At 50.0% G+C, this 72,089-nt stretch overlaps 1 non-coding gene across 1 annotated transcript; it reads right to left on the bottom strand.

Moving 5' to 3' along the window:
• Nucleotides 1-48,850: 48,850 nt before the first annotated feature.
• On the bottom strand, nucleotides 48,851-49,070 carry LOC146789303 (small nucleolar RNA SNORA73 family). The gene has a single exon (XR_014970205.1). It is a non-coding gene; the product is annotated as a small nucleolar RNA SNORA73 family (small nucleolar RNA).
• Nucleotides 49,071-72,089: the final 23,019 nt, after the last annotated feature.

The raw sequence follows: 72,089 nt of genomic DNA, 5'->3' as shown, positions 1-72,089 counted from the left end.
AAAAGCTATTTTTATCGAGCTTTTCATCAGTCTTGTTCTTTTAAATTCACTCTATTTCACTACGCCTAATGGGTCAACTATAGGTAGTATTACATTTAGATTTCCATACCATGCAACATTAATAAAAGGCGGTAACTAGGTTTATACTGTATGCTTTATTGAGCTTTTTTTGATTGCTCCAATGACAACACTGGGCAATAATTAATTATGCTTTGATAGCATAAAAATATAATATTTGACAAGCCAAAATCCTTCCTTAATACACTATGTACTGTACCCGTCGGGAGACCTAACCAATTAATTCTATATGCTCATTTCAACTGTCTGAAGTCACCATATCTATTTTCTACTAGATTCTCACTTCCATAAAGCAATGAGCTAACAGTTTTCATATTGTATGTTTCTTTCAGTACCTCGATAGATTCAAAACCCAATTCATAATACATTCTTTTTAGTGCACCAGCCACTGTTTTCACTCTCTGTTCAAGTACCTCAATATAGCTATAAAAATGTTGGTAACTTGTAAAAATTGCTCCTAGATAAGTATATTTGTTAAGACTCAGGGGCTCATTACGATGGCAGGCGGACCTGAGTCCGCCTGCAATTGTTGGGGTGTATGGGGCCGCCCGCCAGACATGTGGTGGTCCCACCACTGCAATTACAATAAAACCGCCATACTGGCGGTCGCATCCAGGGCATTTAACATTGCGGACGGTGCTGCTGGCTGCAGCACCATACGCAATGTAAAAATGTCATGCTGTGCATTTCCCTGCACTACGTGGCAGGCACCACGCAGTGCCTGCCACGCAGTGCTAGGAAATATGGAGGGGTGCCATGGGTACCCACCAGTGCGCTACATGCCCCCAAATCCATTTCCGCCTGTCTTTTCGTGGTGGGAGGACCGCCGTGAAAAGACAGGCGGAAAGGGATATCGTAATCCCTACGGCAGTGCCTGCAAGGCACCGCCACAATGCTGACCAATGTTTTGGTTCCGCAAGGCAGGCGGAAAAGGACCGCCTTGCAGAACCGTGGCAGACAGTCTTTGGGTCCACCACGCTTCCCTGAGGATTCCCCCTGCCATCATAATCCGGGGGGAATACTACTGTCAGATGGTGTAGGGCCTGCCATCGCACGGCTGGCGGTGGCGGTCCCTCCGCCATCGTAATGAGCCCCTTATTCTTTTATTTAATTCAGTTTACAGAATTTAGCTAATTCATTCAGTTGTCTCTGAAACCCTATGAATGTTAGATCCACTAAAACAGTATCATCCACATAACACAGTTTTGAAAAAAGTTATTCACATAATTTCAGCAGAAATGATCATACAAGTTCAGCAAATCAGGACATCCACTATATAGACTGAAATGAATAGTGGGGCCAAGATACATCATTGCCTTCATCCATACAGGGTGTCGATCTTTCTTGACAAGGTTCCATTGTTACCTAATTGGATCTAGGTTGAAGAGCCATTATGTAATTGGATTACCAGTTCCTACAGGCCTGATGTAATTCCCCACTGTACCATCTTTTTCTACAGTCTTGTTTAATTGATGGTGTTTAATGCTATGGTTAAATCATTGTAGGCTACATAACACGGTTGAGCTTTCTTTATTGCATATTTGTTCGAGAGTAATTTTAATAAGCAATTTCTATCTGTATTTGCATAGCCCCGCCCAAACCCTAATTGTGTTTTTGGTAATACGTTTGTATTTTTCTGCCCATTCCTTGAGATTTTTCCAAGGCTATGATCCAGTGATTATTTGTAAGATCTCATGCCCTCTTTTACCTATTGCCACTCTTATGCTACTTCGCCGTGTATCAAGGATTTTGTCCAATTTGTTTACAGCATCATATAGAGGTGTCAAAAATGGAGCCCTTGGTGTTGTATTTACCTTTAAAAGACTTGTGCACAGGACATCTGGACATTGGGCTCTTGAATTCTTTATCGTCTTAATTGTTTTTTTGGCTTCCTATGCTGCAGGCACCAGGACTCCCTGTTGTATATTGGCTTGATGTAAGATCTTTTGTATTGTTATCTTATAAATGTGGACATCTGTAGGTATGTGTGTGAACATATGATGGTGGAAGTGTTGCCATATGATGGTGTATGCGTGTCTGGTGGGTGCTTAATGGTGGTTGTGTTGGCATATGATCATAACTGAGTGGATGTGCAATGGTGGGTGTTGGCAGTATGATTGTGAGTGTATGATTGTGGATGAGGTATAATGTATGATGTGGTTGTGTTTGTGTTTTGTGGTTGTGTAGTATATGATGGTGGTTGTGGAGGTGTATGATGGAGGATGTGTGACTATTCTAGCAGGATGGAAGGGCATCGGATGGTGAATGTATGGACATGTAATGTTAGGTGTTTGATGATAGGTGTCAGTATGTAGGCGTGTCTCTATGATGGTTAGTATGGGCCTATGATAGTGATGTGTGACTGTCTGTGTATGTGGGGGTATATTATGACTACTCTGCTTGTGTATGATATTTGTTGTATGGATGTATGATAGTCAGTTGTAGGATGGTGGGTGTATGGACATATGATGGTTAGTGTGTGGACGTAGTATTGTGTTGGTGTGGGTATATGATGGTGGGTATGATGCTGTATGATGGTGGCAGTGCTGACGTATGATGACAATAGGTGGGTGGGTGGACATATTAGGATGTGTGTGGGGGGCTATATCAAGGTGAATCTATTGGTGTATGTTTGTATGTATGATGGTGGGTTTATTGGCATATTATAGAGGGCGTTGGGCATATGATGGCAGCTATGTGGCTGTATGGCAGAATGGCAGTTTGTGTATGATGTGCATGTGTGTGGATGTATGTTGGTGGGTTTGTGGGTATAGCATGGGAGAAGTATGGCCTTATGAGGGTGGGTCTCTGGTGGGTCTGCATCTAATAGTGAATGTCTGATTGTTTGATGGTGCATATGTGAGTATATGGTGGTGGGTGTGTTAATATGTGATAGGGAGAAGATGTAGGATCTTAATTGTGTGGGTGTATTATGGTGGGTATATGGTGGTAACAGCATGGTTATATAAAAGTGGCTGGGTTATTGTATGCTGGTGGGTATTTGCCTTTATGATGGTGAGAGTGTGCTGGTTTATAATGGCAGCTATGTGGGCATATGTTGGTGGGTATATGGTATGTGATTTTGTGTGTACATATGATGATTGGTATGCCGATCTGTGATAGTGCATCTGTGAGCAACTGATGGTGCACCCATGGGCATCTGATGGCAACTATATGATGATGTCAGTAATTGAGTAAATTATTTAGGATTGGGGTACCCTTATCAACTTATTGAATTCATATCAACTTATTGAAAACATTAGGGAATTAAGTCAATTCCCTAAAGTATGTTATTGTTAAGCACTGGATCCTGACAAAGTCTTCTAAATTGCTAGAGGAAAGTGATTCTACCAGTAGCCATGATGCCACCCTGCACAGAATTAAATGTGTGAAAGGTGTTGAGTGAGAAGATGTGGCATAACAGCCAGGGCTACCAATTTTGGAAAAGCAGATTTGAGTTTAGGCATTGGGTTAACATCCTGTTATTCAGGGCAAATCACTTAATCTACCCAGATCTAAACAAAATAAATCTGACTTTGTGTAATGTATCGAGGTATTCATAAAAAGTGCTCTAGTGCCCTTAGGCTAAGTTCAAACCATATAAAAAAAAATCTGCAATGTAAAAGAAAAAGTTTTTCCATCAGAAGGTCATAGTTAGGAGTAAAAACTCACAAAAGGGAAAAAGTCTCCTTTGGCAACCTTGTGATTATTGATTGAAGATGAAGTTAGAGTTTGAGAATATGAAGCCTATTGCTATATTCATTTGTGATTCTGTATGTTCTTTCAAATGGCCCAAAATGGCCAAATGGCCTATTTTGGTTACGCTGTCAATGTTTGCACTACAGCAGTTTTGCTGGCTTTAGAAGTGACTGCCTTGTCCTCTAGCAGGGTCACCCTTCATGTTAAAGTACAGCACCAGTTACAACCACTGTAGGAAAGGCATTCTGCAGAAATTGGTTTAATTGTATTTTTTTTTAGGAAACAGGTGCAAAAAATATACTTTTATCAGTAAATTAGAGTTCAAGGTAGAGCTTGAGAATTCAGTAAGACCCCAAGTGCCTCCTGACATCCAAAAGGAGATCTGAGCCTTTCAGTGCCAAGAGAATATTGCAGTATAAAACAATCCAACCTGCATGAAGCAAAGATCAGGGACAAAACAGAGGCATGGGGTGAAGAGCACAATCAAAAATCATGGAATGAAATGTGTTGCAATGCAGCTTACTCTCATAAATTCGCCTTCATGTATACCTAAAATAGAAACTGGCTTTACAGAAAATGACTGCAACATCTTGCATGGGCGACTCAGACATTCTCCAAAAGAAAGAGCACATCTTGGAAAGGGCTATTCTCTGCCTTATCCCAGGAACTCATGGTGGTTACTCATCAATAAAAACTAAGCCTTAGTTTGACATCCTGCATGCCAATTAGAATTCTGGAGTCCTGCTACTGTCCATCATGCTATATGTGATGTGTGGAAAGCCATCTTGTTCGACATGACTACGGAAGCCCTGAACCAACCCAAGCAGTGAGGACAATCAACAGCAGTCTGACCATGGTGCCTAGCAATATTCTGATAGAAGACAATTAGAATGTTTTTTAGGTCGCGCCTAGACAGCACTTGCACTTTCTGGAAGATCTGTTGTATGCACTTTGTGGGCTCTGGGGCATTGCCCCAGGACTTGTCTGCTTCTGCTTTTGCTTAGGGACTTTTTTTTCTAGCAACTGCCTCTTTTTAACTCTCTTAATAGAAAATGACCAGCAGAGGTCAGTAAAATACCATAATTGCTTTCTGATTAGGGACTTTCTTTTTTATTTTTCTGGCAACCGCATTTATTTACCTTCCTTGATAGAAAAGGACCAGCAGAGGTCAGTAAAATACCGGAATCGCTTGGGCAAACCCTTGATTCCAGGCCATTGAAACTTGTCTTACGTGAACAACCGCAGACAATAATATATTTTTTTAATGATTTTTTTTCGGTGACACGATCACCTAAGGCCCTGATTTTATATTAAAAACAGAGTTTTGGGCAATACCATTTTCCTGCTGCTAGGCAGTATTTCTTCTATGTGTTCTCATTTCAGATGTACTCCGTAGTTTGGTGCTTACTTTCTCTCTGCCCTGTATCTAATGCTCATACTAAAAGGCTGGAGGTCTCCCTGAAGAGGTGGGGTAATCCTTGGGCCACAGAGAGTGCATGGACCTGTGTTTCTCACCTGGTTTAGAGCTCAGCATCTCGCTCTCATGCACAGGAAGTCTCTGCCACCTGCTATCGCATTTAACACCCTTACAGCTTCACGTGGGCTGCCCCAAGGCCACACAGTCTAATAGCATCATTCATCCCACCCTCTGATACACTTTCTATGCCTCCAATGGTGAGAGACCTTGGTAATTTCCTAAAATTATAAATCATCAAATCATTTCCGGAAAACGTGTAACCTCAAACCAAGTGACATGCAAATTTCACTTACCCTAATACAACTTGTTCCTGTGTACAACTGTAAATTATGTGACAGGGTGTTCGACAAGCTCCAGACTGCTTAGAATTGCAAAGAATACTGAATATCAGATATGAATGCTAGCCACTGACACATGCAGTGTTCTGCAGATCATGGTTTCAACTCCCACCAAGACTGACACAGCCTTGCACTCTTCAGAGTCTCAGGTTTGAATGCTGATAAAGAAACTTTAGACTTCTGAATCTGATAAAGAAAGTACAGTTGTATTGAGTTATTGTGCTACCTCATGTTTACAGGACTAATAAATGGTAAATCGACAGTAGAAATCACAACATAAAAACAAGCATTGGCAGTGCCAAAAACTTCGCTTTTTTTTTTGTGTGCCTTTTTACACCAATGTTGTTCCGAAACGGAAAACTCAACAGGCCACAAAGTGTCATGTTCTGGAGCCATCCCAAAATGATTGAGTTGGACTCTTCACTTCTATGTTTACTTAAAACGACTGCGGCAATATGAGCATCCGTGTCGTTATTTCGAAGAAGGGGAACATTCAGCCCCTTTTCTGCAGGGGAATCGCCATGGCATAGCGGTTTAAAAAGACACATTCCAGTGCATGTTCCCACATCACCACACAAGTGGAGATCCTCAGTGCCTGTTTTTACTTGTGCTTCTGTGATGTAAAAAAGTATATATAATAATCACCGGAAGTCATTGGGTCTTCCCTGTGTTGTGGTGATGACCATGAGCTGGGGATGTCATTGTGCTGTGATACATGGGAGTGCGGCTATGCTTCAGTAATGTGCGATTATGTATAGTGCGATAATGTGCCTGTTAGTGTCAAAGCCTCCATATTAAAACACAGTAGATGGTTCAGCACCCCGGCTAATGTGCTGCATGGTTAAATACTTGTAAGGCACCAAAGGTGAGACCGATTGCATTGCAAATGCTTGTCTCTTTCTGGACCCAGATGGTCATAGGTGAGCTCTTGCTAATGACCTCTGCAGTATGAATGTATCAGTTAAGTTCAAGCAGTACCAAGCAATATTATTAAAGTTAGGGACACCACACAAATATATTTCCAAACCAATTCAGAAAAATCAAGAAAATTGAATTAGCAAAATATCATGAAGTTACCCACAAAGCACCATCACAAGTTAATATTTGTGATAGAACATGACTTAGGCACAATTCTAGAGGGAGGCAAGTACAAGTAGCAGGCACATTGATTATCAAAGTTTTTACCCTGGAACTGGTTACTTTTCTCATTCTCGAAACACGTTGCAGGTGTCAGACAGGAAGCTAAAGCAAACAAGAGCCCCCCAAGGTCCGATACATTGTCATTGAGAACCTCCTGAAGCCTTCAGCTTTGGTGCCAAAAGCTCCAAGTGGGACAAACTGGCAATCTGTAGCCAGCTCTGTCATGCTTTTCGCATGTAACTCTGGTGCCTTGTACTGGCTCTCTAGAAGTAAAGACTTATGTAAAGAAGGAATCTGCATCATAAGCATCCTGCTAGCACACCAGCTTTCTAAACACAAAGGCCACACTAAGGTGATTATAAAGTAAAACCAAAAATACTGTCACTGAAGGGAGATAGCTTGTGTGTGGATGTGATCCATGTGAGAGAGCAAAATGTAGTCACTCAAAGTGAAGTTAATCAGTGGCTTAAGCAGGCTGACCAACTGCCCCATGCTATATGCTGTAGTGAGCGGCAGCAAAAGGTGAATGGCACAACAACAGACCAATGGATAAAGAGAGGTGTCTGCAAGCACCTATATATAAGTGCATTGTACATATTCTATATATTTTAATAAAATCAAAAGGTCTTGCCTAATGCCAGACCAATACAAATTACCCTCTATGCAATGCAAAGAACTCCCATTATGACAGGGCCATTATAGTTTTTGTTTTTCAGTGGCTCAACACGCTGTGATTCTGAAAAAATCACTTCATCTACCCATGTCTAAACAAAAATGAATCTGAGCTTGTGTAATGTAAATCAAATGCCCTTGGGCCAAGTTCTCTCTATATAAAATAAAACCTGCAAATGAAAAAGAAAGTATCTCCTTTAAAGGGTCATCGTTAGGAGTACAACCCACAAAAGAACAACAGCCTCCTTTGGTAATCTTGTAATTTTTGATTGACGATGAAGGTTGTGAGAAGCTGGCCTGGTATATGATGTCCACTTATGTGAGTGGGCACCCTGCATCAGTCAAGACAACCCTATAGTGATTTAAGAGGTCTTAGACAACCTTAGTGGGAGCTGTGGAGAGCAGCCTTCAGGCTTAGTCCAGAAGGAGTGTAAAGCAGCTTGTTTTACCAGAACACAATCTTATATGTATAGATCAAGGGATCACTGATACAACATCGACTCCTAAAACATGGAACTACAAAAATATTGCGTCAACAATATTGTATACAAAAATATGGACACCCAATACACAAAACAGAAATAACACAAACATCGATAAAAAATATTTTTTTAAAATATACAGATGAAAAAATAGAGAACACAAAAATATCAATAACATTAAAATAAAATGAAACACAACAAAAACATCAATATAAATAATATTGACAACACCAACATCTATAAAATACATATAAACTATACCGAAAATAACATTTAAACATAAAAATAAACTATTTTCATTGATATAATAAAATAACATATTCCAAATATTTTAAGCATGCACTAAAAAAAATAACAAATCAATAACATTAAATAAAACAAATACACTAAAAATCCAAAAACAAATAAATTAACAAACAATACAACGTAAAAAATATCAAAAATACCAAAAATAAACAAACATAAATAAATATCATATATAAAAAAAATCACATTTATCACCATATACATTTAAATAACAATAATAAACAAAAAATAACAAACATTAAATAAACCTTATATATATTAAACAAATTAAAAGGAAACTGCTAAAAAATTAAAAAAGGTATCTCGACCAACACATTTAAACTACACCAACACAAACCAATAGAAAACTCGAACTAATTGAATAAACACTAAAAGAACAATCAATCAATTAACACAAAATGTACTGTATAACTGACAAACACAGAGGAAGAACGAACCTTTACGAGACAGAAAACAGAACAAAAAGGAACTACACAAACATCTATTCTGAAAATATCTAATTAAAGGTAAAAATAAAACTTTGGGGGTGATTACAATGGTGGAAGGCCCGCTACCACCAGCCTTGCAGTGGAGGGCCCTCTGCCATCGGACAGCAATTTTCCCACCGCCACATTACGATGGCGGGGGGGAATCGCTTTCTAACCGCGGCGGTCGCAAAGACCGCCTGCCAAGCTTCCGCCACTGGTCAATCAGCATGCCTAAAATGGTGGTGGTGCCTAGCAGGCACCGTCCACCACATTACGATGCGGGCCGGCGGTGGTGATCGTTCCGCCATCGTCAAGAGATTTACCCCCGCCACATTATGATGGCCGTGGGAATTGCGGCAGACGTAAAGTCCGTCCGCCGCTTTCCCGCCAGTAGCAATCGCCATGATTGCCTGGCAGAGGGCTCAGCATGCTCACAATTTTTTTAACTAAAAATATAGCATGTTTTCCTTTACGTCACAGATTAAAATTCACTAAAAATCCACATAGTAAATTCAATACAAAGGTTTACATCAACAACAACAATAAAATCAACATTACAAAAAACATATAACAAAGTAAGTATATGAATAAACCAACAAATAAAGTAAATTATATAAAACTAATACATTTAATAAAAAAGCAAAACATGGCTAACAGATACTTTTCTTCTAACAGCTTTTTACAGTAGTCAACAAAACCACAACATCAAAGAAATAAACTTCATCAACTAAAAATAGTAAGTATATTTTTTTATAACAAAATAAAAATAGAGTGTAAAAAATCAAAATAATTAAATTAACTAAAACTATAACGTTTTCTATTAAGTTTCACAGATCACACTTCACTAAAACTCCACCTAAAAAACTCCCAAAAAGGATTAACTTTAAAAACGAGGACAAAATTAACATTAAACAATAATATAAAACTAAGGGGTTGATTAGAATAGCTGAAGGACCGCTAACGCCGGGCCAGCGGTGGCGGTCCTTCCGCAATCTCACAGGTTTTACCCAGCACCAAATTAGGATGGCGGTGGGTACCGCGGTGGAGCGAAAGTCCGTCCGCCGCTTTTCCGCCGGTAGCAATCGTCACGATTGCCTGGCGGAGCGGTCAGCATGCTCACAATTGCGGCGAAGCCAAGCAGGCTCTGCCGGCACAATTATGATGCCGGCGGAAGCCAGCCTTTCCATGGTTGAACCGCCATTGAAAGGCTGGCGGAGAATGTCTTCCGGGGCCCGTTGTGGGTAAGGTGTGGGTGCACTGGGGGGTACCCATGGCACCCCCCTACATTTCACTGCACCAAGGGGCAGGCACAGTGTGGTGCCTGCCAAGTAGTGCAGTGAAATGCACAACATGCTCCTTTCAACATCGCGGCCAGGCTGCTGTCAGCAGCCACAGCTGCAATGTTAAAGGTGTGGAATCTGACTGCAGCGGTGGCGGTCCCATCATAATTGGATGGGCGAGACCGCCGCACACATGGCGGTCGGACTCAATCACCGCTACGGTGGCGGGCGGATTTCTAATGAGCCCCTAAGTAAGTATATAAATTAAACAACAAATAGAGCAAACTAATAAAAAACAATAAATTAAATAAAAAAGCAAAATATAACTAACAAATACTTTTCTCGTCACAGCTTCTACAAACTTCAACATGCAACATCAACAAAATAAATTTCATCAACTAAAAACAGTAAGTATTTTTTTCTCTCAACTAAATAAAAATAGAAACTAAATAAACAAAATATTCAAATTAAATGTAACACTTTAATAAAAATAAAATGTTGCTTTAAACCAACAGAAAAAAAGAAACCAGTCAATCAATCATGACCATGGATACCATTTCCAACAAGAAAATTAAAACAAGACAAATGTAAGTTTATTTTCAAATGTAACAATTATACAAAACATCTTTACTATTCAAGACCTTCTAATTAATAGATATATATATACATATATTCAGAGAGAGACAATAAAATGTCAGAAGGAGCAACATTCATCACATCACAAAAGGGAAAACTACTTCTGTGCTACATGGGCTACACTTATACGCAAGAAAAAATAACTGGACACAAAACCCATTGGAAATGTAGTACATACTACTCCAATTCTTGCTATGGAGAGCCACAACAGTAGAAACAAATGTAGTTAATGTCAGGGAACACAACCATCTCCTCGATGTGACAGAAACCGAGGTCAGAGATGCTCTATAAACAATCAGAGAAGCAAGCACCAGCTCCCAACAAACCAGTACCCAAATACTATACACCGTATTAACTAGGGCCCCTGAGCATGTCGTAGGACAACTACCATCCATCCCCACTCTAAAAAGATTAATAGCCTGAACTAAAAGAGCTATTGCTCAAACACCCCCCACCCCCAAACTTTTGCAGGAATAGAAATCTTACCGGAATACACTTCATGACAATAATAGTGATGAAAAATGAATTATCATCTTTGCCACCAACAACAAACAAAAACTAAAAAACTGCGAAACTCGGATGATGGATGGCACATTTAAAGTTTGCCCCAAGCCTTTTTACCAACTATGCCATCCACTATACCATCCGCTGTGAATATGAACACACTAACATCCCCTTCATATAAGCACTTATCCCAAATAAGCAAAATGCCACCTATATAGAGCTGCTTACAATAATAAAACAATACACCAATAACTACTTCTCACAAAAAATAATCATTAACTTTGAACAAGCAATGATTCAGTCAATTTTAAAAATATACCCACACACTGCAATCCAAGGTTGCTATTATCACTTTAACCAAAATATCTGGAGATACCTACAAAAATCTACTCTAAGGGGCCGATTCCGATGTCGGACAGACCTGAGTCCATCCGACATCGGTCATGAACCGTGACCGAACGGCCTACTGTCTTCGGGTACGGCCCTGCAAGTGTGATGCGACCGAACCCTGTTCGGTCGCACTCATATGTTTCACAATGGGAGCATGCATTCCGAGCAGAATGCATGCCAGCATTGTGAAACGGAGGGGTGCAGTTCATCCCTGAACCCTGTGGCCGACACCACAAGGTGCCTGCCACCGGGGGCAGGGATCAACAGAGGGGCACCAACGGTGCCCCCACGCCGCCTTTTGGCAGCATTGCACCCATGGGGGCCCTACTGGGGGCCCCCAAAGACAGTTTCCGACTGTCTTTTCGGCACAAAAAGGTAGTGGAAAACTGCCATCGTACTCCTTCGGTCGTAAAGAGGCGGCCGGGAGAGTAGTGAAGGATTTCCGGATGGCAGACGGGCTCTCCGAGCCCGTCGTAAGCCATCCGGAAATCCGAGTCGGATTCCTTTACGACCGAGCCCATCAGAATGGCTCGGTAGGAAAGGAATCCGGCCGGCATGTTCCGATGTGGGCGGAAGGGCTCCGACCATCGTTCAGAGCCCTTCCGTCCAGAATCGGAATTGGGCCCTAAGTATAGATTAGGCGAACAATAGCAACTTTGCCTATCAAATCAAAAATGTATAACCTTGGCCTATGTACCAACAACTGAAGTAGCCAACCACTATAACATACTTCTTGAAAACCCTTTCTACCAAGCAAATGAAACAAAACATCCTAGACTACTTTTAAGACACTTGGTGGGAAGGCTACATAGGTCAGGACACCGTGGACAACCAAAGTTCCAAATCCCCTGGTGGAATGTCTACAATAGCACTCTAACTCAAAAAGCTGAAACTAATAATGTGGTGGAAGGATGGCACAATGCTTTCCAAGCCACAATAGGAAGAGGACAACCAACCTTACACAAACTAATAGAACTCATAAAAAAAGAACAGCGCTATCAAGAGCTAAGACTAGAGCAATCTCTAACTAAGGGGGTCATTACAATGGCAGACAGACTTCCGTCCATCCGCCATTGTGCCGGGGCCTGTAATGCGGTGGTCCCGCACAGCAGATTGTGATGCGACCGCCACTGTGGCGGTCGCATCGTATATCTCTAACATTGCGGGGGGTGCTGCTGGCTGCAGCACCCCCTCAATGTCCGAAATGCACTGTTTGCATTTCCCTGCACTATGTGGCAGGCACCACATGGTGCCTGCCACCTGGTGCAGGGAGATGATGGTACCCCCAGTGCACACCCACCTCCCCCCAACACAATGGGGGCCCACTACAGGCCCCCAAATGAAATCCCGACAGCCTGTGAATGGCGGTTTCCCCACCATACACCGGCCCGTGGGGAGGCAGCATCATAATATGGCGGACGGTGCCTGCTAGGCACCCCATCATATTGTTGATGCAAGGTGGATCCACCATGCAATCGCAATGATTGCCTGTGGTGGACCTGTGGCGGATGGACTTTGCGTCCACCAGCACACCGCCCGCCATTGTAATTTGGCGGGTGGAGTAGTGCCTTACGATGGCGGTGAAACCACCACCGGCAGGCTCCCGGTGGTGGTTTCACAGCCATTGTAATGACCCCCTAAAATCAGCCCTAAACTCAGTAAACAAATAAAAACAATGTATGAATACCTACAACATAAAACTTGACTATTTCCTAACACCAAAGGGCTAGAATACCTAGACATGGTTACTAAATCCATACTATAAACAAAAAACAGTCCTAAACATCATAAGCATTTTAAAATCACAAAACATTTAAACTACACAAGTGTACATATAAATATATGACATAATATAATTATTATAAGAAAAAAGAAACAAACAAACCAAATGTAACCAAAATCATTTACCACCCATAATAATAAAAAATAACTTACAGTTATGTTGCAATGGACGGTCCTCGAAAATGAACAAATCCATAGTAGATATATCGAAAGGCAAATCCATAAAAAAAAAGCCCAAAAAAATATGCAAAAATACAACTGTAGGAAAAAGGCTCCAATGGCGCAATCCTCTCAATAACAAAACCCTAAAAAATCAGAAACTTTGCTTAAAAAAAACCTGAAAAATAAAAGGAAATGTAAAAAGTTCACTTATTTCAAAATAACTAATTACGTTTTCCTCTTTTCAAAAAATAAACGCGTCGTCAGCACCATCTGTTCATGAAACGGACAACCTGTAAAGAAAAAAAGAAAGAACACCCTCTCACAATAACATGTTCAAACCCACAAGCATTAATATCAACATTTAATACAACATAACATCTCTAACAACACATACCTAACACCACATAACACTCTACTTCTAACATATAAAACACTAAACTACCAAAACACCACCTAACTACACCAAAAATGAACAATTAACATCCTTACAAATCTAACTACACTACTACTACCTCGCCCCTACCCTAAAACTACCTTAAACGTAAACTAAATCAAACTTACCTTACTCAACAAAACACAGCTCCCAACTGTGAGGTTCCATCTTGCAAAATGACCTAAAAAGTAACCAGATAGACAGAAAAGTGAAAAAAAGGAAAATAAAATGGCCATGTAATAAAAATCAAAAAAAGACTGACTCGCTATAGACAATAATGAAGAAATAATTAAAAAATCCCAAAAAGTAAATGTATATTTTTATTGTGAATTTTTTGACAAATGTTCCAAAAATGTACAGAAAATTGTAAAATAAACATTAGGGGGTCGATTCCGATCCTGTATATTTTTTTCCCATTCGACTCGTATCCGTATTTGTTTCCGTACGAATCGTACAAGTCACATCCGACCCGTGAAGTACGATTCGTACGGGAAAAAGTACATATGGATCGGACCGATCCGTACGAATGGTAGCGGGAAAAGTTGTACGAGACGGACCCAGACACTTTTCCGTACGAATCGTAAAAAGACAGTCTGAGCGTACAAGTACGATACGGACCGGCTTTCCGATTTACGAATCGTACGGAAAACGTCCCGTACACGGGGAATGACTTGTACATATGCAATGTCGGTGTACGCACCGTACATACGCAATGTTGTTGTACGCACCAATTTTGTATTACGCACCGTACATACGCAATGGCGGTGTACGCACCGTACATACGCAATGTTGTTGTACGCACCAATGTTGTAGTACGCACCGTACATAGCATTGGCGGTGTACGCACCGTACATATGCAATGGCGGTGTACGCACCGTACATAGCAATGGCGGTGTACGCACCGTACATATGCAATGGCGGTGTACGCACCATCCATAGCAATGGCGGTGTACGCACCGTACATATGCAATGGCGGTGTACGCACCGTACATATGCAATGGCGGTGTACGCCCCATACATAGCAATGGTGGTGTATGCACCGTACATAGCAATGGCGGTGTACGCACCGTACATAGCAATGGTGGTGTATGCACCGTACATAGCAATGGCGGTGTACGCACCGTACATAGCAATGGCGGTGTACGCACCGTACATATGCAATGGCCGTGTACGCACCGTACATACACAATGCATGGGGGGTGTGCCTGTACGACTCGTACCCCTGTACCGTACTGAACCACGGACACTGTAAAACAGCACAAGGAGGGTCTATTCGACTCGCGCAACACCACAAAACACGTCTACAGTGCACTAAAAATGGAAATGACTGACCTGGACACATCCAGACAGGCAAACAGAGGGGCAAACTCACAACCGCCCCTTATAACACACCCACCAAAAATTCAAACTGAGGCCCACCCACAAATGGACCAATAAAAAGGGCCCACACACACAAACCATGAGCCTTTGCAACAGACTCACTGCAGCTAGAGAGCACACACCAACAACTGCACCCATCCACCTTAACATATACACCATCACACAACCTCCTTCACACATACCCCCTCTACACATTCACACCCACACCGTCACATTCAGACCCACACACCCACAACCATCCACACCCTCACCCCACACCATGCCCACAGACAAGAATCCAAAGTTCACAAGGGAGGAGCTGGAGATCCTTGTCAGTGAAGTCATCAGAGTCGAGCCACAGCTGTTTGGAACATTGGTCAGACAGACCAGCATAGCTGAAAAATCACGCCTGTGGCAGAGGATCGTCGATAAGGTAAATGCTGTTGCACCCATCAGAAGGAACAGGAATGAATGCCAAGCCAGGTGGTACGATCTGCGGCGGGCGGTCAAGTGCAAAATGAATGATGACTACGCCCAGAGCAACATCACTGGAGGAGGTGCGCCCCGCAGACCAGTACATTACCATCCCTGGGAGGAGAAGGTGATGGCCCTGCTTCCGCCGGTGGGAGTACATAGATTGCAAGGACTTCCAGAGCCTGGTGAGTACACAAACAACTTACGTAACATGGGGGTAATGGCATCCACACCCCAAATAGACAAAATGCACGTAACTACCCCCAAGCCCTCACCGGCCAGAACCACAGTCAAAGATAACGCTAATGCCACTAACATGTGTATGCTCCATTGAGAAAGCAAGGCCATGCTATGTCCCATGCTACATGAAGCGGCAACCCAAGAATGGATGTCCGGCATGCTGAGAGTGTGGGTGGCACAAAACACATTGTTGAACTCCAAATCAGACACAATTGCCCTCATCCCATATGGCCCAGGTACATACCCATGCGCCATGCGCAATGCACAGAGATTGGGAAAGTACTGACAAGATAGCTCACACTCGGCCCGGGTGTAGGCAGCACAAGGCCCTCCTGTGACCAGTGCAAACACAAATACCAAGACAACCAGGTCGGATATCTAGGACAGGAACTCACACTGACTGTCATGGCAGCATGCTTCATGGGGGGACAGCTACATCACCTGCGAGCCCCAGTGCCAAATCACACTACACCTACCAGCAGGCCCTGTCACACACACCCCTTACACAAGCAGACACCCCCGGGACAGGCAATGGATTTACACACTGTCACAATGGACATGTAACACAACAACACCAATACATAGCCAAAGAAGCATCCAAGCCAAAAATCTACATGTCAAAGACTCAGGAGAACATATCAAACTGTCCCCCGCAACATACCCATCCACAAGTGAACATTGAGGAGAATGCTAGGCACATACAACTACCTGGAGGAACAGTGCCAACTAGAATGTGTATGATACATGCATGTTGCATGAAACAGCATTTACATTGTATGTCTCTCACACACAGGGCAACGCGATGAATATACCCCCAACAATGGGGGTGAAGATTCACAGTCCCTGGCCCAGGAGGAACTGATCCCACCGGCAGCGATGCCTCTAAACATTCCGCGGATGACCCGACCGACCTGGACCCTCTGGTGTCCAAGCCCCTGCAGAACCTGGTTCAGGACCATCTGTGCCCACCACCACCCCCATTCCTGCCACATCCCAGGAGACAACGAGGAGCCCTGCCCGCAGTGAACAACTGAGCCAGTCTGACCAGGAGGGACAAGGAGCGCTGGGCACCCAGGAGGAGGCAGACAACACTGCCACTGCCATCCCTCAGGGGTCCCGTAGACCCGATGTGCCCACAACGGCAGGCCAGGCTCGTGTGGGCAGGGGTGGTGGGAGTGGAGGCAGGCGGATTCGAGAACCTGACCAGCCAGCTGAAGGGACCGGTATGTCACACATACACAACATCATGGAGGCATACGGGCGTGACACCAGGGAGTTCAGCCAGGTAGTGGTGACCCTCACAGAGATCAAGAACCAGCAGGCCGAGCAACACGCCAGTCAACAAGAACACCAAGGACGGATGGAGGCAAGACTGGCTGAGCTCCTGGCGGTGCAAAGGAACATAAGCCATTCACTCCGTCGGATCGCCGACAACATGGGCAACCCTCCTTGTGCCACCAGGCGAAGACCACCACCAGCCACAGAGAGGGAGGATGAGGAGGAGGAGGATTTGTCCGACGGAGCATCCCAAGCATCGTCAAGGCCTGCATCTGAGGGTCCCCGGAGGAAGGTGGGTCGTCCACGGAAAAGACAGTGAGAAGCAGCGGACCATCCATTTCTCCCAGGTCACCTGGCCTGGCACCTGGCCTTCATGTGCGACAGCATCACCTCATTGACTGACATCATCTGCCACATGGACCTGCTGGTCACAATCTGACTAATGATGCCAAACACTGTGGTCTGGGAACTTTGGATTCTATGGTCCTTGCGTTGCACCTTTGTCAGTGCACAAATCACGCCCCAGACCTATAATTAAATAATTAATACGTGAAATTTTAAGTTGCATTCATTTAGCATGAGTCCACAACATACGTGTGGGGGGATATGTCAAAGTATGCCTGAGTGTGGAACTAACTCCAGCCATCCATACACTTGGATCTGAGTCCGGTCGAGGACACACATGTGTCTCAATGTATCACCAAATACAGACATGGAGCACAATACTCACCCGTGATGGCCTCAAGCTGCTGAGGAGGGGCTTGCAATACTGCTCAGACAGACCAATTTGGAAGAGTATCATGAAGGTGTAGAGGTCATGGGTCATGTTGATGTGCCCGGGGAGGGAGTCCCAGGTCTGTTTGGCGAGGTGGGAGAACTATCTCCTGCATGCAGTGTTTATGTGGATGTGAGGAATGGTGGCCAGGTCAAGGTGGGCTGCACGGAGTTGGGCCAACGGGGTGTTGGATGACAGATGTCCAAGGATTGTTTTGGGTCTGGGGTTGTGGACTGCCTCCTGAGTGTGGTTGAGGAATCAGAAGGTGATCCTGCAGCAGACAGTGAGCCATTCTAGCTATCTCAGGTGGACGGTGATGTGGCTGGGGCGGGGGATGTTGAAGATGAGGTGTGCGGATGCACCCTGGATGTGGACAACTTCTCCTGCAGTTTTGCTGTTGTTCTACGTAGAGGCCGGTGCTGTAGTTGAGCCGGCTGGTGTCGTGGACATGGGGGACGGTCTGTCTTGCCTTGTAGTGGATCTATCTGTGGATCATTTGCAGCATGCGGAGGGTGTTGCAGCATGAGGTACAGATGGTGGTGAGTTGCATGGTAATTGTCAGCGATGTGTCCATGATGAACACCAGCTTCCGTGCGTGGCCACTGGGTGCTGGTGCGGTGCCCAGACCAGTGGGACACAAGGATTTGACCCAGCCGTAAAGGGACAATCCGCAGATGATGACCTCAGTCCTGTCCAAGTCCAGCCTCAGGTGGCTGATGTTCAGCCATTCGTCAACGGATCTCATGCCTTCTTGAAGTTTGGATCTGGCAATGGCTGGCTCTTTGGTGAGTTTGAGGAGCAGCTGGGTGTGAATGGCATACGAGATGATGATGAGGTTGTGTGCGCATGTGATGGTGGAGAGGGGGGTCATGGAGACATTGAAGATCGTCACGCTGAGAGAAGAGCCCTGGGGCATGTGCCACATGACCCCAGTGTACTACATGCTGCAGGGTGGAGGCAGACTCCCTGGGCCTTGCTGGTGAGCTACTTTCTGATTGAATCCTGGGCCCTCCTCTGGATACCAGTGTTGGAGATGTGTGAGCTGACAGTGTGGTAGCACATGGTGTACAATGCCGTTGAGAGGTCAAGGGGGCTGGGCTCACCATTGTTGAGCATGGCAAAGTTGTCGTTGGTGGTGGCAATGATGACGGTTGCAGTGATGTGATTACTGTGGAATATGGTCTGGTGCCGGTTGCCTGGAGCTGGTTGCGTGGAGGAAATTTGTCAGTTGCTTGTTGAGTATCTTCCGGATCACATTTGCGGGGTAGGGAAGCAGGGTGATGTACCAGGAGATCCTGGCGTATTGCCGTCCGTTGTTTAAGAAGGGCCTGGGTCACTGCATGCCTCCTGCACCCATGGAATGTGGCTAACTCAAAGGAGACATTCAGGACGCGCTGGACGTGGGCTTCAAGGATGGGGAATGATGTGGTTGAGATGCTGTGTGGGAAGGGGCCTGGTGGAGAGCCAGAGTGGATGGTGCACATGAGCCAGGTGGTGTACTTGCTGCTGACGGGAGGCCAGAACCTGAGGGGGGTTTGTCCTGCGGATAATAGTGCTGTCTGCCTCTGTGTGCCAAGGCTCTTGTGTATGGCCATGAGCTAGCAGTGGTACAAAGTTGCATGGGATGTGATCTGCCTTGCAAGGGTGGGGTGTCTTGGATGGAGATCTGCTGTCAGTTCACTCACAATGCTGATGAGCTCCTTGATGTCGTGTGTTTTGGTGTCTCAGCACTATCTGAAGGATCTCCACTTGTCCTTGCTGATGATATGGTGATGGCTGTGTGTGGTCTTTTCCAGGCCTGTAAGCTAAATGATGGCTCTTTGTGTTGCAAGGTGTGCACAAGAGTCCAGCTACGTCTGTAGGAGTCCAGTAGGTCTGCCTTGTCCCAGGTGCCTTAACTATTGTTGTGCTTCACAGGAAAGTCCGTCAATGTGGAAAGATTGTTGGATCAGTTGCTGATCCAGTGCGTGAGGTTTCAGGGTGTTGCGTTGGGGTTGTTTTGAGTGTCCCACACAGCTTGTCTGTGGTGACTTACATCAAGCATCTTTGGGGGATCGTTAGCAGGGTGTGGGGCAGTGTGTTGCTTGTCGGAGACGTCGATTAAAATGTTGATGGACCAATGATGGATGGTAGTGTGGTTCTCCTCCAGCCAGAAGTTACTGGCCCCCAGCCACATGTAGCCTGTGGAGGTGAGGGCGTGCGTGCAGATGTACGTGTTGATGGCTTAGCGCAATTGTGGATGTAGGCCTTGATATCTGTAGATGAGTGTTACTCTGAGGGTTGCCAGGGAGTTGCTGCAAACCCGGATTTGTGACTCTGAGGGTGTACTTGTGAATCAATTGAAATTCATCCTCCGGGATTGTTGGTGCCGTCCCTGCGGGTGATCTTGTATCCGTCTGAGATGGCAATGAAGAAGTAGTGTGCTGAGGATGCTTATGTCCAGGTTACTGTCATGAAGGTGATGTGTGGGCCTGTTGTGTTGAGGAGGTAACAGAGTCCAATGGCGTGCTGGTGGACGGAGCGGGTGTGGAGTAGGAGGCACATGACCTGGTTGTTCTGACAGGGTCTGGTAGGCTGGGCAGTGCTGTGTAGGCAGTTTGAGTTGCACACTCAACATGCGAAGGTGTCGTGTGTGCGCTTAGGGGTTGCCTGATAGCAGGCGGATGATTGTGTGGAGGACATTGCTTGGAGGTTGGCTGCAGCATGAGCCTGTTGTGTGGCGTGGGTCATGCAAAGACCAGAGGCTCGGGCACTGTGCATGTTGCAGGCGCAGACAGTTCTGCCTTTGGCACGGCGATGGCGCAACAGTGGCACAGACAAGCTGCTGGCTGCATTAAGAATGGGTGGAGGGGGGAAGGGAGGAGCATTTTGGAGGCGTGTGGGTTACAGAATCATGGCACTCAGCGGGGCGGTGCCGCAGGTGACGCAGCAGCAGGCGGAAGGGGTGAGAAACTAGGCAAAAAGTAGCACACAAAGACAAGGAGGTCAGAAAGGCACAGTGCAACAGGTGTATGTAAAGGAAGGAGTGTCAGGTAACTCATGGGCACTTCCACCTGGAGAACAACAACGACCGCAACACCAGCACCCTGCTCGACAACCTCGCCAATCTTGGACTCAAGCAGCTGGTATCCACCCCCACCCACCTCGCCGGACACACACTCGACGCCGTCTTCTCATCCTGCAAAGACATCGTCTTCAGCCACGCCACAGAGCTTCAATGGACGGACCACAGCTGCGTCCACTTCACCTTCAAGAGAACGACGACCCACCACCACCAGCAACAGGCCGCCAGCAGAAGCTGGAACAAGATCACAGCAGACCAGCTCGCCACCTCCCTGAGCCAGCACCCCCCTGCCAGCTCAGCGAACCCCAGCCAGGCCGCCAACAACCTCACACAGTGGATCAGCAACTGCGCGGACGAACTCGCCCCGCTGAGGACCCCGCCCAGCAGACCCGGCAGCAAGAAAGCCCCGTGGTTCACCGACGAACTCAAGAGCTCCAAGAAGAACTGCCGAGCCCTCGAGAAAGTCTGGAGAAGGGATCCCACACCGGACAACAGGAACACCTTCAAGCTGGCCACCCGGAAACACCACCAGCTGATCCGCGCCGCCAAGAAAACTGCTTTCAAGGACCGGCTGGACAACAACGCACACAACTGCAAGGAACTCTTCAACATCGTGAAAGAGCTCTCCAACCCCAGCGCAGAAAACAACGACATCACCCCATCGCAAGACCTCTGCAACTCCCTCGCCTCATACTTCCACAACAAGATCGTGGACATACACAACAGCTTCAGCAACCAACCAACGCACACCAAGACCGAACAACCACCCCTCACCACCACCCTCCAAGCCTGGACTCCGATCAGCACCGAAGACACCATCCGCACGATGAACTCCATCCACTCCGGATCACGACCGACCCCTGCCCTCATCACGTCTTCAACAAGGCTGACGCTGTCATCGCACCCCACCTGCGAGACATCATCAACACATCCTTCGACACCGCCACCTTCCCTGAGAGCTGGAAGCACGCCGAACTCAGCGCGCTACTCAAGAAACCCACAGCGGACCCCACCGAACTCAAGAACTACCGCCCCATCTCGCTCCTCCCGTTTCCAGCCAAAGTCATCGAGAAGACCGTCAACAAGCAGATGGCCGCCTTCCTCGAAACGAATGGATCCCTCGACCCCTCACAGTCCGGCTTCCGAGCCAATCACAGCACCGAGACCGCCCTCATCGCCGCCACCGATGACATTCGAGCCCTGATGGACAACGGAGAAACAGCGGCCCTCATCCTCCTAGACCTCTCCGCAGCATTCGACACTGTCTGCCACCGCACCCTAGTACAGCGCCTCAGCAACGTCGGAATCCAGGACAAGGCGCTGGAATGGATCATCTCCTTCCTCGACGGAAGAACACAGAGAGTCCGTCTACCACCGTACAAGTCAGAGGCCACCGATGTCATCTGCGGCGTCCCTCAAGGATCCTCGCTGAGCCCCACCCTCTTCAACGTCTACATGAGCCCCCTCGCGGCCATCGCACGGCAATACAACCTCAACATAATCTCCTACGCCGACGACACCCAGCTGATCCTCTCCCTGACCAACGACCCCACCGCCGCCAGAGCCAACCTACACGAAGGGATGAAGGACGTAGCCGAGTGGATGACGACCAGCCGCCTGAAGCTGAACTCGGACAAGACGGAGGTCCTCATCCTTGGCTCCTCACCCTCCGCCTGGGACGACTCCTGGTGGCCTCCCGCCCTGGGCACCGCACTCAAACCGACAGACCATGCACGCAACCTGGGCTTCATCCTGGACTCCTCCCTCTCCATGACCAGGCAAGTCAACGCCGTCTCCTCGGCGTGCTTCAACATCCTACGCATGCTACGGAAGATCTTCTGGTGGATCCCCACCGAAACCAGGAGGACCGTCACCCAGGCCCTCGTCACCAGCCGACTGGACTACGGCAACGCCCTCTACGCCGGCACCACCGCCAAGCTCCAGAAGAGACTCCAGCGGATCCAGAACGCCTCAGCCAGACTCATCCTCGACATCCCACGAACCAGCCACATCTCCGGACATCTGAGAGACCTTCACTGGCTCCCCGTCAACAAAAGAATCACCTTCCGCCTCCTCACCCACGCACACAAAGCCCTACACGACCAGGGCCCGAGCTACCTCAACAGCCGAGTCAACTTCTACGCTCCCAAACGCCACCTCCGATCAGCCAACCTCGCCCTCGCCGCCGTCCCCCGCATCCGAAGAGCGACTACAGGAGGAAGGTCCTTCTCCTACCTGGCCGCCAAGACCTGGAACTCCCTCCCGACCGACCTGCGCCTGACCCAAGACCACCTCTCCTTCAGGAAGAAGCTGAAGACATGGCTGTTCGAGCAGTAGCGGCACCCCCCCCACCCCCAGCGCCTTGAGACCCTACGGGTATGTAGTGCGCTCTATAAATGTCACTGATTGATTGATTGATTGATGGGTCACTACGAGAAAATGTATGACCAATCAGCAAAAATCACAGGGTCAGGCAACAAAATGCGGAGCTGCGCACAGGAGACACACCATCAGCATGTGTTCACGTCCCGTTGTGTGGAGCAACCTGCACAAATACATGCACAACCAGGGACTTCATGCACAATAGATATTATTAGCCATGAAGAACTGCATGCATGTTGCCGAAGTACACATACACATATGCTCAATATTTGACAAGTGTGCCATAGATGACGCATGCAAACTGGCAAGAGAGTTGCAGTGACAGAGATGAGGCACTTTGGATTGTGCTGAACACCTTTATTCCACATACACACACAAAGGGAAATGCATCCATGTGAACAGACTCACAGGACAGTTGACAGAACATGTGGGACATACGCTGGACCCCCCCTTCACGACGCGGATGATGTCAATCCCAATGAATTGGCACACAAGTCAAGGGGATGAGCCAAACACATCCTGCTGCACACAGCGAGGCTGCAATTCCCCATGGAGCCTGTTGTTGTGATGTCCCCCACTATGTCCACCCGTAGCATCCGCAATGTTTCAGAGGCAATGTTTACACACATTGATGCCTTCATCAGACGCCACACTCCACTACAGATGACAGTCAAGAAGGGTGACTATCATGTCATGGGAGTGACCTCGCCGCCAAGACCTGGAACTCCCTCCCGACCCACCTCCGCCTTACCCAGGACCACCTCGCCTTCAGGAAGCTGCTCAAGACCTGGCTGTTCGAGCAGTAGCGGACCCCCCTCCCCTAGCGCCTTGAGACCCTTTGGGTGAGTAGCGCGCTATACAAATGCTTTGATTGATTGATTGATTGATTGATTGATGCTACATGTTATATGCTCCATGGTGAGAAGACATGTATGCATGGTACCACAGCATGCACAGAAGCAGGCCCACACATTCCCAACCCGTACCACCACCAAAAAGTCTTGCTTCTATCCTTACCCAAACTGACATTTCCACATGTCCGTGCATGGAACGCTGATTTACCACACGTTGCAATCCTCATGAGGAATAGCAGGAGGACAAAGATGACACGAGCAGACAACAGGCGCAAAAACCTGGGAATGACAGACACACAAGAAGTCACCTAAAACAATTCTCGCCGCACACATGGACATTTACAAAACATGAACACTGTTGGACACATGTAAATTTCAAAGAAAGTCTCTCCGCAAAACTGTGTGGCATGACATCATCACTCGAGTGACACATCAGAACACACATCAAAGTCACTTTGCATTCTGTCAGCTGGACACACACATTGCAACACATGTGTTGGAAAGGCGTCCGCCGGAAGGGGGGTTCGAGCACGTCTTGCCCACCCCTTTGACCCACCTCTCCCAAGTAAGCCGAACCAGGCGCGCACACCCTGAGCTGCACTGTGAACAGAGGGACACCACACGTATTCTTTGTAGGACGATAAGTTCTTTTATCGATGATTTCAGGGATCTTTATGACCCAAAAGGCAAATAGTACAACAGTGGCACAACGTACAACAATTCAGTCGTGGGGAATGGGGGTAGCGGGACAGTCTTTCAAGATAGTGTCTCTGCGAAATACCCTGCGGAAGCTCACAATCCTCGAGCTGGAGGGTGTCGTGTCTCTGGGCGAGCTCTTATCGAGTCGTCCTCAAGGGGAGCGCCGCGAGTCTCTCAGCAGGCACAGGTGGTCGGAGTTCAGGAGCCGCGATTCCGTCAGCAGGCTCAGATGGTCCAATGCTGGGGGCCGCGAGTCGCTCAGCAGGCCTAGATGGTTCAATGCTGGAGGCCGCGAGTCGCTCAGCCGGCCTAGATGGTTCAATGCTGGAGGCCGCGAGTCGCTCAGCAGGCCTAGGTGGTTCAGTGTTCGGGAGCCGCGACCTCGTCCGCAGGGCTCAGATGGTTCAATAGCAAGAGGCCGCGAGTCACTCAGCAGGCCCAGGTGACTTCAGCGTTCAGGAGCCGCGACAGCGTCAGCAGGCTCAGATGGTTCCAGGTCTTCTCTGTCCTTGTTCCTCCGGCACCCCTTGTTATACTCCGCTGGTTCTTTGAAGTCCGGAGTGCTCGCAGAGGGGGGGACTGGGGTGACGGAGGGGGATCGGCGGGATTTCCTGCCGCTCACTTCTTGGTCTTTTCAGGTGGGTCTGGGAGGGACCCCAGACGCTCGGTAGGGGAGGCGCCTGCTCCCCAGGGGCCTGGTGGCCGATTGAGTCCTCCCGGGGAAGGCGACCCGAGGTGTGACTGGGCTGGCGCCTCTGGGTCTGGCTCGAGGGTTCCCGCTCCCTCGGTTGGGCATGCGTGGTAGGGTTTTGAGTCTGTCAGGTCTCTGGCCGGCCCGTGGATCGGGGGTGGCTGGGGCGGCCGGAGTCGGGGATGTCGGGTCTTGAGGGTGGCTGCAGGTTGGCGGGATGATGGAGAGGGCCACGCCGTGAGGCCGGTCTCACACGCGTCCCCCCCAGCTGAAAGTCGTGGAGAACTACCCATCCACTGGGGGGTTCTCCTCGCCGAAGCGGAAGAACCGGGACAGACCGTCGGCGTTGGCATGATCCGTCCCGGGGCGATGTTTGACAGTGAAGTCCATCCCTTGGAGAGAGATGGACCATCGTAGTAGCTTGGGGTTCTCCCCCCTCATCCGCATTAGCCACTGCAAGGGCCGGTGGTCCGTCTGTACTCGAAAATGGGTTCCGAACAAGTAGGGCCGCAGTTTCTTGAGGGCCCAGACTACGGCAAAGGCCTCTCACTCTATAGTGCTCCATCGCTGCTCTCTCGGCAGCAGCCTTCGGCTGATGAAGGCTATGGGCTGATCAATGCCCTTGTCGTCAAACTGCGAGAGCACGGCCCCGATGCCATGTTCGGATGCATCGGTCTGGACCACGAACTCTCGGGAGTAGTCGGGGGCCTTGAGTACGGGAGCGGTGCACATGGCGGTTTTCAAGGCGTCGAACGCCTGCTGGCACTGGGGGGTCCACTGCACCTTTTGCGGAAGTTTTTTGGAGGTCAACTCTGTGAGGGGCCCTGCGATACTACCATAACTTTTAATGAACCTCCGGTAGTACCCCGTAAGGCCCAGGAAGGCCCGAACCTCTGTCTGCGTGGTGGGGGGCTCCCAGGACTTGATGGCATCGATCTTCGGCTGGAGAGGGGCGACCTGGCCGCTGCCCACCTGATGCCCCAGGTAGACCACGGAGCCTTGTCCGAGCTGGCATTTGCTGGCTTTCACTGTCAGGCCCACTTGGCGCAGGGCCATAAGTACTTGTCGGAGGTGCTGGAGATGCTCGTGCCATTGAGAGCTGAATACGGCGATGTCGTCAAGGTACGCTGCGCTGAACTCCTCGAGTCCGGCCAGGACCTTGTTCACCAACCGCTGGAACGTGGCTGGGGCGTTTTTCATCCCGAACGGCATGACCCTGAAGCGGTAGTGGCCATCTGGCGTGGAGAAGGCAGAGCGCTCTTTCGCCCCTTCCGTGAGAGCGATCTGCCAGTACCCGCAGGTCAGGTCGAAAGTGCTGAGGAACTGGGCGGCCCCCAGGCGGTCGATGAGCTCGTCGGCTCGGGGAATAGGGTGAGCGTCTGCGCGGGTGACCGCATTGAGCCCCCGATAGTCTACACAGAATCTTAGTTCGGGGGCGACCCCTGGGGAGGCAGCCTTCGGGACCAGAACCACCGGGCTGGCCCAGGGGCTGTCAGAGGGCTCGATGACCCCCAGGTTGAGCATTTTCTGTACCTCGGTCTTGATGCAGGTGCGGACCCGGTCAGGCACCCGGTAGGCTCTGTGTCTCACAGGTGGGCAGTCGCCGGTGTCTACGTCGTGGACACACCAGTTGGTCACCCTTGGAATGAGGGAGAAAAGGTCTGCGAATTGTCCGAGCAGCTGGCGGCAGTCGTCGGCCTGCTGGGGAGTGAGGGTGTCCGACAGTTTCACACCCTCTACGGAACCGTCCAGTTCTTTTGTGTACAGGAGATCGGGCAGGGGTTCGGTGTCCTCTTCTGCCCCCTCATCGGTGGCCAGTAGCAAACTCAGTTCTGTCCTTACGAAGTGGGGCTTGAGACGGTTTACGTGGAGGACCCGGAGGGGGTTCCGTGGGGATTGTACGTCGACCAGATACGTGACCTGGCTCTTCCGCTCGACCACCTTGAATGGGCCAGTCCACTTGTCTTGTAGGGCGCAGGGTCTCACCGGAGCCATGACCCAAACCTGCTGGCCCGGCTGGAACTCGACCAAGGTTGCGTTCTGGTCATACCAGCGCTTCATTTCTTCCTGGCTGGCCTCGAGGTTAGCCTCTGCAAGTTCCCTAAACTTCCTCGTCTGGTTGCGGAGCGCCAGGATGTAGCGGAACACATCTGGGGGTGTTCCCCGAGGGCTTGTCTCCCAGCCCTCCTTGACCAGGCTTAGGGGCCCCCGAACGGGATGTCCGTACAGCAGTTCGAAGGGGCTGAACCCCAGAGACTTTTGGGGAACCTCCCGGTACGCGAACAGGAGGCAAGGGAGGAGGACGTCCCATTTCCGGCGCAGGGGCTCTTCGAGGCCCAGGATCATTCCCTTTAGAGTTCGGTTGAAGCGTTCCACCAGGCCGTTGCCCTGGGGGTGGTAGGGGGTCGTGAATTTATAGGTGACTCCGCACTGCTGCCACAGGGACTTCATGTAGCGGGATATAAAGTTCGTGCCGCGATCACTCACAACCTCGCGGGGAAATCCGACCCGGGAGAAGATCCCCATGAGAGCCCGGCCCACCACGGGAGCCGTCACGGTGCGGAGGGGGATGGCCTCGGGGTAGCGGGTGGCATGGTCCACCAGGACGAGGATGAATCTGTGGCCCTGGGTGGTTTTCGGATCCAGGGGTCCCACGATGTCGATGCCGACCCGCTCGAACGGGGTACTTACAACGGGGAACGGTTGTAAGGGAGCTTTGCGTTTTCCGCCACTCTTCCCACTGCCCTGGCACGTGAGGCAGGACTTGCAGTGTGTTTCTACATTCGCTCGCATCTTGGGCCAATAGAAGTGGGTCACCAATCGCTGGTATGTCTTGTCCTGGCCTAAGTGTCCTGCCAAGGGTACATCGTGGGCCAGGCCCAGGAGGAGGCTCCGGAACCGCAGGGGTACCACCAGTACTCGTGCTGCGCCTAGCTCGGCGGACTTTTGCTCGCTGTAGAGGAGGCCATTGTCCCAATAGACCCAATGGGTTCCGGTTTGATCACCGGCGACCTGGGCTTCGGCTTGTTGTCTAAGTCCCTCGAGGGAGGGGCAAGTGGTCTGTTCCTGGCAGAACTCTTCGCGGGAGGGCCCCCCTTCGCAGGGCCACTGGGCCAACTCGGGCAGTTCTTCGGGTTCCATCGGGACCTCTAGGGCGGAAGGTTCCGGTCCTTCCCCTGGGTTAGTGTCTCCTACTTCCTCGGACGGAGGGTTGTCTGCTTCTGGTAGGGGGTCCCTGTTCTCGGGGAAAGTGTTCGGTAAGAGGGCTTCACCGCCCTTGGAGGGGGCCATTCGTGCGGTCATGGAGCGCGTGGTGGCGCAGACCCACTCCGGTAGGCCCATCATCTCTAGGTGGGCTCTTCGTTCCACCTGCCCCCACGGGGAATTTTCCAGGTCGTTGCCCAGGAGGCAGTCTACGGGCTGCGAGGTCCGGACCGCTACCTTTAGTTCTCCGGAGACCCCTCCCCACTCGAAGGGCACCAGGGCCATCTGGCAGAGGCTCTCAGAATTGTCGGAGGATACGACCGGACAGAGGGCCCCGGCTAGGATCTGGTCTTCGGCAATTAGGCTGCGGTGGACCGCGGTGACACTCGCCCCGGTGTCGCGAAGGCCCTCGACTCGGTGGCCGTTGATAGTCACCTGCTGTCGGTATTTCTCTGTGTTGGCGGGCAAGGGTGTCCCGGGGACCATTTCTCGATCCCCAAGGGAGACCAGGGCCATGGCCGCCGGTTCCCATTCCCCGGAGTCTTCCATTTCTTCCCCCAGAGCCACGGAGGCCATCTGCCGGGTCGTGGGGTTGGTCGTTGTGGTTCGCTGATACTGGGGACACTGGGGGTCATTGGCGAAGTGTCCGGGCTGCTGGCAGCGGAAGCAGGTGATCCTAGCTCGTGGACCTGGTCGTCCTGGGGCTCCGGTGCTGGCTGGAGACTGGGCCGAACCCGCCGTTGGTGGGCTGCTGGGGGGGCTGGTGGAGGACCCCCCGGCAAAGTCTCTTGGTCGGCCGTGGTTCCCTCCGCCCCTCTGGCGGGGGGGACCCTGACTGTTGCGGCCGTAGTCCCCCACGGGGCCCCGGGTGGCCCGGGTGTTCACCCAACGATCAGCCTCAGCGGCCAGCTTCCGAGGGTCGGTGAGTTTACTGTCTAGGAGATGCTGCCGCAGTTCTATAAAGCAATTGGCCGCTAAATGTTCCCAGGCGATCAGATCGAACAGTTCTTCGAAGGTGGAGACCTTGCTGCCCTTGATCCACCCGTCCAGAGCTCGGCTGTAAAAGTTCACGTATTCGACCCACGTGGTGCCCGGTATCTTTTTGCAATCTCGGAACCGTTGTCGGTACATTTCGGGGGTGAGTCCGTACCGGCCCACGAGGGCTTCCTTCATGTGGCTGTAGGAGTTCATGACCGCGGAGGGCAGATCGAGCAGGGTGTCTCTTCCTTCGCTTAAGAACCGGCCCCATAGGCCAGCCCCCCAATCCTTCTGCGGTACTCGGTGAGAGGTCATGGCGACTTCGTAGGCTTTAAACCACTGCTGGATATCATCGTTCTTATAATACTCCTTGACCACATCCTTGGGGATGTGGACTTTGGTTTCCCCGGCGGGAGCGGGCTGGGGATTCCCGGGCGGCTGTGACTTTTCGTGTCTAGCCCGCCACTCAATTTCCTTCAGGCCGCGTTCATGTTCTAGCTGGAGTTTCTTTTCGTCGTGCTCCCTTTGGAGTCTCTTCTCTTCGAGTTCCCCTTGTAGCCGTAACTGCTCGACGGCTAACTTCTTCTCTGCCAGTTTTATCTCTCCCTCGATTTTTAGTTTTGCGAGTTCCAGTTCGTGGTTGCGGCTTCTCTCTCAGTCCGCTAGTTCCTCGGCGGACAGGTTTCCCTCTGGCCCGTTGTTTCTCGCCGGGGTGCTTGTTCGTTCATGGGTAGAGTCTCCTTCCGTTTGGGTCGGGGGCGCCCCCGTCTCGACCCAGGCTTTCAGTACTTTCTGGTAGTCTTCCTTTGTGCTCAGTCCGGTGGTAGCGATGCCAAGGTCTTTGCAAAACTGTTTTAGTTCTCTATGTGTGTAATAGTCCAATTGATCTTCTCGGAACGGTGAGCTTATTTCGGTACCTGTGGCACCCAGGGAGGTTTCTCCTTCCATTTCTGTTTGGTAGTGCGTCAGTCGTTTACTGCACGCTCTCCTTCGGTGTCGGCTCGGATCCCGTCGTCTGCCACCAAATGTTGGAAAGGCGTCCGCCGGAAGGGGGGTTCGAGCACGTCTTGCCCACCCCTTTGACCCACCTCTCCCAAGTAAGCCGAACCAGGCGCGCACACCCTGAGCTGCACTGTGAACAGAGGGACACCACACGTATTCTTTGTAGGACGATAAGTTCTTTTATCGATGATTTCAGGGATCTTTATGACCCAAAAGGCAAATAGTACAACAGTGGCACAACGTACCACAATTCAGTCGTGGGGAATGGGGGTAGCGGGACAGTCTTTCAAGATAGTGTCTCTGCGAAATACCCTGCGGAAGCTCACAATCCTCGAGCTGGAGGGTGTCGTGTCTCTGGGCGAGCTCTTATCGAGTCGTCCTCAAGGGGAGCGCCGCGAGTCTCTCAGCAGGCACAGGTGGTCGGAGTTCAGGAGCCGCAATTCCGTCAGCAGGCTCAGATGGTCCAATGCTGGGGGCCGCGAGTCGCTCAGCAGGCCTAGATGGTTCAATGCTGGAGGCCGCGAGTCGCTCAGCCGGCCTAGATGGTTCAATGCTGGAGGCCGCGAGTCGCTCAGCAGGCCTAGGTGGTTCAGTGTTCGGGAGCCGCGACCTCGTCCGCAGGGCTCAGATGGTTCAATAGCAAGAGGCCGCGAGTCACTCAGCAGGCCCAGGTGACTTCAGCGTTCAGGAGCCGCGACAGCGTCAGCAGGCTCAGATGGTTCCAGGTCTTCTCTGTCCTTGTTCCTCCGGCACCCCTTGTTATACTCCGCTGGTTCTTTGAAGTCCGGAGTGCTCGCAGAGGGGGGGACTGGGGTGACGGAGGGGGATCGGCGGGATTTCCTGCCGCTCACTTCTTGGTCTTTTCAGGTGGGTCTGGGAGGGACCCCAGACGCTCGGTAGGGGAGGCGCCTGCTCCCCAGGGGCCTGGTGGCCGATTGAGTCCTCCCGGGGAAGGCGACCCGAGGTGTGACTGGGCTGGCGCCTCTGGGTCTGGCTCGAGGGTTCCCGCTCCCTCGGTTGGGCATGCGTGGTAGGGTGTTGAGTCTGTCAGGTCTCTGGCCGGCCCGTGGATCGGGGGTGGCTGGGGCGGCAGGAGTCGGGGATGTCGGGTCTTGAGGGTGGCTGCAGGTTGGCGGGATGATGGAGAGGGCCACGCCGTGAGGCCGGTCTCACAACATGCCACTCAATGCTACAAGCTTGCACACTCATACCCAGTGACTCACCATTATGAGAAGAAGTTGCGTATGAGCTGACTCCGGATATCATCCTCCTCCTCCTCCTCATCACTAGCCTCGTGAGCAAGCCCTTGATCCTCCATGGGTGGATGTTCCTGCTCATCCGGATCCAGGATGAGTGGCACTGCCTTCTCAACTTCCATGTTGTGCAGCATGCAGCACACGAGGAAGATTCGGCAGACCTTCTCCGGGGCATAAGGGAGGGACCCGCCTGTCTTGTCCAGGCACCGGAATCAGCTCTTCAGGAGGCCAAACGTCCTCTCAATCACTCGCCTGGTCTGCCCGTGTGCATTGTTGTACCTGTGATCTGCAGCTGTTCTTGGGTTGCGGAGAGGTGTCATTAGCCATGGCATGTTGGGATATCCAGAGTCCCCTACATGGAAAGATCATGTAAAAAAGTGGGTCAGGAGATGCCGTAAGAGCCAAAGATACCGCAACACACAGGATAAACAGAGTATACCCACCAACAAGACATGCTCGTTCATTGTGCAGCCGCAGCATCATTTGTGGCACCCTGCTACGCCTCATGATGTAGGCATCGTGTGCTGATCCTGGAAAACGTGCACAGACATGCGAAATCAGCATGTTAGCAAGACACACCACAAGGGCATTTATCAAGTGGTAATGTTTTCTATTGCGATAGGCTTGTTCCTGTGCCTGTGGTGGTACCAAAGCCACATGTGTACCATTAATGGATCCAATGACATGGGTCATCCCTCCCAGGGCATAGAAATCACCCTTGACATCTGTCAACTCCTCAGGAGTAGGAAATGTGATGAATTCATCAAGGTGCTCCAACATGGCTGCTAAAACATCACGCAGGACACGGCTGAACATTGTCTGTGACATGCCACCAACATCAGCTATGGTGAATTGAAACGTACCTGTGGCAAAAAAATGTAGGGCTGCCATTACCTTCATCTATGGGGTCAGCGCAGTAGGATACTTGTGTCGTGGTTGGAGGTGTGTTGCCAGCCTGTCGGTCAAGTCCTCAATCAACTGTTGAGTGAATCTCTAACGTCGGATGCAGGCACGTTCCCTCATGGCACCCAAGTCTGGCATTGGTCTTGGGACAGGCGATGCCCTGCAAGACATTGTTTGTAAGAATGAAGATTGAGAGTCTGCCAATATCAATGTCAATGAACATAGCACATGCTACACTGCTAATACACATCAGGTAACTATGGAGTCGGGTGTGTGCAATACATACAGGACACATATGCCAGCTTGCTGGCACTCCTACAAAAAGCCAGATACACCTGTTGATTGTCAAGTCTACATGACATACCCTGAAATGAGTTGGTGGCCAGTCTGAGTGAAGAGCCACAGATATCACCGGAGTGACACACAACCACATAGCTGCATTGGAAGGATGTCATCTCATCCACACAGCTGACTGAAAGGCACACGCACAGGTCACAAGGAATGTCAAATGTACATATCAAACACATTGCGATGAAGGGGTACACATGACAAGAGAAAAACACAGCCATTGAGACAACGCAGACATGTATGACTGGGAAAATATGAGTTCCGATGCACACAGACACTACAGCGGTGGGAATCCACATGTGGCATGGTGTGCGTAGATGTGTCCTATGCCCATCTCCACACAGACCCATGTTGGATGCACCAACAGCAGATGCAGTTGATGGAACACTGACATCAAGCTCATGGGAACACATGACACACACCTGACATAGTCACAAAGGGGCACGCAGATCGTGACAAGTCAGTTGATAGAGTGTCCCTGGCATCGGGATACAGGTGCGGGTGGTGATGACTGTGCCATCCCACTGATGCTGTGAATGACACAGTTGGACTACAGACACACGTGGCAAGTGTCAAGGTGATGTGTGCCACATAGTGCCCCATCACACATGACATGTGTCCACAGGTCATCACACATCAATTGTGCAACTAGATGAGATGACCTGTGCAATATCACTGGCTGCCACACCTAGGGCCTGCACATAACAGTATACAATGACAAGTACTTGATGGACATCCTTGTGCGACTCGTAGCCCGCCATTCCTGGCATGTGTGCGCCTGTATTACCATTGTAAGCATGTGAAATGCGTACCCGTAGGTGTCTAACGCACTGTACTACTAGTGCGTACCCATACGTGTGAACTAGTGCATACCCGTAGGTGTCTAATGCACTGTACTACTAGTGCGTACCTGTATGTGTGAACTAGTGCGTACCCGTAGGTGTCTAACGCACTGTACTACTACTGCGTACCCGTACGTGTGAACTAGTGCGTACCCGTACGTGTGAAACGCACCGTACACCCGCTATCATCGCGTGTGTACGCTTCGTTTCACCATTGTACTTGTGCCATAGGGGTACGTGTGAAGCGCACCGTACACCCGCTATCATCGCGTGTGAACGCTTTGTTTCACCATAGTCCTAGTGCCGTAGGGGTATGTGTGAAACGCACTGTACACCCGCTATCATCACGTGTGTATGCTTCGTTTCACCATTGTACTAGTGCCGTAGGGGTATGTGTGAAACGCACTGTACACCCGCTATCATCACGTGTGTATGCTTCGTTTCACCATTGTACTTGTGTCGTAGGGGTACGTGTGAAACACACCGTACACCCGCTATCATCGCGTGTGTATGCTTCGTTTCACCATTGTACTTGTGCCGTAGGGGTACGTGTGAAACGCACCGTACACCCGCTATCATCGTGTGTGTATGCTTTGTTTCACCACTGTACTTGTGCCATAGGGGTACGTGTGAAACGCACCGTACACCCGATATCATCGCATGTGTACGCTTCATTTCACCATTGTACTTGTGCCGTAGGGGTACGTGTCAAACGCACTGTACCTGTGTGTGGATTTCAAAATTACATAGGGGACCCATAAGGGACAAGTATTAGGCCCTAAACGCATGCTGGTTGTCATGGAGACAGAGTTTTCAGTTGAAAAGTGTTGATCATGTGTCCTGGAACAGTCAGTTGGCCACAAAATACAATGTTGCAAAATGGTTGTTGACTTGACATGATGCTCAAAATTTGAACGATGCAAATGCTGTCATTGGTGTATGTTTAAAGTCATTGGTGTATGTTTAAAGGGATTGGAGTAAATGTAGGATGCAAATGAGTCTGGCCAATCACTATGTACTCCTCTAAATGAATGCCCCTCCGCAAGACAGATATAAGACAGCCAGAACCCATGAGAGGGCACTTGCCTGCACAACTTTCCAGTCGACCACACTGCTGCTGTCTCTGCTTCCTCTGTACCATGTCACGTACTGTGGAGAGGGCCCAGCCATTCACCCATGAGGAGAATGAAGCCTTGCTGGATGTCCTCCTCCCACAGTACACCAAGCTGTATGGGAGACCAGGGGAGCAGGTGAGTGCTGAGTCAACTAACTTTGCCTATGCACCTGTTGTGTGACTGTCAATATTGTGTCCAGGTGGGACAGACATGCAATGTTGTTTAGAGTGGGTCCCAGGGGGGGGACATGCTGATGTCTCTCATGCAGAGCATGATGTAGTTCCTGTGTGCACTCCTCACTTGCATTGTGCTTACTGTGACTTTCACTGCATAGTGCATGACACTTTCAGCCTGGCAAATCCTTGGTGGCTTTTCTTCCTATTGTCCTGAGGTGATTCAGTGGTCCCCCCGGTGTGACAGGTGACTGTACCCACAGATGTGTATGAGTTGAGTGGCCCTGTGGTGAGAGTGTCCAAATGATGTGTACGACCTCATGAACAGTGATGTGTGTGAATGTTCCTTGTCATGTGGGTGAGTGTCTATGTGAAGTGTTGCACCACAGCTGCATGGAGGAGGCAACAGATCACCCCATCTGATGTGACAAGTAAGCCGTGCTGTGTGTCTGACTTGCAGAGCTAGCATGACACCTGTGACCCCACTGGCAAGTGGCACATGTGCAGAGTGAGGGTTGTATCCGCTGTTGTCAATGACAGGCGAGTGATCTGTGCTTGGGTGTGTCTGTCTAGTATGCTGATGGTGCGTCGGTGGAGTGGGTCAGCCCTTCAGCCTGCTGTTGCATGTGCTGCACAGTGTGTGGCATGATCAGTGAGTGTGTCGCACCCCTCATGCCAACCTGTTGACTTTCAATGCCATGTAGTGCATTGGGGCTTGCACACAGGCCAATTTCTTATTGTGTATGATGTAATTCCTGTCTGCATCCTATACCCTGTTCAACATTTCAATGATGTACAAATGTGTGTCTCTGGGACATGGAGCAGGTGTATTGATGTTGTGTCACTTTGTCATTCTGACAGGTAACTGCCTACGAGAAGGGCGTGATCTGGAAGGACATCATCAGGGCCGTGAGATCTGAGGGGGAGCATAGTCGGCAGCTGCCACAGGTCCGCAAGAGGTGGCAGGACATCCGGTGCTGGACCCAGCGGATCTCCTGGGTCCAGCTGGGGCTCGACAGTCCTCGCCCCCACGGCAGCCGCCGACGCCTGACCCCCCACATGAAACGTGTCCTGGCGGTGGTATTCCCTGAGCTCAATAGGCAGTTACAGGAGAGACTGCAGCAAGGAGGGGTTAGGTACATGGCTGTTTGTCGTGTTATATGTCGCAAGCTTTTGGAAGTGCTCTGTAGCCTGGATACACTCCCAGAGTTAATATGTGCAGTGCATTTTCTGTTCCCCAATGTCACCTGGTGCTATTTTTTATCCCTTCCCCTCCTTGACATGTGTCCCCTGGTCTGTGTGTAATCACATTTGCACATGGTCATCTTGGGTGCCAGTAAATCTAAGTGCACATTGCTTTCGGCATCATGTGGGAGGGTGGTCTGTGACTTGTGTTGGTACCTTGCCTGTGCCATGACCTGTTCACTATGTTGGGGTCCATATTTGTTGGCACTGATGATGATTCTCAACATAGAAGTGTGAGCTTTCAACTGAACACCCTTGCAGCATGCATGACCAATGTTGTGGCCTCAGACATGATGTGCATGAGTGTGAGATATGCATATTGCCATGACGGTTGAACATGGTACAGTCAGCTCATTCCAGGACCACGGAGCAGTGTGCCCACTACAGTCCCCTGAGACACCCTGGCCTACTAATCATGTGTGTCATCCAACACTGTGCACATTCTCTGTGTGTTCAGCATAGGTCTGCCTCTGTGGCATTGTTCCCTGGCCTAGTTAGTATTTTGCAAATGTGTGCTACATGTGTCCACTGGACAGAGATACACCATTTTGCTTGTACATACTCACACTGGGCAGTGCCTGTGTGGCTATTCAGAACAATCTGTTGATGGTTGTTTGTCACAAATATGTGTTGCCAGCCCCACGAGGTGATGTTGTGTAAATGAAGATATTTTTCCTGCACAGTTATTGTAACCCTGAATGAGAGGTGTCACTTATTGATCTGTATCAATCACATTGACTCAGGCATGGGATGGGGTGTGCGGGAGAGGCATACATTTGCAACCCTGATTTTTCATTGCCAGGTCTGACTTGTGTGTGAGACTTGGCTGTACAAAGAATCACCGTGCAGTGCCCCTGTGATGCTGGCCAGTGCTTAATTTACCTGCTTTGCAGCCTGTGTCAGTTTTTTAAAAACATGATTCCTGCTCATACATTTTGAGCACCTGTGTGTAGTTCATATGCAACGCTGTTTGGACTTTGTGTGCTGACATCTATGTGTACATTCTGGCTTGCCATGAGGGTGTCCCCACAGTACAGCTAGGCTTTTTTTCTACCCAATTGCAGGCCCATTAGCTTATGCATTGTCCTGGGTGTGGACATGTGTGCCACTCAAGATGACAGGCAGTAGGTCATATGTGTAGCCAACTGTGTAATAAGGTGACGGATGGCCATGTGACAACTGACATAATTCCAGTTGTTACTCTTAAAATATTGTACCTTGGCACTCACAGCACTTGTCAACAGTTCTTCATGTTTTAAATGTGGAAATTTGATGATTTGTGTTAAGAACACTGATGTGCCTGCATGAAAAAAGTCGCCCAAGGAAGTGCACACCAAACGACATTTCCACTTTCATGGAACACACTGGCACATTTTCTAAGAACCCACTGTTAGAATTAAATGGTGTTGCAGATTCTCCATATACATGTTCCCACAGTGCTAATGATTTTGTGAGACTCCTTTGTTGTTGGTGATACAAACTGACGAGTCTCAAGACATCAAGACCTCCGTGGGCCCATGTATATGTACTTTCTGCAACACCATTAATTTCTAACAGTGGCTTCTTAGAAAAGGTGGCAGCTTCTTCAATGACAGTGTAAATGTACTTTTGTGTGCACTGCCTTGTGTGACATATTTTATGCAGGCACATGAGTGTTCTTTTCACGAAATGGCGAATTGGCACATTCAAAACATGTCGATTGTGTAAAGTATTGTGAGTCCCAAGGTAGCAACATTTTTTAGGTCTCGTCTGAGACAGCGCTTTAGCGCTGTTCTGGCGAGACTTATAGTAAGCACTTTTGGAAGTGCAAACAGTGCTTTCCAGGCCTCCAAATACAGTGCATGTGCCCTGGGCGCGCGCACCATTTGGCAGCCTGAAAAGCACTGCCTGATCACTTGCTTTGATGTCCTCAGTGAGCCGCGGGGCCACTGAGGACATCAAAGTGCACACCATTTGCCACCCCTTGTTTTTTCCTTTGATCCCTATCTTTCCCTTCCTCAATCTCACCCTCTCCCTGCCTTTTACAACTGCGGCCCGCACCCACTCCCCCCTCCCACTCCCTCCTCGTCAGCTTCAGTGCGCTCTTGTTCTGTGCCACCCGTTTTTTTTCCTCGTTTTTTGTGCCTTTCTGCCCTCTGTTCCACTCGTTTTCCCTCTTTTTGTGCCTTTCTGTCCTCTGTTACACTCGTTTTCCCTCTTTTTTTGTTCCTTTCTGCCCTCTGCTCCTCTCGTTTTTGTGCCCTTCTGCCCTCTGTTCCACTCGTTTTTGTGCCCTTCTGCCCTCTGTTCCACTCGTTTTTTGTGTGCCTTTCTGCCCTCTGCTCCTCTCGTCTTTTGTGCCCTTCTGCGCCACTCTTTTTTGTGCCTTTCTGCCCTCTGTGCCACTCGTTTTCCACTCTTTTTTGTGCCTTTCTGTCCTCTGTTCCACTCGTTTCCCTCTTTTTTTTTGTGCCTTTCTGCCCTCTGTTCCACTCGTTTTTTTGTGCCCTTCTGCCCTCTGTGCCACTCGTTTTTCGTGCCTTTCTGCCCTCTGTTCCTTTCGTTTTTCTGTACCGGCTTGTTACCCAGGAGTCTGTGTAAGGCGCGCGCCTACAGACCGGTCCCTTAAGGTGACTGGCCACCACGTCATCAGAGACTTTATGTTCCTGTCTTGTCCTTAAGTAGACGACAAAGTATTGTGGGAGTTGTAGTTCTGGTTTAACTCAAATTGAACAATTTAGCTGCGGATCTAGATGAAGGAATACGGTGACCTTGCTTGCTGGGACTACATTCCTCTGCACGTCTAGTACACACTAGGAAACTGTCCCCCGACTTCCCAAGAAAAGGCCTCAGAGAGGACATGTGGTCATAGGACAGCCTTCATGGCCTGTGCCTGGCCTCCGAAGCTGGACCCTTCGAAGCACTGAGCCAGGGCCAGGGTTGGGGCGCAGAGGGGCTCTGCTCGCTTATACTCCCCCGGAGTGTTTATTCACTTTCAGAATGAATCCTCCATATCTGTAGTGTCACGTGAGGCAGGATCATGGGATTCTGTGGGTGCTCAGCCCTGTGGATCACCCCCCCCCCCCCCCCGGAAACGTTAATCCTTGAAGCCCGGGATGTCAGGGTGGTGTCTAACTGGCTGGCTTTGAGGCGCTGCCAGAAAGACACGTTGGCGCTAGCTGGAGAGTTGTGCCTGGCTCCAAGGTCCACCTGTAGTGCCACTTAGTGGGAACTTGAACCAGGCGCTAAGCAGCGGTCGGATACTGGTGCGAGCTGGCGATATGTGCCAGGCTCTCTCGTGACCCGCACCTGATGGCACCCCGGCATCTGCCCCTGGCAGTGATTCACGTAGCTCCATCACTATAAAGTTATTTCGAAAAATTGATCCCTTAAAACTTACAGTCTATAAAACAATCATCAGATCACAACATTTCAAGATTGTTGGAACGGGACGTCACGAAAAGATTTATAAGGGGGACGAACCCTTAGTAAACAGGAATTGGCCTGTCAACCAATCAAGAGACTGCAATAACAAGCGGCACTGAAAGCGATCGCTATTGTAAAATGTATGGGTGCGTCTGTAGCATAACTAGTGCTCATGTAAAGCGCTCTGATACCTCCGGGTCGAGTTCGCGCTATATAAAACTCCACCCAAAAAAAACAAGCATTTGCAATGCAATAGGTCTCGCATTGACGTGAGTTTGAGCTATTGACATTGCAAATAACAATGCCTTTTAGTTTTGTTTTCTTTTTATAAACATAAATAAAAGGCATTGTTATTTACAATGCCAGTGGCATAAACTTGCGTAACTGCGAGACCTATTGCATTGCAAATGCTTGTTCTTTTTGTGTTCCAAAGTACTTACAGGTCTCTGAGTGTGGTGACACCTTGAGTATTGAGGTGTGTCAGTTTACATTGGGTGCACCACTACTGTTTCTTTCAGGTTAAACAAGAGGTGACATGACTTCATTGTATTGTTGTGCTCACCGGTTCACAGACACTAGCTTCTCAGTGTATTTCTCATTCAAGTTGTGGACTTTTGTGTTCTTTATTTCCTGGTGTCCAAGTGGCATAGTGGGGTCTACCAACTGGGCAGTACAGGGCTCACATATGTGCGGAGTTATATAGCTGTTACTCATGATGCATTGCCTGATATGCACTGTGACCAATTGTTCTTGTGCTCATGTGTCAGATGTATACAGGTGACTGATGCATTTCGGTTTCTTCTCCTTGCCCACAGCATCATCATCTGCAACCAAGGGAGACACCTGCAGGGACCTGGAGAAGGGACCCAGCGACAGTGCCGCCAGTGCTGGGGAGTCAGAAGGAGCCAGTGGGACGGAGGGCGAGGGGAGTCAGTCGGAGGACCTGTCTAGAGCCGAGAGCAGCTACGATGCCGACGGGTCCGAGGCTGACCTCCCTGAGTAGGCGGAGGCTGCAACACCAACTGGCAGCATCCCCACATCTGTCCCCACCTCCTCCATTACCATTTCCACCCTCCCAGTTGCTCCCGTCCCTTCTGTCCGTGCAGAGTCCCCCCATGTCTCCTTGGGCCCAGGCACCGCACCCCCTGCCCCTGTCACCCCTGCTGCCCTCAGTGAAGAGTCTGTGGACATACTGCGGCAGTTGCAGGTTGGGCAGGCATCGGTGCTGACTGTCCTCCATGGACACACTAAACTGCTCACACAGATGGTGTCGTTCATGGAGAGCATGTCAGCAATGATGTCTGACCAATGCAGGTTTCTGAGGTCCATGGACTCTTCCCTGACAGCAGCAGTTTCTCTCCTGCAGCGCTCCGTCCCCCCCACCCCGGACCCATCCACACTGCCCTCTCCCATGCCTGCCCAACGCACACCCAGACAGTCACGGGCACGCACCCCACCAGACACATCCAGCACACCCCCAAGTAAGTCACATCGCACACCTCCTAGCAAGCACACTCACGGGGATGTAGGCACACCCACAGGGGCTGGGGGCAGACAACATACACGCAGCCACAGTCGCAGTCCGCAGTCCTCACAACCCTGTTCCTCCAAAACCACTCCCCCTAGCTCCCCTGCCAAACTCTCACCTAAGGAGACCTATATGGTTGAGCTGGGCCTCGCCCCCACTGAGCCACCACCCCACAAGTGGGCGAGGAAGTCCCCGGGCATGGGAGTTGAGTCCCCCAACATGTCCACTCCCTCCCCCAAGAGCGCTGCACCCCATCTCTCGCCCACCACACCCTTCGTTGGCCCTGGGGTATCTTCAGGTGCAGGGGTTAGGATGGCGGCCCTAGCAGCAGTGTGCAGTGCCGAGCTCACCTCCACCTTTGGCGCTGCCCCACCCCCTGTGGTGGAGACATCCACCCCTGCACCCACCACACCTCCCCCTCCCCCTAATGTCCCTGCGGTGCCTGGTCCTGCCACAGATGCGGCCCCCCCGGTCGACAAACCTTGAGGTTCCTTAGTGCAGGCAAGGTAGGGGTGGACGCGATCCCCTACGTCCACCCTTGGACTTGAGAAATGGACTGGCCATTGGCCTTTGTACATAGTATCTTTTGAATGTATTTATTTTTGGTGCTGAATAAAGCCTTTTTTGGTGGTCTGGTAATGTGTTAGGGTTCTGAGAAATGTTTTTGTATGATGGTCATGAGGTGGACCATGGTATCTGTGTGCCATCACAATGTCTCTGCAAAGAATCATTGGTAGTGTGTGTTCATTTAGTTTGGAGACATTGTCCGAAGGAGTGTTCCTTCCTCTGTGGCACCTGACATCTTCCCTGCAAACAGTTGCACAATTGTTGTGCTGACCTGTGTCCACATTTCCTTTGTTGGTGACGGATCCCTCCAACAATGGCCATGCCTGCTCACCAATGTCTCCTGCTGCATCGTCTGTGCCATCCTTGCTAGTCACTGTACTTGTGTTTTGGGTATGTAGGAATGCCTTCAGGGACAAATTGGCCTTTTTCAGCACTATGCATTTGTGTAATCACGGCCTACCACACAAATGGCACTTGTTATGCAGGGTATTTGGGCACCTGACTCACAATTGTGGGCATTGTATCTGGTGGAATTGAACCCTATTCCTTCCATGAGAGACAACATCTTGGTGACTGGACCAGCACCTGTACATTCCTAACACTCCTGGGATGTGCGTGACAGTGTGCGTTCACTATGGCTATCTTAGTTTTGTATGCAGTTACATGACTATACAGTCTGTTGACATGAAATCAGGGTGTGTATTGTGCTGCATCCGCCATGGGTGGGTATGCATGTGTTATATGTCCTCACACCCACATGTGGTGTGTCATGCAGTGTGTGACAGACATCCATCGTCCTGGGAGTGGGACCCTGCTGTCAGTGATGTGTTGTAATAGCACTAAAATCATAGTGCAAAGTTAGGGATGCGTCCATACCACCATGTAGGTGTGGTCATCTGATGATGATGTACACCCCCCCATATCTCTGTCCACTGCTGGGAGTCCTCTGCACCCACCCCTCATAGGTCTGGACACTGCTGGGAGTCATATGCACCCACCCCTCATATCTCTGTCTACTGCTGGGAGTCATATGCACCCACCCCTCATATCTCTGACCACTGCTGGTAGTCATATGCACCCACCCTTCATATTTCTGGACACTGCTGGTAGTCATATGCACCCACCCATCATATGTCTGGACACTGCTGGGAGTCATATGCACCCACCCCTCATATTGCAGGCCACTGCTGGTAGTCATATGCACCCACCCCTCATATATCTGTCCACTGCTGGGAGTCATATGCACCCAACCCTCATATCTCTGACCACTGCTGGGAGTCATATGCACCCACCCCTCATATCTCTGACCACTGCTGGTAGTCATATGCACCCACCCCTCATATGTCTGGACACTGCTAGGAGTCATGTGCACCCAACCCTCATATTGCAGGCCACTGCTGGGAGTCATCTGTCACCCACCCCTCATATGGCTGGACACTGCTGGGAGTCATATGCACCCACCCCTCATGTCTCTGTCCACTGCTGGGAGTCATATGCACCCACCCCTCATATGTCTGGACACTGCTGGGAGTCATATGCACCCACCCCTCATATAGCTGACCACTGCTGGGAGTCATATGCACCCACCTCTCATATCTCTGACCACTGCTGGTAGTCATATGCACCCACCCCTCATATGTCTGGACATTGCTAGGAGTCATGTGCACCCACCCCTCATATTGCATGCCACTGCTGGGAGTCCTCTGTCACCCATCCCTCATATGTCTGGACACTGCTAGGAGTCATATGCACCCACCCCTCATATTGCAGGCCACTGCTGGTAGTCATATGCACCCACCCCTCATATCTCTGTCCACTGCTGGGAGTCATATGCACCCACCCCTCATATCTCTGTCCACTGCTGGGAGTCATATGCACCCACCCCTCATACATCTGGACACTGCTAGGAGTCATATGCACCCACCCCTCATATTGCAGGTCACTGCTGGTAGTCATATCCACCCACCCCTTATATCTCTGTCTACTGCTGGGAGTCATATGCACCCACCCCTCATATTTCTGGACACTGCTGGGAGTCATATGCACCCACCCCTCATATTTCTGGACACTGCTGGGAGTCATATGCACCCACCCCTCATATGTCTGGACACTGCTGGGAGTCATATGCACCCACCCCTCATATTGCAGGCCACTGCTGGTAGTCATATGCACCCACCCCTCATATCTCTGTCCACTGCTGGGAGTCATATGCACCCACCCCTCATATCTCTGACCACTGCTGGGAGTCATATGCACTCACCCCTCATATCTCTGACCACTGCTGGTAGTCATATGCACCAACCCCTCATATGTCTGGACACTGCTAGGAGTCATGTGCACCCACCCCTCATATTGCAGGCCACTGCTAGGAGTCATATGCACCCACCCCTCATATTGCAGGCCACTGCTGGGAGTCCTCTGCACCCACCCACGCACCCATCTTGGAGCAGTACACTGCTGGCCTGGACCTACACACACACCAATATGAAGGTAACATGCTGGGCCAGTCCTCTAAGCCCACATTCCTGGAGTGTGTACGCCTCGAATCCCAAATGTACTGGTGCCGTAACGGGGTAAGTGTGACACGCACCGTACCCACGCATTCATTGCGTGTGTACGGTCCGTATCACTGTTCTAATTGTGCCGTAGGGGTACGTGCGGTACGCACCGTACCCACGCATTCATTGCGTGTGTACGGTCCGTATCACAGTTCTACTGTGCTGTATGGGTACGTGTGGTACGCACCGTACCCACGCATTCATTGCGTGTGTTGGGTCCGTATCACTGTTCTAATGGTGTCGTAGGGGTACGTGTGGTATGCACCGTACCCACGCATTCATTGCATGTGTACGGTCCGTATCACAGTTCTACTGTGCCGTAGGGGTACGTGTGGTATGCACCGTACCCGTACCCACGCATTCATTGCGTGTGTACGGTCCGTATCACAGTTCTACTGTGCCGTAGAGGTACGTGTGGTACGCACCGTATCCATGCATTCATTGCGTGTGTACGGTCCGTATCACTGTTCTAATGGTGTCGTAGGGGTACGTGTGGGACGCAGCGTACACACGCATTCATTGCATGTGTACGGTCCATATCACTGTTCTAATGGTGCCGTAGGGGTACATGTGACACGCACCGTACCCACGCATTCATTGTGTGTGTACGGTCCGTATCACAGTTCTACTGTGCCATAGGGGTACGTGTGGCACGCACCGTACCCACACATTCATTGCATGTGTACGGTCCGTATCACAGTTCTACTGTGCCGTAGGGGTACGTATGGTACGCACCGTACCCACGCATTCATTGCGTGTGTACGGTCCGTATGACTGTTCTACTGGTGCCGTAGGGGTACGTGTGCAACGCACCGTACAAGTCCACTTCTGTTGTTGCGGTACGCAGGGGTTGCTGGCCATGCCCGCCCAAGTGACCAGACCCTGGTGGTAATGTATGGCCTCCATATTATAGGTTTGGCTTTGAGTATGGGGTTTGTTTCCTGCTCCTCACCCCCACCCTGGCCCCTGGGTGTTGGTCACTTCTGCAGCGTGTGCGTCGGGTGTGGTGCACCAGGTCGTAGGCCAAGAGGACCGGGACGACACGTACGACGGGGTTCATGACGTGTACGTCGCGTACCGGGGCTCCGTTGCGTAGCGGTTCGCGTCAGACACTGCTTTTCCGGCTTTGTTTGACTCCCGTAAAAAGAAGAGCCGTACGGAGTGACGTAGGGACGAATCGTACTTACTGGGCTGGAAACCGCTGCCTGAATACATCCAGACGTCGCGTACAAGCTGTTCCGGATCAGAATCGTAGTTTTTTTTGCCCCGTACGGGCTTTTTTATGAAACGTACGGAAATAGGCTTTCTGTACGAATCGTACTTCCTAGGTTGTACGGAAAGTTTACCGGGTACGAGTCGTACGGGGTATACGCTCCGTACAACTATTCGTACAGCCTTTTTCCATGATTAGAATCGGCCCCTAAATATCATATTATAAGAAAACAAAATATATAATATTTAATATATATTAAAATGTATGTTTGTTTCATGTACTCACCTTCAAAATATAGAATTCAAATAAGACTATTGTAAATGTGGAATCAATATAACAATGTTATATGAAAAAGTATATGATACAAAATATATTTGTAATTATTTTTACATTATTTAACATGTTAAATATTATTTTCTTAATAATAATATTTGATATACTAAATAAACATTTGTACAAAATATACATTTGTAAAATACATATTATACAATTTTACAACAAAAATACAATTATATAAAATGTATTGAAAAAATGCAAAAAAGAAATGTACTAAAATGTGTACTTTTTCTCATAAAAATTACAAAAAATAACAATCAAAGTGTTTATAAATAAAGAACTAAAAATGTATTTACTATTACATGACTATACTTCAGAAAATGTACAACTTTTCAAAACTGTTAAAAAAATATGTGTGTAAAAATATATTTAAAATTTTGCAAATGTACATGAAAAATATATGTTAAAAATATATTAAACTTTATAATAAATTCTGAATAATATCAACGTTTCTGAATCATGTTTTTAATATTGTCAAAAATTGCATAACAAAACTAAATAAAAACAATTCAATTGTGAACAAAAAACACTTTTGCAATTAAAAACGTTAACAATAAAAACTAACATACGTGTTCTCTTTTATTTGAATGTACATATAAACTCTTAAAAAAATTACATAATAAACAATAAAAATGTAATATTCCTAACTCCAAAACCAACTAAACTCAGGGAAAATGCTAGATAATAAACCATAATAAATTACTATTCCAACTCCAAAATCAACTTAACTCAGGGAAAGTGCAGGATCATAAACCCTAAAAAAATTACTATTCCAACTCCAAAACCAACTAAACTCAGGGAACATGCTGGATAATAAACCATAATAAATTACTATTCCAACGTTAAAACCAACTAAACTCAGGGAAAATGCTGGATAATAAACCATAATATATTACTATTCCAACTCCAAAACCAACTAAACTCAGGGAATGTGCTGGATAATAAACCAAAATAAATGACTATTCCAACTCCAAAACCAACTAAACTCAGGGAAAATGCTGGATAATAAACCTCAAAAAATTACTATTCCAACTTCAAAACCAACAAAACTCAGGGAAAGTGCTGAATAATAAACCATAATAAATTACTATTCCAACTCCAAAACCAACTAAACTCAGGGAACATGCTGGATAATAAACCATAATAAATTACCATTCCAACTTCATAACCAACTGCACTCAGGAAAAGTGCTGGATAATAAACCATAATATATTACTATTCCAACTCCCAAACCAACTAAACTCAGGGAAAGTGCTGGATAATAAACCCCCAAAAATTACTATTCCACTCCAAAACCAACTAAACTCAGGGAAAGTGCTGAATAATAAACCAAAATAAATTACCATTCCAACTCCAAAACCAACTAAACTTAAGGAAAGTGCTGGATAATAAACCAAAATAAATTACTATTCCAACTCAAAAATCAATTAAACTCAGGGAAAGTGCTGGATAATAAACCCCAAAAAATTACTATTCCAACTCCAAAACCAACTAAACTCAGGGAAAGTGCTGGATAATAAACCCAAATAAATTGCTATTCCAACTCCAAAACCAACAAAACTCAGGTAAGGTGTAGAATAATAAACTCCTAACTCCAAAACAGACAAGCATTTACAATGCAATAGGTCTTGCAATGACATTATTTTGAGCTATTGACATTGTAATTGGCAATGTCTTTAAAAAAATTAAAAGGCATTGTTATTTACAATACCAAAAGCAACACCTATTGCATTGCATAGCGCGATGTCTGTGAAGACAGCGCCGTGCTTATTAAAGTAAAAAAAATGACAATGCCATTTATTTATGTTTTAAAAACCAAAACATAAAAAAAGGCATTGCCATTTACAATGCCAATAGCTCAAACTCGCATAAATGCGAGACCTATTGCATTGCAAATGCTTGTTTGATATTGTGTTTGGATGTAGGCAGATGGAGGGCTTAATATGGTAGCTCCTTAAGTGAAAATTGGGAAGCATCTCCAGCCCTAGGCCCGACTCAAACAGGCAACTGCCCTTGTCCGCTCTGCCCAGAGCCTTAGGCTTATAATTGCCCTATTGACCCATGGAACCCAAGCTCTAACTAATCAGAATCCTGAACCCTAAACCCTAGAGCCAATGGGAGACATGGCCATATTAACCAATCCTAGCCATAACAGCCAAAGCCCTAATCTCCAAGTCCAAAATAAAACCCTAGTCCTCGTCGCCAATCAGAACCCTAAAGTAACCCCTCTGACAGCAAGAACCACATACAACAGCACTTGTCAACTGAAAGCTTGGTGCTGTGTGGTCTACCGCTACAAAATTACTAAACCACATCCATGCCATCTGAGCACACTCAAGCACGTAGTACATCAGACCAGAAGATGATTAGCTCTGGAATTTACCCAAAAATGTAGAAAGATTGTTAAGCTAAAGAGAAAAAGACCACTATTAGTACAGCTAAATGATCTAACAAACAAAATATTTGACCTTCCCCAGCAGCAAAGGGCTATATTACACCACATCCACACGCTACATTGTGTACCCTGGATGGTTTGTCTCCTCAGTCATGGTCCAAGGACTCTGAGAAGTCTTAGGAATATACAGGATAAAGCTCAGCAGCCCGAAGACTGCAAGCAAAACTTGTTCTCCAGCAGCGTGGAACGGGACTGTACGACATGGGCCAAGGGCCTATGCTCCCAAATGCCACTAGGACAGAGCTGAGAGAGAGCAACCTACCACAGGTATCCCTGTTGGATCACCATTAAAGTTAGAGGATACAATCCAAATGAGCTAACTTCTAATCACACCCAGCAAGCCACAACCAGCCTGTACTTGTTCCAGCTTCAGTGCAGGTACAGTTGTCCATAGGAAACGTTCCGCATTGGTACAAGTTAAGGGTTTTCACATTATCCTACCACATTATCTTTTTTAATAGTTACTAAAGTGCCTTTTTCCAGCTGTGCCAAAGTAGTTTTAGGTCATCACACATTTTAACTCTTCTCCAGTTTAGCTCAAGTGAAGATTAATGACTCGGCACGATGTGCCTGATCTTGAGTGATGTACAAATTGACCTAGCAAATTTTCTGTGTGTACCAGATAGGCGAGTAGTCATGATTCCGGTGCAGTACTAGATGAAGTCTTTGGGGCCTATTAGGATGGCTGGCGGACTTTCGCCCGCCCGCCACCCTAGCGATGCTGGGACTGGCCGCCAGTGGTGCAGCGGTCCCGCGCGGCAATTAGGATGCCACCGCCACAGTGGCGGTGGCATCCCGCATACATTGCATTGTGGTGGGCGGTGCTGGAAGCAGCACCCGCCACAATGCAATATATGCATGTCACGCATTTGCATGCACAACGTGACAGCCACCGTTTGGTGCATGCCACCTTGTGAATGCAAATGCAGGGGGGTACCAGAGGTACCCCCATGTGCCCACCCATCCCCCCAACACCCTGGGGGCCCGCAACAGGCCTCCAACTGAGAAGACCACATGCCTTTCCATGGCGGCAACACCGCCATGGAAAGGCACTAATCCGCCTGTATGCTAATATGGATGGCAGTGTCTTCCAGAAACCGCCACCTTATTCAGCCCCTTTTCCGCCCGGTCGACTGGTCGACCGGTGGAAAACTGGCAGACGGTCTTATCACAAAATACATATATTAAAAAAATTATTTGTAAAAATTTGAGACACCCCCTCTCACAAAAATAAATAAATATAAACATTTATTTCTAAATCACAATTAACATTTTAACATTTTCAAATTCTAAATTATTCAATTTAAAAAAAACAAAAAAAACAAAAACAATGAAAAATTATGTATAACAAAATAGAATATAAAACCAATCATATATGTATTTAATCCTTTGTTCAATACAAAAAATATTTATAAAATATTTTACACAATTTACGTCAAAATATTAGCACCCACCAAAAATTCTAAATTTTTGAAATTTTTAAATGTAATTTTTTTTCTAAATTATTTATATCTTTCAATATTTTTTATCAATATTTATTTTTAACCGACATTCTTAAATTACTCCCCACCCTTATCCTCTATAAACCCAAAATCCAGCTCCTAAATTTTTACATAAAATTAAAAAAATGTTAATTCCATTCGCACAGCTACAGGCAACATATCCGATAGCAGGAAGGGAGCAATATCGCTATACTCAAATTAAACACGCCCTTACGAAGGCCATACCCCCAGGAACCAACCAGCCGGAATCCTCTCTGCTTGAGGATCGTTTACTAACGGACTCACTATCCAAAAAGGCAATTTCATTAACATACCGAAAGCTGATAAATATCCAGAGGGATCCCACACAGACTCTAAAGGACAGATGGCGGGCAGAGGTAGGGGAGTTGGACGAACAGGAATGGCAGGAGGCACTGGCGTCCACGCGGGAGGTAGCGACCCCTTCCTGACTAAAACTCGTGCAACTTAAAATATTACATAGAACATACTACACACGGTCGATACTATACAAAATAGGGAGGGCAGACACGCCACTTTGCCTGTGGGGTTGCGGGCTCACTGGTTCCTTCTACCACACGATATGGGACTGTCCCCTCATAACACCATATTGGAGGGCGGTTATGACAACGATCACCCAGGTGTGTGGGTTCGAGGTCCCCCTTGAACCTCAGCAGTGTTTGCTTTATGTGTTGGAGCCCACAGATCTAAACCATGCAGCACAGCACTGGGCTGCACTCAGCATTACCCTAGCCAAAAGGAACATTGCAAGAAACTGGGGAGCCCAAACAACACTCTCCCACCAGCAATGGTGTTGTGATCTTGATAACGCCATGATGGCAGAAAAGGCAGTTTTTATAAATAGGGGACGCCCCCGAAAATGGACACGAGTGTGGGGGAAATGGAACAATTTTCAGGGAAACATATGTTCTCCTCCACCTGAGGACATAAGTGATTGAGACCCCGAAAACGGATGTGCCATGAGCAGATCCCAATGTGAGATGGAGAAGTTTGGTAATTGTAAGGAGGGGGGGTTGACACACCTGTCTTCATATGTCCCTGTCTTATGTACGCAATTGCTGCATGTTACATTGTGTGAGTTACTCTCTGAACACAGTCATGTATGTGGATTACTCTACTCGATGTGTACCACAATACTAATAAAATTAAAAGGCGGGGCTTGTGGCGTCAAGATGGCGGTCGCGCTCTAAGAGTGCTCGGGACCCCCTCCGTCATCCGCCTGCCATCCCTACTTAACTCCTACCATCCATATTCCTCACCAGCTGCTGCGGTTCCTTCCTGCTCCCGGCTGCATTTTGGGCCACGTCTGGGCCTCCCTGGTCGGGTTGAGGCTCTAATGACCGCCTGCTCTCTCCAGTAATGGCGGCCGACTCCTGGTGGTGACGCCCGCGTGGTGGAGCTTGAGTGCCGCTGCCCCTCCCTTTGAGACCCTGTGTGGTGGCGTGGGCGGCTGTGGATCTCCGGCCCCCTGTGTTGCGGAGGGGGCCGGCTGCTGCCTGCGAGAGAGGAGGCATTGTGGTCGTGGGTCGGAGGACGGGGCCTGCAATACCCGGTCGGCCCTGAAGAGCTCCGGATCAGACTATGACAAAGCGGTGAGTGGGCATCGGCTGTCGCGCTCGGGCAGCGGTGGGACGGGCTGCGCTGGGGCCGGGCCTGCCTTCATCTGTGTGGCTGGTGTTGCTCCGTGCCCCGGTGGTTGGGGCGTTGGGCCTGGCCGGCAGCCGCGCCTGAGCTGCGGTTGCGCTGCAGGCTGCTGGCTGCATCCTCCGGTGTGGCTGGGTCCCTGGGTACATCCCCGGAGCTGCAGGGGGCACGGCCTGTCATCTTGGATCCTCCGTTGTTGCCCTGAGAAACGAGCCTCGCGTTGACGCCAGCTGGTGCAGCGAGGCCTTTCTTCTTGGTTTGGTGCCACATTTTCCGCGGCCGAGGAGCCTGGAGTCGGCCCTCTGCTGGTGATACGTCGCTGTGTGTGTGAGGGCGCTTCTCCTCTTCTACCGGGGGTGCGGCCATCATATCGGGTGGCAGGGGCGTCTGGGTGCTCCCTGCCCCCCCTTGTTCTCTGTTTGCCACCTCTTCCCTGGTGGATGTGGGCCCGCACACTGGGGTTGCCTGGACACCTCTTTTCTTCATCGCTGCCTGCGTCGCCTGGTGTTGGTCTCGTGGTCGAAGGGGTCCGGAGTGCCGAAGGGGCCGCCTGCCAGCAGTAGCCGCCCTGCTGGTGGAATCCTGGTTCTTCTGCCGGGGAGGATCAGCCGCTGGACTGGGTATACTCCTTGTTCCTCTCCTACTCTCCCGTTTACAGGTTGAGGTCTGTCTTCCGAGTGGCCGGGGGTCCCACAAACTGTCCTCCCTGACTTCAATCGTTTGCACTGTCCTGGGCCTGTCCAGCTGGGGGGTGGAGTTCGGCCATCGTGTCGGGTAGCAGTCATTCAGGGGGTACAACGCTGGTGCCCCTGGCCCCCCTCACCGCTTCCCCATTCCAGCCCGACGCCTGGGCGGCGGCTGCTGCAGTGCCCGCCTGGACCGACCTAGCGGCCTCCCTCCGGGGTGATGGACATCTGACACTGACCGGTGCGGCTGAGGCGGACGAGCTGCGGGTTCCTCCCACCCGGCGTGCCTGGCGATTCGGCTTCGCTTTCTCCGGACCGGCGGGCCCCAGTGACGATGGGCAGTACCAAAGCGCCGTAGACCCCGTGACCCGGTGGGTGGACCGGCTGCTGCCTCCGGGGTCGTGGGGGGAGGTCTGTCCACTATTCTTCAGGCGATTAGTGCATTTCAGGCTTCCGTGGAGGGTAAGATCGGGGAGGTGAAGATTGACATGTCTCTTATCCGCCAGGACTTGCGCAAAGCAGGGGTACGCCTCGCAGAGGCAGAGTCTTGCATTTCCACCATGGAAGATGACAATAACCATTTCAAAACTCACGTGGCTCGCCTCCAGACCCAGGCCTCCAAACTCCACCGACGGGCAGAGGATGCTGAAAACAGATCGAGGAGGAATAACCTGCGCTTGGTTGGAATTCCCGAGGGGGCGGAGCACGGCCGCGCTGATACATTTGTCGAGACTTGGGTACGTTCGTGGATGCCCGAGGCAGACCTCTCTCCCTGGTTCACTGTGGAGTGGGCCCAACGCTCGTTAGCTTCCAAACCTCCACCGGGAGCTCCTGCCTGTCCCATAATCCTACGGGTGTTGAACTTTAGAGATAGAGATGCTATCCTTAACGCAGCCAGGGCGCACGGTCCCCTTCATTTCCAAAACCATCGAGTCATGGTATTCCCGGACTATTCCAGAGGGGTGCAGACTCAGCGCCGCTCCTATGACGACGTCAAGCTGAAGCTCCGTTCCCTGGGTCTCCGATACGGTCTCCTCTTCCCCGCCAGGCTCAAGGTCATTTTCCAAGATAAGACCCTTGTCTTTGACACTCCGCAGGCGGCCTGGACCTGGCTCATGGAGGAGCGGCCTCTTCGGCTAGGCCGGAGTCATCCCCCGTCCGGCGAGAATCCTCGCTGCCCGACGCTGTTCCGCCTAGGCCCCAAAGGCGTCGAACCCGGTCCTGCAGGCCCAACAGTGGGTGGGAGGCCACATCTCGATCACCGGGCGTGGAGTCGCCACACATCACCGTCCAGGCCCCACGTCGAAGGTCTGCCTCCCCGGGCTTGGCTGCCCCTTTGGTGGACCAGGGCAGCCCCCCGGAGCCCTAGGGCACGATGCAGCACACAATATCCGACTCTGACCTGTCCCGGAGCCCCGAGATCCGTATCTCCGGTACAGAGGAGACCGACTGAAGAGACCACGCATGAAAGCTACGTTCTTGCCTCCTGGCAGCTTCTGCGAGGACCTTGATCGCAGTGCCTTGTGGTGAGGAGGCTCCATCCCGTGCTGGTTGCTCTGGGTGGCGTACGCCCAGGGTTCGTCTCCGGACTTGCTTTCACCTCATGCACGAACTGAACTTGATTGTTATGGTATTAGTTATTGTATCTTTATCCGTCTAAATGGGGGGGGTCCCCTTCTGCCGAGTTCCTGTCTTGCTAATTGTTTTAGCTTAGCATTCAGCCTCCTTGGGGGTTGTTAGTTGACCTTGTTTTCTTTCCAGGGCGACAGATGCATCCTTTTCAGAAGTATAGGGTGGGGGGTGTTGTGGGGTTGGGGAGGGGGAGGGGGAGGGGGAAAAGACCGTTGTCTCCCGATAATTTGTTGTTTTTGGCCGCCTACGGGCCGCTGTTTCCAGTTCTCCATGGTAGCTCCACGCACCTGGCTACTTCAGGTGATGACATGAATTTGTTGGCTCACACTCCTCTCATTGCACAACTCGGACCTTGCCTTATCACCTCTTTCAGGGGTCTGGGCTCCCATGCAATGGCTCTCCCCTGCTCCCACACCGCCCGTCCCAATTGCACATGCTTTTACTAGGGCCCCCCATATCCTCTCCTGGAACGTCAATGGCCTGCTGGACCGTATCAAGCATACTGCTGTCCTGCGTAGCGCACACCGCCATGCGCCTGATATCCTGTTCTTGCAGGAGACACACCTTCTAGGCTCCCAATGTAATTCCCTCGCCAGGTATGGCTTTGACAGGGTCTGGCACTCTGGTTTTGCACGGGGCTCTCGGGGGTTGCTATTCTGATGCGGCGCGGCCTCCCCTTCAATCTTGTTCACGCTGAGCTGGACCCGCAAGGTCGATTCGTAGCACTGACCGGCGTGATTGAGGGGCAACCCCTTAGTCTCCTCTGCGTGTATATTCCCCCATAACGTTAGCCTCCACTCTTCGTAGCCTCACCTCTGCCCTCTCCTCCTTCCCTCCGGGCCTGACGGTGGTGGGGGGACTTTAATGCCGTCCTGCAACCCTTGTGTGACACAACAGGTACTCCCTCGGCTCCCCGCATAGCCTCAGCACGGCGCATGTCTGAGTGGTCCTCTGCCATGGGTCTCTGTGACGCCTGGAGGGTGTGGCACCCTTGCAAGGCCCAATACTCCCACACTTCGGCAGCCCATCACACCCACTCTCGTATTGACCTCTTCCTCCTGCCAGCTTCTGACTGTCAGCTGCTGTCCTGGGTCACTATTTTGCCCAGGGGGATCTCGGATCAATCCCCCGTTTCCCTCCACGTCGGGTCCTCCAGTTATAGCACCTATCCGGTTTGGCGCATGAACGCCTAGTTCTTGGAGGACGCTGACTTTGTATCATCCCTCGGGTGGGAACTGCAGCTCTACTTCTCTACCAATATGGGGTCGGTCTCTTCCCCGGGAACCCTATGGGAGTCTGGAAAGGCGGAGGTGCGGGGGGTCGCAAGAGGCCTGGTCCAGGCAAAACGTACGGAACAGTTGGCTCGGCTCGTGAGGCTAGAGGCGCAGGCGGCTCGGTTGGAGAGTGCCCTGGCCGCTGACGGTGGGGGGGGACTCCGATCGGCGCCTCGCACGTCTCCGAGAAGAGATCTCTCAAATCACGTTGGACTCTGCCAGGATGCTCTGGCAGTCGTCGGTGGCCCGTACATACAGTTGGGGCAATAAAAATGGTAAATTGCTCCACGACTTGGTGTCATACCCCAGAGCGGCTCGTATCATTCCTGAAATTCGGTCTGAGACCGGCACCTGCCAGGTCACGTCTCTGGCCATTGCCCGAACCTTCGCACATTACTATGCGGCCTTGTATGCGGCCCGACCCCCCGTCCTCTCTGGCCTCCCTTTAGGGTGAGACTCATACCCACTTGCCTCGTCTATCCCGAACAGTTTCTGAGACCCTGGATCTTCCCGTTACTTTGGAAGAAATACACTGGGCCATCTCAACTTTGCGTTCCGGAACGACGCCTGGGCCTGACGGTTATCCGCAAGAATACTACGCAACTTGTTGTGACTCCCTGGTACCCCATCTTCTGGAACTGTTCACGCATGTCGCTGACCAAGAATTCTTCCCGCCCGAAGCGGACGAGGCCACCGTCGTTCTTCCCAAGACAAATCCACCCTCACTTGACTGTGCCGACTATCGCCCGATCTCGCTCATCAATACTGAGATCAAAATCTTCACCATTGTGGTGGCTCAACGGCTCCGGCCCCACCTACAGGACATGCTTCACTTAGACCAGTGTGGATTTATACCTGGCCGGGGGGCCCGGCATTGTATACGCCGTCTCCACCTTACCCTTGCTCACCGTCATCGCCTCACCCCCTACCTGGCACTACTTTTTATAGACTTCGAAAAGGTGTTTGACATGGTGGATTGGGGTTACCTTGGCGAGGTGCTAGAGAGGGTGGGTTTCGACCCCTTCTTCCGACGCCTTGTCCGGGCTCTTTATTCCCAACCCAGGGCGCAGGTCCTTATTAACGGCGTACTCTCCGAGTCCTTTTTCATCCAAAGGGGCACCCGTCAGGGTTGTCCGCTTTCTCTGCTACTATTTGCTTTGGCGATGGAACCTCTGGCGGCGACCATTTGTCAGGACTCTCTCATCAGCGGCTGGACCTGGGACCGGAGCCATGCAGATAAGATAGCCTTATACGCTGATGATGTCGTTCTGTACCTAGCAGACCCTGAACATTCTGGTCCGCGCTGTCTGAGGGTCCTTTCGGCGTTCGAGCGGGTCTCTGGCCTTCGACTCAACCCAGCGAAGTCTACCTTAGTCCCTCTGCACCCATCCCGGTCATGCTTTGACTGGCAAACGAATATTCCCTTACGTAAACAGTCCCTTAAATATTTGGGTGTGTGAATCGCCCTCCTTCCGGAGCTTGAATGGGCCCTGAACATTGCGCCCATGGTCTCCAGGGCCAGGGCAGATCATAAGAAATGTCAATCCCTCCCTCTCAACCCCTTAGGCCGTAGTGCCCTTTTTAAAATGATGATGCTTCCCTGTTTTCTGTATATTCTACAGAACACAACCGCCTACCTCCCGAGCAGCTGGTTCTGGGAGATGGATGGTATTCTCGTTTGTTTTCTGTGGGGTAACGGGAGGTCACGATTGTCCCTAGCACATTGTCGTATCCCTCCCTACGACGGGGGCATGGGGGTTACTAACCTGCAACTTTACTACCTTGCCACTCGCCTTATTGTAATCCATGATTGGTTCACCGGTGGATGGTCGGATCCAGCATACCAAGTTGAACTTGGAGCCCTGGACTCTCCACAGATCCAGGACTATCTGTATGGCCACCCAATACCGTGGGATCTTCCTCCCATCACTCAGTCGGTGCTCCTGGCCTGGCGCACAGCTTTGCGTTACGTCCGGTGGGACCGGAGGCTCACCAGGCAGACGCCCTTGTGGAGTGGAGCATGGTTGAACGAGGTCTCCTCCCTTCGAGACTCCCGGCACTGGGACCTCGTGGGGATTTCACTTCTGGGGGACGTCTGGGTGGGGGACCACATTAGATCTTTTGCAGACCTGCAACAGCGTCACTCCCTCCTTCCCTCACAGTTCTACAAATACCTCCAACTCCGCCACGCTATACAGTTGCACATTCCCAGTCCTACTACCCTTCCAGAGTTCAGTCCCTTGGAGGCCCAGGTGTTGATGGGTGACCTTGGTAGAGGAGGGGTGTCGCAAATTTATAAGTCCCTAGTTAATAATGGTCCTGTATCTCTCGCTCGACTGCGCACCCGGTGGGAGGGGTGTCTGGGTCCCCTGGAGGAGGCGGACTGGAGGGATGCCCTTATGGCACCCAAGACCCTGACAACCTCCTCCAAACTTCGTCTTACCCAACTTTATTTCCTACATATGGCTTACCTCATGCCAGTGCGGTTGTATAAAGCTAATCTGCGGTCCTCCTCTGCTTGTGCGCGCTGCTCCCATACCGCTGCGGACTTCTTTCATGTGGTCTGGCAGTGCCCCGTTATTGAATCGTTCTGGAGGGAAGTGGAATGGGAGCTCACGGGCGCCCTGGGTTGGGTGGTTCCCCATGATTCGCTGTGCCTGCTGCTTGGGGTGCTGGAGGGCCTGGATGGATCCAGAACAGATAAACGCCTGCTGGGAACAGCGGTGGCGGTGGTCCCAGGCCAAGCCACCCACTGTTAGGCGCTGGAGGCGGGGAGTGGATTGGTGTGGAGCCCAGGAGGAGCCCCTTTTTGCGGCCAGAGGCTGCCCTGAGATGTTTGGCCAAATATGGAGTAAATGGTTCAATCTCCTTCCCCCATGAGTGTTTGAGTGCGTTGGAGATAACGTTCGTCCTCATACAACGGTATATCTATACCCTTTGATGTGCATCACAAACTTGTATATACCTGTATCAAACTAATGTGCGGTTCTGCTACCGATGTAAGTTTGTGTTTAATCTAAATGCAATGAAGTTTGCTATAAAAAAAAAGTGTTTAAAAAAAACAGATTTTTTTAAATATTAAACATTTTAAATAAATATTTTTCAATTATTCCTGCCCTCATCCCCAATAAACCCAACATCCTGCTCCTAAAAATAAATTTAAATACCTTAAAAACAAACATCTTCACATAAAAAACATTGAAAACTATGTAATAACTACTACCAAATTATTAAAAAAACATTAAACAAAAACAAGCCAATACAAACATTCGATATTATTTACAACAATATATTTGCCATAGATATTTACAAAATTGATTTTTCTACATTACACAAAAATCAATATTCTAAACAACGAAAAAACTTACCCTATTTTCCACCATCGATATTCTTGACTCGATATTTATGCAATACGATATTTCAACATCGATATTCTGTCTCTGCACCTAGATTAAGTGAAAAAGAACCACACAAGGTATTCATAAAAATATGTATTTATGATATATTAATCTCTAACACATACAAATACCTCTTACCCAGAATTATGTACAATGCACACAATACTTTGCATAGAAATCAAGTAAATAGCACAAAATACACATTGGACCCCAGTGGGGGACCAACCTATATACTAAGAAAGGGGTATAAGAACCACTACTCGGGTCAAGACAATGTCGAGAGGACATAGAAGTGCTGGGGACCCAAGGAACCACCCAAGCTGAGTGACTAGGAACCCCATAGAGAGTGTGTGCAGGGTGGGAACAAATCAACATTTAACTTGCGGTTGGAGTTTTAAAGATTAAGGACCCTTCCCAGTGGACCCTGATGAAACCCCATGGAAAACAGAAGGCTGGAGAGCCACCCCACCGGTGGATACCCTAGTACCCATGTTACCTGCACCAGGGAAGCCGGGTGCATAGGTGTGAAGTGGTGTTGGAAACCACCTTCGAACCCAATGGAGGACTTCAGGAAAGTGTCGCTGCTGGGGAAGGAGAAAGTGTCCGGTGGAATCCGAAGGTGGATTCTAGTTGAGAGGTACCTGTACGCAGAGGGGACACAGTCTATGTCACTCAGGAGTGACCTGAAGATCTGGAAGACGAATGCCCACCAATGTTGGGAGTTGCCAAGGACCTTGACTCTGCAGCTTTGAGGACCAGGCAATGTTGAGGAAGACCAAGAGCCATATCAATCAATCAATCAATCAAGACATTTGTAAAGCGCGCTACTCACCCGGAGGGTCTCAAGGCGCTAGGGGGAGGGGGGTCCGCTACTGCTCGAACAGCTAGGTCTTGAGTTGCTTCCTGAAGGAGAGGTGGTCTTGGGTCAGGCGGAGGTGGGTGGGGAGGGAGTTCCAAGTCTTGGCTGCCAGGTAGGAGAAGGATCTTCCTCCCATGGTGGCTCTTCGGATGCGTGGAATGGTGGCGAGGGCGTGGCTGGTCGATCGTAGCTGGCATGTGGGAGTGTAGAAGGTCAGGCGGTTGTTGAGGTATCTGGGGCCCAGGTCGTGGAGGGCCTTGTGTGCGTGGGTGAGGAGTCGGAACGTGATTCTCTTGCTGACCGGGAGCCAGTGCAGGTCTCTCAGGTGACCGGAGATGTGGCTGTGTCGGGGGATGTCAAGGATGAGTCGTGCGGAGGCGTTCTGGATGCGTTGGGAGTCTTTTCTGTAGTTTGGCTGTGGTTCCGGTGTAGAGGGTGTTTCCGTAGTCCAGTCGGCTGGTGACGAGAGCCTGGGTGACCGTCTTTCTGGTTTCGGTGGGGATCCATCGGAAGATCTTTCGGAGCATGCGTAGGATGTTGAAACATGATGATGAGACGGCGTTGACTTGTCTGGTCATCGAGAGGGAGGAGTCTAGGATGAAGCCCAGGTTGCGAGCGTGGTCCGTAGGTTTGGGTGCGCTGCCCAGGGCGGGGGGCCACCAGGAGTCGTCCCAGGCGGAGGGTGATGATCCCAGGATGAGGACTTCCGTCGTGTCTGAGTTCAGTTTCGGGCGGCTGTTCATCATCCACTCGGCTACGTCTTTCATCCCTTCATGTAGGTTGGTTATGGCGGTGGCTGGGTCGTTGGTGAGGGAGAGGATCAGCTGAGTGTCATCAGCGTAGGAGATGATGTTGAGGTTGTGTTGGCGTGCGATGGCTGCGAGGGGGCTCATGTAGACATTGAAGAGGGTGGGGCTGAGTGATGATCCTTGCGGGACGCCGCAGATGACTTCGGTGGCCTCGGATCTGAACGGGGGGAGGCGGACTCTCTGGGTTCTTCCGGCGAGGAACGAGATGATCCAATCTAGAGCCCTCTCTTGGATTCCGATGTTGCTGAGGTGCTGTTCTAGGGTGCGGTGGCAGACAGTGTTGAACGCTGCGGAGAGGTCCAGGAGGATGAGGGCCGCTGTTTCCCCGTTGTCGAGCAGGGCTCGGATGTCGTCAGTGGCTGCGATGAGGGCGGTCTCAGTGCTGTGGTTTGCTCGGAAGCCGGACTGCGAGTGGTCGAGGGATCCGTTTGTCTCGAGGAAGGTGGCAAGCTGTCTGTTGACGGTCTTCTCAATGACTTTGGCAGGAAAAGGCAGGAGCGAGATGGGGCGGTAGTTCTTGCGGTCGGAGGGGTCTGCTGATGGCTTCTTCAGGAGGGCGCTGAGTTCGGCGTGCTTCCAGCTCTCCGGGAAGGTGGCGGTGTTGAAGGAGCAGTTGATGATGTTCCGGAGTTGGGGTGCGATGACGGAGTCAGCCTTGTTGAAGACTTGGTGGGGGCATGGGTCGGTTGGTGATCCGGAGTGGATGGTGTTCATCGTGTGGATGGTGTCTTCGGTGCTGACCGGGGTCCAGGCGCGGAGGGTGGTGGTGGGGTCGTTGGTTCAGTGGTTGGGTGCGTAGTTTGTGCGCCGAGGCTGTTGTGTATATCGGCGATCTTGCGGTGAAAGAACGAGGCGAGGGAGTCGCAGAGGTCTTGTGAGGGAGTGATGTCGTTGTTTCCGGCGCTGGGGTTGGAGAGCTCTTTGACGATGCTGAAGAGTTCCTTGCTGTTGTGTGCGTTGTTGTCTAGTCGTTCCTTGAATGCTGTCCTCTTGGTGGTGTGGATCAGCTGGTGGTGTTTGTGGGAGGCGTGCTTGAGGGCGGTCATGTTGTCTGTAGTCAGGTTTTTTTGCCAGGCTTTCTCGAGGGTACGGCAGTTCTTTTTGGAGTTTTTAAGGTCGTCGTTGAACCAGGAGGCTTTCTTGCTGCCGGGCCTGCTGGGGTGGTTTTTCAGAGGTGCGAGGTCGTCAGCGCAGTTGGTGATCCACTGTGTGAGGTTGTTGGCTGCTTGGTTGAGGTTCGTTGAGCTGGCGGGAGGGTTCTGGCTCAGTGATGTGGTGAGCTGGTCGGTGGTGATCTTGTTCCAGTTCCTGCGGGGAGCCTGTTGCGGGTGGTGGTAAGTCGTGGTTCTTCTGAAGCTGAAGTGGACGCAGCTGTGGTCTGTCCAGTGGAGTCCGGTGGCGTGGCTGAAGGAGATGTACTTGCTGGAGGAGAAGACTGGATCAAGCGTGTGTCCGGCGTAGTGGGTGGGGGAGTTCACCAGTTGCTTGAGTCCGAGGTTGGCGAGGTTGTCCAGCAGGGTGGTGGTGTTGTTGTCGTTGTTGTTCTCCAGGTGGAAGTTGAGGTCCCCTAGGAGGATGTAGTCAGCGGAGGGGAGGGCGTGTGGGCTGATGAAGTCTGCGATGTCTTCGCTGAATTGAGTGCGGGGTCCTGGGGGTCTGTAGATGAGGGTGCCTCTGAGTGTGGTCTTGGGGTCGGTGTGTATCTGGAAGTGAAGGTGTTCGGCAGCTGTGAGGGTGTCGTCGGAGTTGGTCGTGATGCGGATGGTGTTCTTATGGACGATGGCGAGGCCTCCGCCTGTCTGGTTGACGCGGTCCCTCCGGGTGATCTTGTATCCGTCCGGGATGGCGATGGCGATGCCGGTTGCTGAGGAGGCGTTCATCCATGTTTCCGTGAGGAAGGCGACGTCTGGAGATGTGGTGTCGAGCAGGTTCCAGAGTTCCACGGCGTTTCTGTGGACGGAGCGTGTGTTGAGCAGGATGCACTTCAAGTGGTTGCTGCTGGTGCTCGGCTTGGCGGGTGCGGTACAGGGCCGGATGCAGGAGAACTGGCAGGAATGGCAGCTGAATGGTCTGTGGGTGCGTCTTGGGGTGGCTCTGCAGCAGCCGGGGATCCGGCCGGAGTTGAGTGCGATGAGAGTGGTGGCATTGTAGGACTTGCGGGTGGGCTGGCATCTGCGGGGGCCAGGGGGTCTGGCGCTGGGCACGGGCCAGGCGTGGACGGGCGCAGACGGGCTTGCCTTAGGCGTGCCTTTGGCGCGCCAGCGGCGCGCCCGCCGCGCGGCCTCCATATGAGTGGGAGAGGGAGGGAGGAGCAGCTGGGAGGTGGGAGCGGGACGGCCAATGGGGTACGAGGGGGGCGGAGCTATGGGACACGGTGGTGGGAAACGTGCGGCGAGGGGGAGACGCGGTGCGCAGGGGAACAGAAGGCAAAAAAGGATCACAATCTGGGCAAAAACAGGAGAGGGGAGCAATTCAAGGCAGCAAGGACACGGGTACAATAGGGGCAATTACAGGCACTCACTCGTGGGAACAGAAGAGAAGGGGGAACAAATCCAGGCAGCAACAAGGCACAGGTACAATGGGGGCGATGCAGGCACTCACTCGAGGGAACAGAAGAGAAGGAGGACACTGGCACTCAAATGCAGGCAGAAACAAAGCAGCAGCGGATGGCGGTCACACGGGGGCTGCGTGGCGGTGAGGGGAGCGACCTGCCTGGTAAACAGGGTCAGAGGTCGCTCCATACACGAGCTGTCCCACATCGGATGTCGAGTGCTGAGAGGTTGGTGTCCGGCGGGAGCAAATGCGAATGCAACCAACGCAGGAGTAGAAGAAGGTGAAATATCGGGACCCGCAAGGTTCAGGGGACTCAACACAGGCAAGGAAGTCAGGGCAGGCCTCGAGAAAGCAGGGGAGCCCAAAAGAAGCAACGATGGCCCTCAACATGACCCACAGGCCAGAGGCACTGGAGTCACAAGAGGACCTCAAGCAGCTCACCAAAAGATGCAGGCCACGGTGCAAACGATGCAATGTGGACAAAGACTTTGGTCACTGGAGATGCTTGATGTCGGGCTACTTGGAGCCCGAAGATCTTGATGGAAGGAAGCCAACAAGTCTTCGCAACTGCAAGCCGATGCAGTGCACAGGGGTTCGGTTCCTGTGGCTCCCACGAGGGACACTGGCCTCAAACTTGGTGAGCGGACAGGGCAGGCATCGTAAGCTGTGGAGAACCACCACCTGTGTTGCAGAACCTTTCGGAGTCCATAGGACCTCAGGCTCAGCAGACCGGTCAGCTTAGTTGTAGTTCCTGCGCATGCAGGGAAGTGACTCCTTCACTTCAAGGGAGTTTCCTTCAGGTATCTTTGATGCCCACAGGACTTGGAAGGTTCCTGCATGGTGTACAGGCACAGACAATGCAGCAGACTGGAAGGGAGACAAGTTGGGCCCAAAGGAAGTCCAGCGAAGACCAGAGTGCCCAGACAGTAGAAGACGCAGTGGTGTCTGAATTGAATATGGTCCCACGATGAATCTAGGGACCCACCCACAGGTAAGCCCTTAAGTACCCTTAGGGAAGGGTTAGGATGATTCAGGGGACGCTCCCAGGGGAGGGTCTGGACAGAGGGGAGGTTACTCCCATGTCATTTGTCCAGTTTTGCACCAGAGCTGGAGCCAATGGCTCCCAAGGCTGGTTTGAACTGGACTATGCATGGGGACACCAAATGTGCCCCTCATGCAAAATGAGTGGCGTTGGCAAGCACACGCACCTGGTCCCAATACACTAAATCCTGCCTGGAAGGCAGTCGTACCTTAATGTGACAGGATGACTATTATTCTGCCTTCCCCTGCTCGAGCTTGGCTCAGCAGCAGGAGGGCAGAATCGTGTCTCTGGTCGGCAGCTACCATTTTGTGCTGTCCGTGTCTAGAAGGCTGGCACTGGGACACTGAGAGCCTAACGGAGGGCTCTTCCAGTGCTTGGAATCATACCTCCCACACCATTTACGGTGTGGGGTATGATTACAACATATTTGATACCAAACATGATAGGATTTGTTGCAGTCGATTTTGAGATGGTCATCGCATAATTACGTGGTGCCCCTTTATATGGTATATGGCTGCTTCACTTACAAACCAGAAGGATGGACTCCAGAGGCTGTAGGGGTGTCCTGCTGATGCAGGGACACTCTCACTCTTAGAACCAAGCACCCTGTCTTCAGGAATGCAAAGGCCTGCTATAGGGGTGACCGCTAGGTTTTAAGTGCAGTGAACATAGATATAGGAAACCTATATCTTTAGTAGGTGGTGCTGGCACCATCTTACACCGGCTGCAATGGCAGGCCTGTTGTTCCATTTTGAATGGTCTCCCATGGGTGTCATAATACATGTTCCAGCCCATGGGGGACCTCTGGGATACCTATGCCCTGGGTACCTTGAGTACCATATACTAGGAACTTATAAGGGTACCCCAGTATCCAATCTGGGCTGTACCTACGGGGCTCATTATGATGTCCGCCCAGTTCAAGAAAAGAGATGCACACCTAGTCATCCTTGTTTAAACCTTTCTTAACCAATGCGGTTTCAACGGCATGCAATAGCCTGCTTCGCGCTTCGTCTCAGTGCGCTGTGCCAAAATGAACTTTTCCACAAGGAACCCCATTTCCGATTCCGACAGGCTGCACTGCCGCATTTTTAAATTTGAATCAAGGGAATCAATTTATTTTCTGCTTTTCTCTTGCTTTATTCTTCATCGTTTAAACCGTTTTAATCCTTAACTCTTGTTTGGTGGTCAGTTCATTTTACTCCATTTTTTGGTGGGCGTTAAAGTTTCACAAAAGCTCAGGAGTCCAAATTGGGTTCCACATACCATGACATTTATTGAAACAACCCAATGCATTTCGGGAAGTAAATTCCCTTCTTCAGGGGAATCTACAAATACAGAAACAAATATTTAGCTGACAAATTTAACTGTGTTTAAGCACTTCATTGTGTTTAAAGAAACAAACGTCTTCAATTATACAGCTAAAACCGGAATCACAAACCATTTATACAGTAATTTACCCCATGTTCAGAAACATTCCCTCCTTGATCTTCCGTTTAAGTTCAACACTTTGTATCCCAGTGAATCTACCCAATGTGTGCTACACATCTCTACACTCTTTATCACTGGCCTACATACAAACATATAGTAATGTGCGCTTACCATAACTGGTTGGTCTCCATGTTATTTAAAATGAAACATTCCTTCGTTCCTTTACAGCGTGTAAAAACGCTTCTGATGCGAGGGATATGTTTTTCTGCAAAAAGCCTTTTCTTATGTATTCCTGCCCATATTCAACGTCAGAAGGTAATTCATTGCACGTGTGTGCCTCCAAAGCTATACATAAACATTAACAAAGGACTACTCAAATTGCAGTTCATTAGTCTCTTACACACAGTGACATTACAACTCCCAGAATACCCTAAACATCCCCCTCCAGTGCCTATCACCCTGTGAATGGAAATGTAGGGAGGTACCATGGGTACCCTCCCAGTGCCGCCCCCCGCGGGCCCCCAAAGCCATTCTCCGCCTGTCTTTTTGTGGTGGGATATCCGCCGCAAAAAGACAGGCGGAAGGGCACATCCTAATCACTACGACGGTGCCTGCACGGCACCGTCGCAATGATGCCCTGGTTCTGGGTTCCGCAAGGGGGGAAAAGGACCGCCTTGCGGGACCATGGCGGACGGACTTACCGTCTGCCACGGAACCAATGTGATTCCCACCGCCATCCTAATTTGCCTGTGGGTGAATCACGTTATGATGGCGGGAGGATTGGTGGCGATCCTTCCGCCATCATAATGAGCTCCTATGTACTGAACATGACAATTTAAGGGCGAAAGCAGATAGACTGTGATCCTGATTAGCAGGATCCCAGTCAGACTAGTCAATAACAGCTTAGCACCAGGCAAAAAGTGGGGGTAACCATAAAAGTAGATCCTACTTTCCTACAAAGGTAGAGCTTGAGAATAGGAAATCTATTGCTGTAGTGCTTTGTGATGACATATGTTCTTCCAAATGACACAAAATGGCCAAATGGCCTATTCTGGCTATGCTGTCAGTGTCCCCACTACAACAGTCTTGCTGGCTTTAGAAGTGACTGTTTTATCCTCTAACAGTGACAAAGAGCATTTTGGCACCTTTCACTGTAGGGACACATATTTCATTAACATTTAGAATGTTGTACTTATATACATTAAGCACTCAACCCTGTGGGCTTACAGGCCACACTTTAGGGTGACTTACATAATGGATAAAAGTAGATTTTGCTACATGACAGATCACGTTTCTTAGCTATGTGCTACTGCAATTATTTTAAAACTGCAGCTAGCAAGGACAAAATGTTGTTCACTATTCATATATGAGGGTGGTATAGATACACACTGTCCGTAAATGACTTTTAAATTTCTTTCCACTGGTGCATTTCCTGCCCCCACTTACCCATGCATTATTGAAAAGTTAAACAAGCCAAATGGGTGTTACCAATTTTACATAGAATGTTTAGGGGAATAAACACACATGTTGTGACAATGAATGGCAGTGTCATGCACAGAGAGTCTGACGCCAAAAGAAAAAAATGATCAAGCCACTTCAAAATGATGTCCTTCTTTACAGGGTGTTTAATGGTTAGTGTGTGGCTGAATACTGTTGAATGTGTTAGTATTTTTAGGTTTGTAGGTTGCTGTAGAATACTGGGTGGATTGGTGTATTACTGTGGCTGTGTGGGCCCTGTGATAGTGACTGTGTGCCACATGATGATGAATGTATGGCTTTCAGATAAAGAGTGTGATAAAATTTGATGGTGGGTATATGGGCTTAAGATGTGGATGTGTTGCTGTCTAATGGGTGTGTGAGCACATAAAGGTGAATATGTAGGTATATATTGTTGGTTTCATGGTTGTGTATGGTTGTGGCTGTTTGGTGTCCTCAGCAGTCCCCATGGACCTCAAGAACTACCAGCCCATCTCGCTCCTACCCCTCGCGGCAAAATTCGCTGAGAAGACCATCAACGCAGAGCTAACAAGGTTCATCGAAGACAACTCCATCCGCAACCCTTCTCAATCCAGATTCCGCAGCAACCACAGCACCGAGCCCGCCCTACTTGCCACCACAGATGACATCCGCACCCTCCTCGACCAAGGCCACACCGCAGCCCTGATCCTACTTGACCTGTTAGCAGCATTCGACACCATCTCCAACAGCACACTCGCCGCCAGACTACAAGAGGCCGGCATACCAGTTACCACCCTCGACAGGATCTGCTCGTTCCTCACCGGCAGAAGCCAAAGAATCAGACTGCCACCTTTCCTCTCCAAACCCACGGAATCCAACTGCGGAGTGCCCCAGGGATCATCACTGAGCCCAACCCTCTTCAACATCTACATAGCCCCCTTCGCCACCATCATCAGACAGCACAGCCTCAGCATAGTGTCCTACGCTGACGACACCCAGCTCATCCTCTCACTCACCAAAGACCATTCCACCACCAGACTCAACTCCCAGGAAGGAATGCAGGACGTTGCATCCTGGATGAGCAACAGCTGCCTGAAGCACAACTAGGAGAAGACAGAAGTTCATGTCCTCGGAACCACTCCATCAGCATGGAACAACACCTGGTGGCCCGCCGCCCTAGGCAGCCCTCCGACCCTCACGGACCACACCAGAAACCTGGGCATCGTACTCGACTCCTCCCTCTCCATGAACCAACAGGTCAACGCGGTCGCATCCAGCTGCTTCAACACCCTCCGCATCCTCCGTAAGACTTTTAAATGGATCCCTCCTGAGTCAGGGAAGACAGTCACCCACGCACTGATAACCAGCAGACTTGACTACAGAAACGCCCTCTACGCCGGCATAAACAAATCACTATTCAGCAAGCTCCAGACAATAGAGAACACCGCCGCCAGACACGTCCTCGGCATCCCTCGACATGAGCAAATCAGCCACCACCTACGGAATCTCCACTGGCTCCCCATTGAGAAGAGAGTCACTTTCAAGATACTCACCCATGCCTAAAAATGCCTCCACGACATCGAACCCCAATACCTCAACGATAGGATCACCTTACACGTACCCAAAATAAACCTCTGATCCTCCAACCTCGTCCTCGCCGAAAACCCATGCATCCATAGAGCCAAAGCAGGGGGAAGAGCCTTCTCCTACATCATGGCCAAGACCTTGAACGAGCTCACGATCGACATCAGAAGCGCCTCCTCTCTGAACACCTTCAGGAAGGCCCTCAAGACTTGGCTCTTCGATTGATCGGAACTGAAGAACCCCCTCCCCCCAGTGCCCTGAGACCCTGGCGGGCACGTAGCGTGCTTACAATTCCCCTGATTGATTGACTGATTGTTTGTTATTTGGATGTATGATGGTGGATGTGTTGTCTATGAGGGAATATATGTAGGTTTGTGGTGGTCCATGTATGGGAGTATAATTGTGGAAGTGTGGCTGTATAATGGTGAATGTGGGGTTGCATGACAGTGGGTAAGGTGGTGCATGTCAGTCAGTATATAGGTATTTGATGGGGGTATGTGTCCATTGGATGGTAGGTGTGTAGTTGTCATCACCATGGTTGCGTGGGTGCATGATAGTGGGTGCTTGGGTGTTTAGTAATGGGTTACCCACCCTATGATGTTGATTGTGTGGATGTCGCATGGTAGGTGTGTGAATGTATAATTGTAGGTGTGGGCTGCTTTTTGAATGTATGATGCATGCTTGGCTCTCTGATTGTGAGTGTATGGGTGCAGGATAGTATAATGTGTGTAGGCTTATGATGGCAGTTGTGTGGCAAATGCACAGCAAAGGTTAACTTCTCCTTTTTTTAGTTGTTGAATGCTGTATTAAAGTGTTAAACTGATACTAATAAGGTAAAACCGTTGTATAGACATGATTAATAGGTTAAAATGTCAAAATAGTGAAAGAAAATGATACATAATTTGAATTTACATACCACATACTTTTAGTGACCCTGTTGCATAATTCGGTTCACTATTGCTGCATAATTCCAGTGGACATGCCTATATTATACATGTGTGGTGAACTAGATGTGTGTCATCTTCTGCCTAACATGTCTTGTTGAGACTTTGTGTGTGTTGTTTCTTAATGTTGAGTTCTACTGGCAGTACTGAAATAGCTAATGAGAGGTTATATAAGGGTTGCTTTATATTTATTTTGTTCCATTGGATGTTTGGGTGAGATACAGACACTCATTAACCATTCTACTGCTCAGTTACAAGAGCTATGATGAGTTTCCTTAGTCATTAGAAGAAAACTGTACATGTGTAGCAATATTAAGTCAAGTAGTACGCATGGAAGTTGTTTAGGGTGGGAGTTGTGAACCATAGCTTGCTGCTTGCGACCCCTGTACTGGCTTGGCGACCCCTGGCAAAACCAGTGCCATGAACACAGGGGCTATGGGCTCCTTGTTTTCTGACCATTATTTAATACACCAGCAGTTAATAATAGTGTATAATTAATTAACTGTTACCGTAATAAAATAAAGCACAAAGAGATTAAACGAGTCCTTCACAGGCAGCTGAAGTAAGTTCACTAATTAATTGCAGTTGACAGTGTGTGCGTGTGCATGAGAGTTTGTGTTTGTGAAAGCGTGAGTATGTGTGAGCATGTATGTGAGATAAAGTGAGTGACAGTCAATGACAAGTAATGAATGAAGATGAGTGTCAGGGAGTGGGTGTCTCGAATGAGCAAGAATGAGTGTGGGGAGAGATTATGAGTGTGAGTGAAAATGAGAGTGAATGACAATGAGAGAGAGAGTGACAGTAAGTATATCTGTGAATGAGTCAGAGTGGGTGGGAATGAATTAGAGTCAGTGAAAGTGAGAAAGTGTGAGTGAGAGTAAGAGCGAATGTAAGGGAAAGAGAGTGGAGAATTAGTGAGTAGAGTGAGTGAAAATGAGGGATTGAGAATACGAGTGAGTGGGGGGCGTGGCCAACTACCAACCAAGATGGCTGCACACTGAGCAAGCTCCACAGTAGCCAATGTATTGATCCCCCATAATGCATCTAGTGCCGGGGACAAAGACAACAGCGGAGCCAGCCCACGTTTTTAGGACCAGATTGGTGGTGGTCCAAGTGTTTGCGGCTCCTGTGAAAAGGAGAGGGTTGCTCTTGTAGCTGGGACTGTGCAGTGGCGAGGACGGGACCGGCACCATCGTGGGGCCTGGCAGGGAGAGGGGCGGAGACTGCGGCTCATCTGTAGCGAAGTATCGGGCGGAGTGCCCGAATGAAGGTATCAGAGAGACGGTAGCCATGTACCTAGGAATAGGTAGTGGCCCGAACGAGAGATCGGCCGTGTGGGACTGTAAGCAGACTGTTGGTGTGATCTGGCCTTGGGCATGGGCCCTTTCAGGGCCCCCCTGCCAGCCTCTGCTCCTAAGGCCTGGCCCTGGTGACAGGACTGGCCTGCTGTGCAGCACTCGTTCTCTCCCGAGACTGTGCGGGGTCACTGATTGTTTTTGAAAGTTGCAGCATCACTTCTTGGCACTGTTCTGGCCCCCTGACTGTCGGGTGATTGTCCGTGCCCTGTGGTGAGGATCGGGGCACGCTGGAGGACGCGCTGAGACCACGCTGGTGCTTTCTGGGGTTGCTGCCAGGAGTTCTGGGATGCTGTGTACTGTTAGCAATTGTGCGGGCCCTGACCCTGTCGTGTGGGTGTGGTTGGGGACTGGGCCCCCGTCCTAGTGTTGCACTGGACAGGTGCAGCCCTTTCGTGGGCCTGATACCTAATGGGCGCATCCCAATCTGGGCCCTGATCATGACAAAGTAACATCCGCGCTGCTCATTGCCCAGAATTGAACCCCCTCAGGGCTAGAGACCGGTGAAGTAGAGCCTACACATGTTGTGGAGCAGGAGACATAGTGCATGCTGGCATTTACTGTTGGTGGACCTCGAGTGTGGAGCCAAGTGGTCTCGCCTGCAATGGTCAGGAATCGTGTGGCAAAACCAATACAGTCCAACAAGCTAGATAAATATACAGTGCTTATAGCTGCCCGGGGGAAGCCTCCCAAAATACTGATGAAGGAGGTGCTCACCCTCCCAGCACGATGAAGAGCCCACTCTACAAGAAATAATAGCAGTGATACAGGACTTGAGGGGAACTCTGGAGACTAAACTGGATACAGTCATGACTGACATTAACCTGCTGAGGCTGGATATCAGAAAAATGGCTGACCAGGTGAAAACAGAGAAGCCCCAAATCAATTGCCTTCAGTCTATGACAAAACTCTTGGAAGAACAGGTCCAGACCCTCACCATAAACAATGCTATACTTGCTGCCAAGATAGCCGATCAGGAAGGCAGGTCACGTTGAAACAATATCAGGGTAGTGGGGGTCCCTGAAGGTAGAGAGGGACCCAGTGTAGACCTGTTTCTTGAAGAACTAATCCTCAACATGCTTCCCCTGAAAAGACTGTCAAAATCTTTCTCCA

Source organism: Triturus cristatus, chromosome 10 (assembly GCF_964204655.1).
Source record: "Triturus cristatus chromosome 10, aTriCri1.1, whole genome shotgun sequence".
NCBI classification, from domain to species: Eukaryota; Metazoa; Chordata; class Amphibia; order Caudata; family Salamandridae; genus Triturus; species Triturus cristatus.
Note: the sequence above shows the minus strand (reverse complement) of the source record. Positions and strands in the feature narration are given on the sequence as shown.